The sequence below is a fragment of the Heptranchias perlo genome, chromosome 40 (assembly GCF_035084215.1).
Source record: "Heptranchias perlo isolate sHepPer1 chromosome 40, sHepPer1.hap1, whole genome shotgun sequence".
In the NCBI taxonomy this organism is placed as follows: Eukaryota; Metazoa; Chordata; class Chondrichthyes; order Hexanchiformes; family Hexanchidae; genus Heptranchias; species Heptranchias perlo.
Genome location: NC_090364.1, coordinates 8,907,345 through 8,977,157, shown reverse-complemented (window position 1 = coordinate 8,977,157; position 69,813 = coordinate 8,907,345). Strand labels below are relative to the sequence as shown.

Here is a 69,813-nt window from a genome sequence, read left to right as displayed (position 1 = left end):
CATATGGGTGGAGCTTAAAAACAAAAAGGGGGCAAGCAATTTGATGGGAGTGTACTATAGACCCCCAAACAGTCAGGGGGAGATAGAGGAACAGATATGTAGGCAAATCTCAGAAAATTGTGCAAATAATAGGGTAATAATAGTGGGGGATTTCAACTTCCCCAATATTAACTGGGATACTCAGAGTGTAAAAGGCTTAGAGGGTACAAAATTCTTAACGTGCATCCAGGAGAGCTTTTTGAGCCAGCATGTAGAAAGTCCTACAAGAGAGGGGGCGGTACTGGACCTAATTCTAGGGAATGTGGCCGGCCAAGTGGAAGAAGTGCTAGTAGGTGAGCACTTTGGTGACAGTGACCATAATTCAGTGAGATTTAAGGTGGTCATGGAAAAGGACAGGGAGGGGCCGGAAATAAAGGTTCTAAATTGGGGGAAGGCCGATTTTAATAGGATAAGGCAGGATCTGGCCAAAATGGACTGGGATCAGCTGCTTGTAGGAAAATCCGCATCTGAGCAATGGGAGTCTTTCAGAAGGGAGATTGAGACCATACAATGGCAACATGTTCCCGTAAAGGTCAAGGGTGGTTCCAAGAACTCCAGGGAACCTTGGATGTCAGGGGATATACGAGAATGGATTAGGAAAAAAAGGAGGGCTTTTGGCAGATACAAAAGGCTAAGGACGGAGGAAGCCCTAGAGGAGTACAAAAAGTGCAGGGGGATACTTAAAAAGGAAATTAGGAGATCAAGGAGGGGCCATGAAAAAACTCTGGCGAGCAAAATAAAGGAAAATCCTAAGATGTTTTATAAGTATATTAAGGGTAAGAGGATAACTTGGGAAAAAATAGGGCCCATTAGGGACAAAAATGGCAATCTGTGTGTGGAGCCGGCAGATGTAGGAGGGGTTCTAAATTAATTTTTTGCATCTGTTTTCACTATGGAGAAGGACGATGTAGACAGAGAAATACGACAGGGGGACTGTGATATACTCGAACATATTAACATCGAGCGGGAGGAGGTATTGGCGGTTTTAGCAGGCCTAAAAATGGATAAATCCCCAGGCCCGGACGAAATGTATCCCAGGCTACTGTGTGAGGCAAAGGAGGAGATTGCGGGGGCTCTAACACATATATTCAGAACCTCTCTGGCCACAGGGGATGTGCCAGAGGACTGGAGAACCGCTAATGTAGTACCATTATTCAAGAAGGGGAGTAGGGAAAAACCGGGGAACTACAGGCCAGTGAGCCTAACATCAGTGGTAGGAAAATTATTGGAAAAAATTCTGAAGGACAAAATTAGTCTCCACTTGGAGAAGCAAGGATTAATCAGGGATAGTCAACATGGCTTTGTCAAGGGAAGATCATGTCTGACTAATTTGATTGAATTTTTTGAGGGGGTGACTAGGCATGTGGATGAGGGTAACGCAGTGGATGTGGTATACATGGATTTCAGTAAGGCCTTCGATAAAGTCCCGCACAGGAGACTGGTCAAGAAGGTACGAGCCCATGGAGTCCAGGGTGCCTTGGCACTTTGGATACAAAACTAGCTTAGTGGCAGAAGGCAGAGGGTGATGGTCGAAGGTTGTTTTTGTGACTGGAAGCCTGTGGCCAGTGGGGTACCACAGGGATCTGTGCTGGGGCCCTTGCTGTTTGTGGTCTACATTAACGACTTGGATATGAATGTAAAAGGTATGATCAGTAAGTTCGCTGATGATACAAAAATTGGTAGGGTGGTAAATAGCGAGGAGGATAGCCTCAGTCTGCAGGACGATATAGATGGGTTGGTCAGATGGGCGGAACAGTGGCAAATGGAATTTAACCCGGAAAAGTGCGAGGTGATGCACTTTGGAGGGACTAACAAGGCAAGGGAATACACAATGAATGGGAAGACCCTAGGCAAGACAGAGGGTCAGAGGGATCTTGGTGTGCAAGTTCACAGATCCCTGAAGGCGGCGGAACAGGTAGATAAGGTGGTAAAGAAGGCATATGGGATACTTGCCTTTATTAGCCGAGGCATAGAATATAAGAGCAAGGAGGTTATGAAGGAGCTGTATAAAACACTGGTTAGGCCACAGCTGGAGTACTGTGTGCAGTTCTGGTCGCCGCACTACAGGAAGGATGTGATCGCTTTGGAGAGGGTGCAGAGGAGATTCACCAGGATGTTACCAGGGCTGGAGCGCTTCAGCTATGAAGAGAGACTGGGAAGATTGGGTTTGTTTTCCTTGGAGCAGAGGAGGCTGAGGGGGGACATGATTGAGGTGTACAAAATTATGAGGGGCACAGATAGGATGGATACTAAGGAGCTTTTTCCCTTCGTTGAGGGTTCTATAACAAGGGGACATAGATTCAAGGTAAAAGGCGGGAGGTTTAGAGGGGATTTGAGAAAGAACTTTTTCACCCAGAGGGTGGTTGGAGTCTGGAACTCACTGCCTGAGAGGGTTGTGGAGGCAGGAACCCTCACAACATTCAAGAAGCATTTGGATGAGCACTTGAAATGCCATAGCATACAAGGCTACGGACCAAATGCTGGAATATGGGATTAGATTAGACTGGGCTTGATGGCCGGCGCGGACACGATGGGCCGAAGGGCCTCTATCCGTGCTGTATAACTCTATGACTCTATGACTCTATGAGGGTTGGTAAACAGAGGACGCAGATTCAAGGTAATTGGCAAAATAAGCAGAGGCAACATGAGGAGAAATTTTTTTACGCAGCGAGTTGTTATGATCTGGAATGCGCTGCCTGAAAGGGTGGTGGAAACAGATTCAATAGTAACTTTCAAAAGGGAATTGGATGAATACTTGAAAAGGAAAAAACTTGCAGGTCTACGTGGAAAGAATGGGGGAATGGGACTAATTTAATAGCTCTTTCAAAGCACCAGCACAGGCACGATGGACCGAATGGCCTCCTTCTGTGCTGTATGATTCTGTATTTCTTTACACTGGCGCACTGTGTTCGTAAAACAAATGTTCTTATTGCAGTGGTAAAGCTACCCAAACATCAGGAATAGTCTAATAAGTATAATATTAACCCAAAGCTACTAACACCTCAAAGACAATTTTATATACTTGCCTCTGCTCGCCTTTTGTCCCATTCCCCTCCTATTCTCTCTTTGCCCTTTTTAAAATGTTAATTTAAATATTCTACTTACACCAACCTCCTCCTGACTCTTTAAGCTTCAAGATGTTCGATTTCCTTTCCTCCTTCGGCTTTCCTGGTGCGAGCGGCCATTTTGGTGGTGGGAGCAGCAAAATGGGGTTTTCATTGGGATAAAAACTGGCTTTGAAAGATTGACATGTTGAACCAGGTGATTCTTTGATGTGGAAATCCCAGCCAAACACCTGCAGTGCAGCCCCTCAATGAGTAAATTCCCAGGCAGTTCCCATTGCCAAAAGGTTACATCAAGATGCATTGACTCTACAACATGGAAACAGGCCAGTCGGCCCAACTGGACTAAGTTGGCGTTTATGCTCTGCATGAGCCTCCTCCTTCCCTACTTCATCTCATCATATCAGGATACCCTTCTATTCCTTTCCCCCTCATGTGCTTATCTAGCTTCTCCTCAAACGTATCTATGCTATTTGCCTCAACTACACCTTGTGGTAGCACATTCCATATTCTTACCACTCTGGTAAAGAAGTATCTCCTGAATTCCCTATTGGATTTATTACGACTATTTTCTATTCATGGCCTCTAGTTTTGGTCTCCCCCATAAGTGGAAACAGTTCCTCCACATCTACCCTATCAAACCCTTTCATTATCTTAAAGACCTCTATCAAGTCAGCTTTCTCTTTTCTAGAGAAAAGAGCCCCAGCCTGTTCAGCCTTTCCTGACAAGTATATCCTTTCAGTTCTGGTATCAACCTTGTGAATTTTTTTTGCACCTTCTCCACTGCCTCTATATCTTTTCTATAACATGGAGACCGGAACTGTGCACAGTTCGGGGAAGGAAAGACACATAATTGAAGAAGCAGTCTCACCGTCAAGCCACCTCAAAAAGAAAAATCTAAAGAGTTGATAGGATTTATTAATAACTTTACTTTTAATGAATTTATGAAAAATTGATCATTTCGGGGCTGAGGACATCACTGCGGGAATAGGTTCGAAGGAGGTTCTGAGTGTAACGGGCATCAAAGTGATAGGATTTCTGATTGCTTTGGGTACATAAGTGTAGCGACTGATATTGGCTCAGCTCCCTCATGTTGCCAGACTCGGTGACTCCCGCCGATGGAAAGTCTCAATTCTACGAGAAACTGGACAATCCACTCGAGGCATCCAGCCAGCTGAAAGGTGCCATTTTTTCCCTCTTAAGTGATTAAAATTCCGAAAGGTTGGGGACAGAGTAGATAGAAGCAGACTGCTTCCAGTAATCAAGAACAAGGGGCCATTGACTCAAGATTAAATGAAAGAGGTTTAGAACAGAAAGGCAGGAGAAACCTCTTCACACAGAGAGTAGTGAGGCTGTAAACAGGGTTGAGGTAGAAACTTGGTCAAAATTCAAGATTAGATTGGATAGATGGATGAAGAAAAAGGGGTTAAAAGGAAATGGGAATAAGGTGGTAAATGTGATTAGAACTATTTGCTCAAGTGGAGAGTAAAGGCCAACACGGACTCGTTGGGCTGAATGGCCTGTTTCTGTGTTGTAACTTCAATGTATTTCTATGTATAACTGCAAAAGAACAACACATCCATTGGCAGTGACAGCAAGCATATTACACTGTGCCATGTATTGGCGGGGCATGGGTTCATGCCCATATTTTTCCAACACTCTAAGATCCTGGCATAACCGTGCCACACTGGGGAAGCAAGTTTGGTTACCTGGAATGGCCTTGTTCCCCCCAGTGTGCAGCTCGTAGGATTCCTGGCCTGTCCAGTAGCTCTGAAAGCAACTGTAGCAAATTCCCCACCTAACAGCTGAGCTGTTAGGTGGGGAATTTGCTACAGTTGCTTTCAGAGCTACTGGACTAGGGAGGGGATCTAAGTTTCTATTAAAAAACAAACAAAAGTTTTGACCATAATAGATATGTTCAGAGAAAGGCCACAGATTTTAAATTTCCATTCAAAGTCCCACGAATGCCTCAGCAAGATTCTCCAGTGAGTAACGGAGCCAATACACAAGGCGCCATATTCCATCCTCTGTCTGTGTTGGGGTTGCCAACCCTCCAGGATTGTCCTGGATCCTCCAGCAATTAAACATTAATCTCCAGGACACTGCTGTAAACAACCCAGGAGAAGAATCATAGGGGAATTTTTAAAAAATTCTATTTTTTTTTTCATTTTCTTTAAACACTTTTGTTTATTAGTTGGAAAAATATTGGAGGTCAGTTTGACTGACTAGAATCTTCCAATCGGGTAACCAAGGTGGTTCATTGGGTGCCTGGATGAGTGCAGCTCCAACAACATTCAAGAAGCTCGACACCATCCAGGACAAAGCAGCCCGCTTGATTGGCACCCCATCCACCACCCTAAACATTGACTCCCTTCACCACCGGCGCTCAGTGGCTGCAGTGTGTACCATCCACAGGATGCACTGCAGCAATTTGCCAAGGCTTCTTCGACAGCACCTCCCAAACCCGCGACCTCTACCACCTAGAAGGACAAGGGCAGCAGGCACATGGGAACAACACCACCTGCACGTTCCCCTCCAAGTCACACACCATCCCGACTTGGAAATACATTGCCGTTCCTTCATCGTCGCTGGGTCAAAATCCTGGAACTCCCTACCTAACAGCACTGTGGGAGAACCTTCACCACACGGACTGCAGCGGTTCAAGAAGGCGGCTCACCACCACCTTCTCAAGGGCAATTAGGGATGGGCAATAAATGCTGGCCTCGCCAGCGACGCCCACATCCCATGAACGAATAATAAAAAAAACAAGAGTCTGTTCACTTTCCAGTTGACGTTGGAAGGTGGTGAGCGGTAAGGTTGGACGTGTCAGGTGACCAATGGCGGGAGCGGGGTGGTGGGAGGCAGGAAGTCATGTGATGAAACCTCCAGGAATACCAGAGTGGGCAACCCGAGCCTGTGCTGACTTGACTGCTCTCAACCAAAGGGCTGATGGTGACGATCCGGATTCTTTCCCCTCAGTCTGGTTCAGTAATAACTGAAGTCGAATACATTTTAAAGTTCAACACATCTTTAATAGCAGGGTTCTTAGTCTGCAGCATTGATTTGGACTCCTGATAGAGTCCCTCTATGCTGGCAGAGCAAGAACAAGAACATACAGAAATCCACACGTTTTTATACAAATCAATAGGGTTGGAACATACTTAACGAGGGTCAACACCAATCATAAGCCGGGCATAGGTTGCCATGCGAGGTTACATTATTTCCGGCCAATCATAAATCGTCCATGTGCTGATCATGCTGCTGTTAGACATCAAAGGGGATAACTTCCTCACTTTCCAACTTGGAATGTTCTTCCCTGTTCCTTCTGTTCCTTATCTCCCAACCTGGAATGTCTTTCAACTTTGGCTAAGCTCGTTCCCTATATTGATCTGCCATAAACATGGAGACATTCAGACCAGTCCTTGACTCACATCAAAGACCTATCATTGATAAGACAATGCAGGCCTGCTGACTACGCAAACATATGGCCCAGCAGGAGGGCCAGGCCACTTGTATCAATCTCAGTTACTAACTAATTAACCCTTTCTAACCATTTTGCATTCTGCTTCTTTGCCACGTAGACATTTTAATATTTTACCGAAAACTGACCACGTAGGGATTCTCAATGGGACTCTCTAATTGGCCTCAGTGCCTCTGAGGAAAGGAGGGGTTCCTACTTATGATCACCGTCAGGGTGAATGTGGGGCGATGGCAGGATCAGGCTCGACTCTGCAGCCCCCATAGTCTGTTGACGCCAAGGGTACACACAGTAACCGCTTGAACAAAGTACTAAAGGGAGGCTCGGGGACTGTGTGTCTCCCAGCGAAGGGTGTATGCCTTCAGAGGAAAAAAAGTTCTATTAATTTAATAATCATTTCTCAAGTATCCAGCGAAGGACCAGCAGAGAATTAAAAAGCTGTTATCAGCGGGTAGTCAAACTGCCTTGCAATTCATATAAATATTCTCTGGAGGGCAGCAAATATAACTTTTACCTCCAGAGCTGATACTTATACTGAGAAAAATTCCTGCAAGAACAGGATTGGAAAGGACAAACTCGCTCTAGATTTTTTTGGGGGGGAACAGAATGGACCAAGATCCTATAATTCCTTGTTCTACAAGTTACTTGGATTGCCTTCCTTGCAATATCTATTATTATTCTCCGTCATTTTACCTTCATGTTCTGTTCTTTTCCCCGACCTGCCCCTTCTCATCCCATACTCGTCCCCAATGGGTTTGGCTGGAGAATTAGGCCCCAAAACTGGAGATCCAATACCAAGATTTTTGATTTGCCAGTTAATAACCGAAACGAAACATAGACGAGAAAAAGACACCTTAGGATCCCCGGGGGCCCCAAAGCTTGCTCGGAGAAGCTTAGTCAGAAGATCAGGCAGAGATCACATCATATAGACGGTAAGTGGATGAACAGTTAACGTACACATGGTCCATGTAATCTCCTGGATTGGTTTTAATTACCTGAGGGAGTTAGAGAGAAAACTTCCATTTTTTTCCTACATAACAACAGTGACTACACTTCAAAGGTCCTTCATTGGCTGTAAAGCGCTTTGGGACGTCCTGAGGTCAAGAAAGGCACTATATAAATGCAAATTCTTCCCTCCCCTCCCCTTCCCTCCCCTTCCCTCTTCTCCCCTCCCCTCCCTACCCCTCCTCTCCCCTTCCCTCCCCTTCCCACTCCTCCCCTCCCCTCCCCACTCCTCTTCTCCCCTTCCCTCTCCTTCCCTCCCTTTTCTGCTTTTTTTTTGCCTCTCCCAGTAGATTGCATGGCTGCCTGGGAGAGGGGAAGGGTAGGAAGTGTCTGGTTTCGCTGCTCCAGGCATCATGGAGGTGTGGGGCAGGCTTGAAGGGCCAACTGGTCTTTCCCTGCCCATTATTTCCGTATGTCTAAAACGGCTGGACAGTGAGCTGAAGAACCAGAGGACACAGGCTTAAAATCACAGGCCTGCAGCAGGACTAGAAGTTGTGAGAGATCCTTTGCCCACTGACAGGAACAGACTGCCATCAGAAGCAGCCAAGGCTGAGAGATTTACTTCAGAAGAAGGCTGGAGTGATATCAGGCGGGTAGAAATCCCCCCGTCGATAATTTAAGTATAAATGTCGTCATGGGAACCGGGCAGGAAATCCTGTTTCGTGCTTGCTTCAACTTCTTTTGTAAGATTATCAACAGGAGGCGTTTTATTCCCCCCTCCCCTCCCTCTCCTCGCCCAGTTGGGAATGGGATTGAGAGTTGAGAGGGCAATTGTTTAACTCTGTGTTAATTGTATCCATATGATTTATATTAATTAGTGTTAATTGTATTCAGGTGGTGCGTATCAATTGGGGACTCTCTTGTATCCATTTATATGAGAGCTTATCTTGGGGGTGCTCCGTTGGGTAAGGGGGAATCGCTGTGAATAAAGGCTCGGAAGCAACTGAAGACCAGGCTCTAGTATTCTTTCCTTCACCAGCTGGCTATCCAGTTTATAACATTCTGTTGGTTGAGGAGTCTCTCATTGTTTTCCAAATATAACTGAGGACATCGTCTTCCATTTGCAAACTGATCTACAGAAGACTCTGTGACCAAAGTCTTCTCCTTTGCCAGTTATGAGGCGATTGATAGCATTCCACAGTGAGAATGATGTTCACCACACCCCCTTCTTCATGTTCCTCTTGCTTCTCAGATGCCCCAACATCTGTTTGTTGAGAGGCACCAGAAGTGGTTTTGGACGTGGTTGAATATTACGTAAGGGGACTTGTCACCGGATTGCGGGTCCTGATATTGGATGGGCGCGAGGACCCTGCAGCCATCACCCTGGAACAAAGCCTGCCTCAGATTCAGCCCTGAAGCTACCAATCAAAAGTGTTGACCCAAAGTGCAGCTTGGGTCTTCTGATGTTAAGTGGTCAATCTCATCACACAGGGAAAGGTGGCCAACTACCTAGGCCCTCCGCTCTGGAATTCCCTACCTAAGCTCCTCCACTTCCATCTCCTCCTTTAAGAACTTGGCATTGGGGACCGGGAGCCATTGTAGATCAACGAGGACAGAGGTGATGGGTGAGCGAGACTTGGTGCGGGTTAGGATACGGGCAGCAGAGTTTTGGATGAGCTGGAGGGTAGAAGATGGGAGGCCGGCCAGGAGGGCATTGGAATAGTCGACTTTGGAGGTGATAATGGCATGGATGAGGGTTTCAGTGGCGGCTGAGCTGAGGCAGGGGCAGAGACGGGCGATGTTACGGATGTGGAAGTAGGCGGTCTTGGTGATGGAGCGGATATGGGATCGGAAGCTCAGCTCGGGGTCAAATAGGACCCTGAGGTTGCAAACTGTCTGGTTCATCCTGAGACGGTGTCCTGGGAGGGCGAGGGGACGGAGTTTGTGGTAGGGAACAAAGATGATGGCTTCGGTCTTCCCAATGTTTAACTGGAACAAATTGCAGTTCATCCAGGTCCGCTTGTCAAAGAAGCCCACTGACAACACAGGCAGTGGAGGGGTCAAAAAAGGTGGTGTGGGATGGTTGAGCTGGGTGATGCCAGCAAACCGGTGTGGGATGGTTGAGCTGGGTGATGCCAGCAAACCGGTGTGGGATGGTTGAGCTGGGTGATGCCAGCAAACCGGTGTGGGATGGTCGAGCTGGGTGATGCCAGCAAACTGGAGTGGGATGGTTGAGCTGGGTGATGCCAGCAAACCGGTGTGGGATGGTTGAGCTGGGTGATGCCAGCAAACCGGTGTGGGATAGTTGAGCTGGGTGATGCCAGCAAACCGGTGTGGGATGGTTGAGCTGGGTGATGCCAGCAAACCGGTGTGGGATGGTTGAGCTGGGTGATGCCAGCAAACCGGTGTGGGATGGTTGAGCTGGGTGATGCCAGCAAACTGGAGTGGGATGGTTGAGCTGGGTGATGCCAGCAAACTGGTGTGGGATAGTTGAGCTGGGTGATGCCAGCAAACCGGTGTGGGATAGTTGAGCTGGGTGATGCCAGCAAACTGGTGTGGGATGGTTGAGCTGGGTGATGCCAGCAAACCGGTGTGGGATGGTTGAGCTGGGTGATGCCAGCAAACTGGTGTGGGATGGTTGAGCTGGGTGATGCCAGCAAACCGGTGTGGGATAGTTGAGCTGGGTGATGCCAGCAAACTGGTGTGGGATGGTTGAGCTGGGTGATGCCAGCGAACCTGACCCCATGTCTTTGGGCAATGTCGCCAAGGGGCAGCGTGTAGATGAGAAGCGGGGGAGGATAAGGACGGGTCCTTGAGTGACTCCAGAGGTAACGGTGCAGGGATGGGAAGAGAAGCCATTTCTGGAGATGCTCTGGCTACGGTTAGATGGGTAAGAGTGGGTAAGTATTAAAGTAGTCATTATAAAGTAGCCATCAAGCTGCCATCTCAACCAGCACGATTGTATTTAAGATTTCATCCTGTAATACATGTAACACATTGAACTATTTTGGTGCAGGGCATGCACTAACAGTTCTAGCAGAAAATTCTAGAAGGAAAATCTCGGCTCATTTTTGATCTGTGCCTTGAAGAGGGCTTTCCAAAAATGAGACTCCACTCGGGCAGTGCTGGCAAAGTTTATAAGAGTAACCCACATCCTGTCGCTAATCCTTGCTGTCCATGTCGTACATCAGATAGGACGGCCTATGTGCTAATCTTTTCAGTTGCCTGGTTACAAGAGTGGAGGCCCCGGAAAGGCTGCCCAATAGCTCCCCATTGATTTCTGCTAAAACTCAACCATTTTGATTATAGTGGGGGGGGGGGTGGGGCGGTCACCTGACATTGGGGGGGAGGGAATCCCTTTTCGTTGCTATGGTTTCTTCCCACATTCATCCATTGTTACCAGAAGAGATTTACTACAGAGCTGCTTCTACCTGCTTGTCTATCTTGCCATCTCAATAATGCTGCTCAGTACTGGCTTTATGGCATAGATATTCATCCATCACATGCACTAATGTGTTTTAGACTCTGGGCAGACAAGTTACAGTGTATATTTTTTCTCTCAGCAATGTTTCTATCCTCCTCTGCTGAAGGCATTGACTCCTTGCTGGAGTATAGTGTTGTGACTTGAGCCCTTTATCAAATCTCTTTAATTATTAATTGCAATTCCAATGGGTGAACACACATTCCCCGTGAGCTGAAGCTGAGTGGTGCCTCAGGGCTGATACTCGACCTTTTTATGGTTAAATGTCTACTGGGCGGTAAGTAGCATTTCACATATCACTTTGGGCCACCACGCAAGACACTTTCGTAACAGGCTAATTTACGAATCACATTTATTTACAAATAGAATTACTTACAGAAAGCAAGCAGTGCAGGCAAGGAAACAAGACAGCGCAATACTAAAGACTAGGAAACAAAAAGGAGCATGTGATCGCGTTCTCTGGCAAAAACGGACTACAGTGTTTGGAAGAATTACCTCAGTGCAAGTTGACGTACTTTGGTATATCCCTGTGCACCATGGCAACATGGCCAAGCTTCACAAAACACAAAAAGTTCCATTTTTATTTTCGTTTTGATTATTCCAGTTAAGCACAGGTGCTTTGAAATTCAGTCTGTCAATCAAAGGTGATTGATTGTAGAAAGCCATCAATGCAATTCTTAAACACAAAGGGCCTGAACTTACAGGCCACAAAGGCCACAAATGGTCATTATTTCTCTTTGAGGCCTGCAAAATTGCAGGGCAGCTGTTTCCACTCAGGTCTGATGTACATGCTGATGCTACATGAAGCTCATTGTAATAAATGCAAATGAGGATGGCCAGCACGGCTAAAATCCGTGTCTATTGAAATCATTAAAAGAAAGACTTGCATTTATATAGCACTTTTCATGACCTCAGATCATCCCAAAGCGCTTTAAAGCTATTGAAGTACTTTTGAGGTGTAGTCACTGTTGTAATGTAGGAAACGCGGCAGCCAATTTACGCACAGCAAGCTCCCACAAACCACAACGTGACAAGACAATATGTTTTAGTGATTTTGCTTGAGGGAGAAATATTGGCCAGGACTCCGGGGAGAACTCCCCTGCTCTTCTTCGAAATAATGCCATTGGATCTTTTATGTCCACTTGCGACGGCAGACAGGGCTTCGGTTTACCGTCTCATCTGAAAGGCGCCACCTTCGACAGTGCAGCACTCCCTCAGTACTACACTGGAGCGTCAGCCTAGATTTTGTGCTCAAGCCTCAGGAGTGAGGCTGACACCACTAGTTGTATGCTTCAGCTCAGCTCCAGCACGTATAAATCATTCACATGAGACACCTCAGGCCTCAGACGCAGCACACTACAAAAAATTACTTTTCTGTTTTCAACCTTCTGCTTCATTATTTTCTGCAATTTTTTTAATCAGTAAAAATGTTTTCCGTTTGCTCTTCAATCGGCCCCTGCAAAAAAAAAAAAGTACTTTGCACAATTCCCTTTGGCTCTTTTGTCAGCATGAAATTCATAAGTTGCAACCCTGCTCTACAGTTCTACCAAAAAATCTATCTGAAGATGCTGAGACTTGGAGCTGTGCCCAATTTGTCAATCTGCTCAAAGCTCCCTGCCTGTGAAATTCAACTTTGGCAGGGGCACCGATCGGGCGGGAGGGGGTCGGCCGCCCGTCATACGCCCTGCCCACCCTGACTTAGACACATAGGAACAAGAATGGTCCATTCAGCCCCTGAAGCCATTCAGTTAGATCATGTTTTTTTTAATTCGTTCGTGGGATGTGGGCGTCGCTGGCAAGGCCAGCATTTATTGCCCATCCCAAATTGCCCTTGAGAAGGTGGTGGTGAGCCGCCTTCTTGAACCACTGCAGTCCGTGTGGTGAAGGTTCTCCCACAGTGCTGTTAGGAAGGGAGTTCCAGGATTTTGACCCAGCGACGATGAAGGAACAGCGATATATTCCCAAGTCGGGATGGTGTGTGACTTGGAGGGGAACGTGCAGGTGGTGTTGTTCCCATGCGCCTGCTGCCCTTGTCCTTCTAGGTGGTGGAGGTCGCGGGTTTAGGAGGTGCTGTCGAAGAAGCCTTGGCGAGTTGCTGCAGTGCACCCTGTGGATGGTACACACTGCAGCCACAGTGCGCTGGTGGTGAAGGGAGTGAATGTTTAGGGTGGTGGATGGGTGCCAGACAAGTGGGCTGCTTTGTCCTGGATGGTGTCGAGCTTCTTTAGCGTTGTTGGAGCTGCACTCGTCCAGGCAAGTGGAGAGTATTCCATCACACTCCTGACTTGTGCCTTGTAGATGGTGGAAAGGCTTTGGGGAGTCAGGAGGTGAGTCACTCGCTGCAGAACACCCAGCCTCTGACCTGCTCTTGTAGCCACAGTATTTATGTGGCTGGTCCAGTTAAGTTTCTGGTCAATGGTGACCCCCAGGATGTTGATGGTGGGGGATTCGGCGATGGTAATGCCGTTGAATGTCAAAGGGAGGTGGTTAGACTCTCTCTTATTGGAGATGGCTATTGCTGTAGAAATGCATAAAGAGTTACTTGACCATATTAATGTAGAAATGCATGAACAGTTACTTGATCACAGTAAAGAAGAAATGCATTTTGGATATTTGACCATGTTAGCTCCTTGGCTCACATAATGGGGTAGCTACAGCACACACACACAGAAAGACACAATTGTGTAATTACGTTTAAGCCTTGGTATGTTGATAATTAAGTTGGCTGTGCAGGTGCTTGGTACTGTCTGCCCCCCCCCTGCCCCCGAGCAGATAAGGGTATTGCTGACTATAAAATATAATGAGAATACAGTTTCTTGAGAGGCCACGTGGCCTTGAGACTGACTTCAGCTCTACTGATAACCAGCTCAGAATGTAGGGAGGATAGTGTTCTCAGGCCTTTGAGGCCTACGTGCCAAAACAGGAATGAGCTATGGATGTCCAGAGGAGGCAGGCTCACTACTTGATTGACCAACTACCTGAACCAATAAAGAATGTACATGTATGCCCATATTCTATGACAGGTGGACATTGCTGATTAAACTGTATAAATGTGAACTGTTTCCTTTGTTCAGTGAAGAGGTTGTTCTGACCATTGTTCAGAATACAGCTTCCCTTGTATACAAGTCAATTAAAGTAAAACTTTTCCCTTTGTGATACTGGTCTGAGTGTGTTAGTGCATTGGTATAGTGTTAAGTTTCGACATTGCCTGGCACTTGTCTGGCGCGAATGTTACTTGCCACTTATCAGCCCAAGCCTGGACGTTGTCCAGGTCTTGCTGCATGCGGTCACAGACTGCTTCATTATCTGAGGGGTTGCGAATGGAACTGAACACTGTGCAATCATCAGCGAACATCCCCATTTCTGACCTTATGATGGAGGAAAGTTCATTGATGAAGCAGCTGAAGATGGTTGGGCCTAGGACACTGCCCTGAGGAATTCCTGCAGCAATGTCCTGGGGCTGAGATGATTGGCCTCCAACAACCACCACCATCTTCCTTTGTGCTAGGTATGACTCCAGCCACTGGAGAGTTTTCCCCCTGATTCCCATTGACTTCAATTTTACTAGGGCTCCTTGGTGCCACACTCGGTCAAATGCTGCCTTGATGTCAAGGACAGTCACTCTCACCTCACCTCTGGAATTCAGCTCTTTTGTCCATGTTTGGACCAAGGCTGTAATGAGGTCTGGAGCCGAGTGGTCCTGGCGGAACCCAAACTGAGCATCGGTGAGCAGGTTATTGGTGAGTAAGTGCCGCTTGATTTTGCTGATGATTGAGAGTAGGCTGATGGGGGGGGGTAATTGGTTGGATTGGAGGCTGATTTGCAGTTCAATTTCTTTTACCTGCCTTTGCTTCATGTACCTTGGTACCATTACCAAACAAAAAACTATCGATCTCAGTCATAAAAATGACAATTGATCCAGCACCCACAACCTTTTCTGGGGGAGAGAGTCCTTAGTTTATCTGTGGTATACCATGCAATAGTGCTTAGTTTATCTGTGATATACCATGCAATAGTGCTTAGTTTATCTGTGATATACCATGCAATAGTGCTTAGTGTGTCTGTGGTACACTGCAATGTGATCATGATGAGATAATCTGTTTTAGTGATGTTGGTTGAGGGATGAATATCAGCCAGGACACCGTGGAGAACTCCCCTGCTCTTCTTCGAAATAGTGCAATGGAATCTTTTATGTCCACCTGAGAGGCCAGATGGGGCCTTGGTTTAATGTCCAATCTGAAAGACACTCCCTCAGTACTGGAGTGTCACCCTAGATTTTGTGCTCAAGTCTCTGGAGTTGAATCCACAACCTCCTGACTCAGTGGTGAGAGTGCTATCTGCCTGAGTTGGCTGAATGCAGCTAGGGGTAGCAATAATGGTGCCACAATAGTCTATGGCAATTCTGGACTAAGGAGAGGGAAAAGTCAGCCCAGGGTCTCTGCTCTTGATTGCTTTCCAGTGACCCCCCGTGGTTTCACGTGGGTGTAGTAGAGGCCTACACATGAAGAATGGCCATTTGGACAACATAGAAATGGGTGAATAGTTCATGGAATGGTATCTGAGCATCTTCGGCCGAGGAGGGGGGAGAATTGGAGTTGGCTTAAAAAGAAGTACGTAACTGAAGACTATGTGGTCCTTCTGGACTGGCTCCTTCCCACAGCCCATTCGCTCCTTGCATTGTGATGGACTCTCCCTAACTCTTTTAATCTCCTGAGAGTGTGTAGAATTACGTAGAATTTGCAGCACAGAAACAGGCCATTCGGCCCAACGATGGGGGCGTTTGAGCTCCACACGAGCCTCCTCCCACCCTTCTTCATCTAACCCTATCAGCATATCCTTCCAGTGAGTACGTGAGTAAAAAAAGAGGGAGAAACTCTATTTCCTTCCTCCTTCCAAAGTAGAACAAGCTAAAACTGTAGGAAACCAGTCTAACGTATTATTCGATATTCTACCCCGACCACTTGCACTCCACAGATGACATTCATGGTCCCAGCAGGAGTGGAGCTCCAATGTTCCATGGAGTGTGCAATGACCCAAGCCGATATTTACCCCTCTAGTCTTCAGCCCCTTCCTGAACAGCCATCTGCCCAGCTTCTTTTCACGGTGGCCTATTCACAAACACTTGAAGGGGAAACATTTGCAGGGCTATAGGGAAAGGGCAGGGCAATGGGACTAATTTGGATAGTTCTTTCAAAGAGCCGGCACAGGCACGATGGGCCAAATGGCCTCCTTCTGCACTGTATCATTCAACACTGTAGGCGGCAGTGAAAGGGAAGCTGGAATCCATTGGTCAAAGTCTGACTGGTTGTTACTTGTTGTACGTCTCATTGATTCCGAAACGGAACAATAGAATAACTGGCAAAAGAACAAGAGGGGAGATGAGGAGAATTTTTTTTTTACGCAGCGATGTATTATGATCTGGAACGCACTGCCTGAAAGGGCGGTGGAAGCAGATTCAATAGTAGCTTTCAAAAGGGAATTGGATAAATACTTGAAAGGGAAAAAAAATTACAGGGCTATGGGGAAGGAGCAGGGGAGTGGGACTAGTTGGATAGCTCTTTCAAAAAGCTGGCATAAGCACAATGGGCTGAATGGCCTCCTTCTGTGTTGTATGATTCAAATAGTAAATTGGAGAGGCAGAAGAATGGTTTTATGAGTTTGCATGGTGGACAAAGACATGGGGAGGTGGGGGAAACGGTGGGTAGGAATGCTTTGGTTGCTATGTGTAGGACATTGAAGATTTCAGGGTAGGTTATCCAAATTGTGTCCCCATTGTGTGCACAAGGAGAGGGGATGGAAGTGCTCAGTTCCCCTGGCCTGGGCCTTCTTCTTGGCCTGGGCACAGGTGAACTCCCTGACTAGGCCTTATGCTAGAAAGGGGTTGGGGGGGATGGGGGCGTGAGGGGTTGGCCTCAGAGGCCTACAGCTGGGCTCCTGGCCATCGGCGTCGATGCCTTCTGGCCGCTGCTACTCCAACCGCAGGCCCGGTGACGTAAGTTCGAAAATGTCCAGGAAATCCTGGGGCAGCGTCGTGGGGGCAGAGAGCTGACGTAACGGCTCTCCACCTTTGTTTCCTCTTCACTGCATCGGGGAGCTGAGTGTTCCCCAGGGGCGATGAAGAGGGAAATCTCCCTTGGGTATGTCTAGTGCAATCGAAGGCAAGTTCTTTTTGAATCCCTTTACAATTTCACTAGAAATACAAGGGTAGAAAAGCTTAATGTACTCACACCAATCGGCCCTCTGTGCTGCTTGAGCCCACTTGGTTAAAACAGTGCGGAGAGAGATTTGACGCAAATGCATTCCTATAGGAACAGATCCCACAAACAGCAATGTGATAATGACCAGATAATCTGTTTTAGTGATGTTGGTTGAGGGATAAATATCGGCCAGGACACCGGGGAGAACTCCCCTGCTCTTCTTCGAAATAGTGTCATGGGATCTTTTAAGTCCATCTTTCTTTAAAATTTCAAAATATACTTTATTCCATAAAATTTAAAGATACACACAGTTCAAATAAAGGGGACAAAACGCAGCCCAGCAGTTCAAAGCAATACAGTGCAGATCGTATACATTATTATGTCCACCTGCAAAAGCAGACAGGGGCCTTGGTTTAACATCTCATCTGAAAGACGACACTTCTGGCAGTGTAGCACTCCCTCAGTTCTGCACTGGAACGTCGGCCTAGATCTTATGCTTGAGTCTCTGGAGTGGGACTTGAACCCACGACCTTCTGACTCAGAGACGAGCGTGCTACCCACTGAGCCAAGCTGACATGGCGCCTGGCTTGGGGACTTTCCAAATTTCATTTTTAATCTTTTTAAAGCTCAGCGGGCAGTTAACAACCCCATTATCTCTTGGCTAACATTTAGGTTTGACCTGACTGGGATGCTGACTGCACTGTGGGGCTTTGTATTCCCCTGATGGGAGAGCAGTGCAGAGCTGGCAGTATAACTCCTCTCCGGTGAGCCCCACATTGAGGCTAACAGGTTCTGGTCTGAAAGGTGCGACTGATAGTATAACTACACCCTTAGGCCACTCAGCTTATTGAATCCAGTCTCTTAACACTAGCCAGGGTGAATCTTGAGATCCATTTGTTATGCTCTTGGATTTTTTCGTTTGCGATTAAATTACTTGCCCTCAGCATTTAGGAGCAATTGAGGCCCAGACTCAATCACTCGCACATGTCTGGTAATGGCCAAACCAGATGTACTGTGAGAATTGGGAACAGGTGTTTAATGTCAGGATCCCTCCAGATATGCAAACCCTATCCCATTTGTTCCTTTCTGCATCTGCAAATTTAGGCCTAAACTATCTTTAGCTCGAGGCTTTTCCTTTTCTGTTCAGCTTGATCTGTCCCCGCAAAAGTGCTTTTAATTATTTAATCATCTAATGCTTTGGTTCCGTTGATGTCTTTGTTGGCAGTACACTTTCTCAATGCTATTTAAAGAGGGTGTTTCAACATCAAAGAGCCCCTCGAGGGAGTCTCCTCACCAGGACCCTATTATAGAAAGAGTGTTCCCATCAGGCCTTTTACAGATGGAGACTGCCCATCAGGACCCCTTTAAACAGGGAGTGCCACCCTCAGGACCCTTAAACAGGGGGTGCCACCCTCAGGTCCCCTATAAACAGGGAGTGCCATCATCAGGACCCCTTTAAACAGGGAGTGCCACCATCTGGTCCCCTTTAAACAGGGAGTGCCACCCTCAGGTCCCCTTTAAACAGGGAGTGCCACCCTCGGGTCCCCTATAAACAGGGAGTGCCATCATCAGGACCCCTATAAACAGGGAGTGCCACCATCAGGTCCCCTATAAACAGGGAGTGCCACCATCAGGTCCCCTATAAACAGGGAGTGCCACCATCAGGTCCCCTATAAACAGGGAGTGCCACCATCAGGACCTCTTTAAACAGAGAGTGCCACCATCAGGTCCCCTACAATCAGGGAGTTCCACCATCAGGACTCTTTTTAAGAGGGAGTTTCCCCTTTGCTACCTTGTTCGAAGATATTTTCTACATTTTCTGCCTTTATGCTCTGAGAGCCTCCACCTGAATCACATGGCTAATTAGGACGCCTATTCCCGGGCCTCTGTCAATCGCACTCTATAATTAGCTAGGCCTCAGACCAGATTGATGGAGTGAAGGTTTCACTAACCCTACACTAAATGAGTTCGGATAGTCTCGAGCCACTACCAGACGAGCACAGGTTCACAGCACAAAGCTGCTCCATAATTCAGCACAAATTGACACAAATACTGGCAGTTTCGCTCAGAATGGCTGATGCGGGAAATGAAATATTACATTGGCACAGTAAGTGTAACTTCCAAACATTGGACACAGTGCAAAGATGAGCCACAACGCTGATCCCTAGTCTTGGGGGTCTGAGTTATGAGGAAAGGCTGGAGAAAATTGGACTCTTCAGCCTTGAAGGGAGGCAACTGACAGTTGAGGTGATCTTATAGAGGTAAAGAAGACTGTAAACGATATGGAAAAATTAAATCTGGAAAATTACTTCAAATTAAATTGTGAGTGTACGACACGGAGTCTTAGGCTCAAACTAATAAAAGTCAAAGTGTGTCTTCACACAAAGAGTGACCAATACATGGAATGGAGTCCTGGGTGGGGTACTGGAGGTGAAAACCCTGGAATAATTTAAGAACTAAGAATTTAAGATGCTTTATTGAGGGTACTGTAGGTTTACAATTCTGTGCACCTCACTTTAGGAAGGATGTCAAGGCCTTGGAGAGGGTGCAGAGGACCCAGGATGATACCAGGGATGAGGGAACTTCAGTTATGTGGAGCAATTGGAGAAGCTGGGATTGTTTTCCTTACAGCAGAGAAGGTTAAGGGGAGACCTAGAATCATAGAATCAGAGAAAATTTACGGCACAGAAGGAGGCCATTCGGCCCATCGTGTCCGCGCCGGCTGAAAATGAGCCACCCAGCCTAATCCCAATTTCCAGCACTTGGTCCATAGCCCTGTAGGTTACAGCACTTCAGGTGCACATCCAGGTACTTTTTAAATGAGTTGAGGGTTTCTGCCTCTACCACCCTTTCAGGCAGTGAGTTCCAGACCCCCACCACCCTCTGGGTGAATAATTTTTTTCCTCAGCTCCCCTCTAATCCTTCTACCAATCACTTTAAATCTATGTCCCCTGGTTATTGACCCCTCTGCTAAAGGAAATAGGTCCTTCCTATCCATTCTATCTGGGCTCCTCATAATTTTGTACACCTCAATTAAATCACCCCTCAGCCTCCTCTGTTCTAAGGAAAACAACCCCAGCCTATCCATTCTTTCCTCATAGTTAAAATTCTCCAGTCCTGGCTACACCCTCGCAAATCTGCTCTGTACCCTCTCTAGTGCAATCATATCTTTCCTGTAATGTGATGACCAGAACTGTACGCAGTACTCTAGCTGTGGGCTAACTAGTGTACCTTATAGAGATATTCAAATTATGAGGTGTTTTGATCGAGCAAGTAGGGAGGAACTGTTTCCTTTGGAAAGAGGGGCGGTAACCAGAGATCATAGATTTGAAATAATTGGCAAAATGACTAGAGGGGAAATGAGGAGAATATTTTTCACACATAGGGTTATTAAGATCTGGGAGCAGATCCCATAGGAACTTTCAAAAGGCAATTGGACAAGTACTTGAAGAGGGTTATGGGGAAAAAGCTGGGGTGTGGGAATAAGTTGGACAGCTCTTTCAAAGAGCTGGCACAGGCACGACGGGCCAAATGGCCTCCTTCTGTGCTGTAAGAGTCTATGATTCCGGATGGATGAACTAAGATGGGCCTAATGGCCTTCCTCATCTGTAATTATCTCGTGCCCTTGCGAAGTTGGGGTCAGCCACATTATCGGTCAGAGTAGAGGGAGCTTTACTCTGCGTCCAACTGTTCTGTACCTGCCCTCAGAGAACCTGATGTTGACAATGGGAGAGAAGAGTGGAAAGACATGCCATTGCCCAGCGCTGCCATCCCACCTCCTCGTGAACACAGAATGAAGCCCACTCATTGACAAAATCACGAGCCTCCAAAAATCATGCTCAGCGGGCGTTGGCCAATGAAAGACCTAGAGGTCGATTTGGAGTTGCTCTGTGACAAGGCTGAAAGGATGGAACAAACATTTCTGATTCTTTTTTAAAATATTGTTTTATTACCGTCTGCTTTGTAAAATTGGTTATTGGCATCTTTAAATGGAGATAGAATGCCGTCTACATTGTCAGGGATTTGCAAATTCCTATTTTATTCCAACCCATTTGGTACAAGATTGACAAAACCAATGGGCAAGAAGTTTGAGTTTATTCAGAATTTCATCTTAGGCTCCATCAATGTCTCAGTTGGTTAATGCACAATTTTTTGTGTACTGAGCCACACAGACCAGGAAGGCTTGTATTCCCTTGAGTTTCGACGATTGAGGGGTGATCTAATCGAGGTGTTTAAAATGATCAAGGGGATCGATAGACGCAGAAAAACTATTTCCTCTGGTGGGGGACTCCAGAACAAGAGGGCATAACCTTAAAATTAGAGCAGGGCCCTTTAGGAGTGGAATCAGGAAGCATTTTTTCACACAAAGGTTCATGGAAATCGGTCCCCCATAAGATGCTGAGTCAATTGAAATTTTCAACGTTGAGATTGGTAGATTTTTGTTGGCTATGGAGCAAAGGTAGGTAAATGGAGTTGAGGTACAGATCAGCCATGATCTAATTGAATGGCGGAACGGGTTTGAGGGGCTGAATGACCTGTTCCTGTTCTCATGATCTCTGGCCTGTGTTGATTTAACAGTGGGGCTTCAGGGAGCCTTCTCCATGCTAAGCGAGGGAGAGGAAAAAACAGCCAGCGTTCCCATTCCTGATCGCCATCCAGTGATTCCCGCTGTGACAGCGTCAGGTGAGAAGACTATGGTAGTTGGCTTGAAAAATACACCAATAGGGCTGTCTGTATCCATGGGCCTGTACCCCCAGTGTAAGTCAGTGCCTTCTGGAGAAGAGGGGAGAAAAGAGAGGGAAAGAGCACACACACAGAAAAATCTCAGGGATGCAAACCTATTGGGAGAAGATGGGTAAGTGGAGTTGATCTCTGAAAATAGAAGCATATTCAATGGACCTAATTTCCTGCTCCCAAACAGCCTTCCCCAAGTCATAAGATAAGTGTGGATGGGCACGTGGAATTGGACTGTGGAATATTTCACTATAAATGGCCATCAAGGCAGAGACCAGAACATATTTTAAAAGGGAACTGGATTAGTATTTGAAAGGGAATATAAAATGATAGAGTGAAAGAGCAGGAGATGAGTTTAGAGCAAAACATGGACAACATCCAGACTTGGGCTCATAAGTGGCAAGTAACATTCGCGCCAGATAAGTGCCAGGCAATGACTATCTCCAACAAGAGAGAGTCTAACCACCTCCCCTTGACATTCAACGGCATTACCATCGCCGAATCCCCCACCATCAACATCCTGGGGGTCGCCATTGACCAGAAACTTAACTGGACCAGCCATATAAATACTGTGGCTACAAGAGCAGGTCAGAGGCTGGGAATTCTGCGGCGAGTGACTCACCTCCTGACTCCCCAAAGCCTTTCCATTATCTACAAGGCACAAGTCAGGAGTGTGATGGAATACTCTCCACTTGCCTGGATGAGTGCAGCTCCAACAACACTCAAGAAGCTCGACACCATCCAAGATAAAGCAGCCCGCTTGATTGGCACCCCATCCACCACCCTAAACATTCACTCCCTTCACCACTGGCGCACAGTGGCTGCAGTGTGTACCATCCACAGGATGCATTGCAGCAACTCGCCAAGGCTTCTTCGACAGCACCTCCCAAACCCGCGTCCTCTACCACCTAGAAGGACAAGAGCAGCAGGCACATGGGAACAACACCACCTGCACGTTCCCCTCCAAGTCACACACCATCCCGACTTGGAAATACATCGGCCGTTCCTTCATCGTTGCTGGGTCAAAATCCTGGAACTCCCTTCCTAACAGCACTGTGGGAGAACCTTCACCACACGGACTGCAGCGGTTCAAGAAGGCGGCTCACCACCACCTTCTCAAGGGCAATTAGGGATGGGCAATAAATGCCGGCCTCGCCAGCGACGCCCACATCCCATGAACGAATAAAAAAAAAACCTCCAGTTGAAGAGCTGGCACATGTTCAGGAATGATGGGCCAAATGGCCTCCTTCTATGCTGTCGTTTCTTTGATACTATGAGGAAGGCCATTCGGCCCATCCTACCGCATAGATCCAGAGGAAAAAACAACAGTTGCCATGTCATTGTATCCAAGAGTTACATGAATCCAAGGTTTCTGCCTCCACTACCCTACCCAGAAGTCCGTTCTGTGTGTTGGTCACTCTTTGTGTGAAGAACTTCCTGACATCTGTCCCAAGTTTGTCTTTCACCAGTTTGAGGCTGTATTGTTCTCTCAGTTTAACTTATGTCTTATATCTAGATGTTACCTCATTGGCATTCTAATTTCTAGGCACCATCGTGCCATTTCCATGCTTCACTCTGTAATTGAACTATTTTATTGAGCCTGCCTCTTCCTGCGGTAGGAGATGGCACTCAGTCCCTTTTATCATAGACTCTCAGTGACTTATCTGCGTCTTAGCTACCCGAGCACTGCCACCCAATGGCTGAAAGAATAATTACAGTTGAAAAGCAAAGATTAATTGAATAATTTCACTGATGCAGATTTTGGTACTGTTAACATCTTGTGTGCATCATTTCCTGAGGCATAACGGCACAGTTAAAAAGGGAGGCAGTTCCTAATGCTCATCTTTTGCGACTCTGGTAGGCTGGGGGTCTCGTGGGCACTGCAAGCTACTGTGGCAGCTTCAACTATATCATAAACTTAACTGGACCAACCACATAAATACTGTGGCTACAAGAGCAGGTCAGAGGCTGGGTATTCTGCGGCAAGTGACTCACCTCCTGACTCCCCAAAGCCTTTCCACCATCTATAAGTCACAAGTCAGGAGTGTGATGGAATACTCTCCACTTGCCTGGATGGGTGCAGCTCCAACAACACTCAAGAAGCTCGACACCATCCAGGACAAAGCAGCCCGCTTGATTGACACCCCGTCCACCACCCTAAACATTCACTCCCTTCACCACCGGCGCACAGTGGCTGCAGTGTGTACCATCCACAGGATGTACTGCAGCAACTCACCAAGGCTTCTTCGACAGCACCTCCCAAACCCGCGACCTCTACCACCTAGAAGGACAAGGGCAGCAGGCACATGGGAACAACACCACCTGCACGTTCCCCTCCGAGTCACACACCATCCCGACTTGGAAATATATCGGCCGTTCCTTCATCGTCGCTGGGTCAAAATCCTGGAACTCCCTTCCTGACAGCACTGTGGGAGAACCTTCACCACACGGACTGCAGCGGTTCAAGAAGGCGGCTCACCACCACCTTCTCAAGAGCAATTAGGGATGGGTGATAAATGCTGGCCTTGCCAGCGACGCCCACATCCCATGAACGAATAAAAAAAAAAGAAGAAAAGAATGATCCAGAAGTGATGTAATAACACCTTGGCTGTCATTCTCTGATCATCAGGCCGACTCTAACCCTATTCAAATCATGCCTAATTACAATAGGCCTCCAGGTACATTTAAAGAGGCTATTAAGGAGCTGAGCCAGGTGTGGTCTTGCTCTGAGGAGCAGCAGCCTCATTCGTGCCTACTCCAGCCAAGCCCTTGCCACTGAGCATTCCCTTTGCATGGCTACTGATCTCTAAGTGGGAAGATCTCTGGGCGGGTAAGAGAACAGCAATAGCTTTCTGCATCTGATTCCAGTCGCAGTTCTGAGCTCCTCTCCTGTTGCATATTTGCTCTTGCCTGCTGTGTATTGCCTTGTCCTGAAGCAGATAAATAGTGAAGAGCTGCCAGATGTTTGAAGAGCACCGACATAGAAACCCAAGTGTCCAACGTATCTGTGAGTTGATGCATCAGGCCTGATTTTGGATGAAAGCTTGATTTGTGGGCAAAACTTTACAAATCTAAGTGCCAGAGCAGTTATATATTTTACTGCCAGCTGCAAAGTATGTCCTTCAGAAATAATTGCATGTACTTTACCTGAATGAAAGAGCTGAAAGGTTGCCTGAGAGCTTTGGATAGGGCCTAATTGCAGGTTAAGAGGAAACTCTTTGTGGTGTGTGTACTTTGTATTGGCAAAAGCTAGATCGTATCATTGTGGCATGTCTTCCTGAGGTTGCCAGACTTTCTCCTCATCTGCTCCCAGTTCATGGAGATGGGGTTAACCCTTTCCGCCATCTCCTCCCGCACAGTGCGGTCTACTCTTCCGTGAGACTGATGTTTCTCTGCTGCAGGATTTGCTCCAGTAGGAACTCAGGTGGCACATCAGAAAGTGGGGCGAGTTCGAAAACTTCTTCTTCCTTCCACGTGGCTTAGTGACATTGAAAGATCCCCATCTGGCTGCGGCCAAACCACAAGCTCCTTCCCTTTAATTACCACAACAGGAGGGCTACTGGAAGCAGCAAGCTTCCTTCGGGCGTCCCGTTGCTGGGCCAGGAGCTCACAGGCAATATTTAAGCAGGCTGACCTTAAAGAGCATTGAGGTTGGCCGTCCCCAACTTTGGCGACACAACGCTCATTGCTAGGGCCAGAAATTTGTCCCTCAGGCCTTTAGCGTTTACCCAAACCACCGGAACAGGCAGGCGGGACTTTCGGTTGAACATCTGATCAGAGGGATGGCACCTCTGACAATGCAGCACACCCTCAGTACTGCAATGGGAACGTCAGACTGGATTATGAGCTCATAGACTTCCTGCCAGAAAGAAAGAATTGGCATTTATGTAGGGCCTTGTCACATCACTTTGAAACATGCCAAAGCATTTTATGTCGAATTAATTATGTTGCGTAGTTACTGTTATCATGCGTTTGAATGGTAGCTATCTGACTCATGCTAGAATGCTATCAATTGAGCCAAGTTAACACACTCAACAACAACAACAGCTTGCATTTATATAGCGCCTTTAACGTAGTAAAATGTCCCAAGGCACTTGACAGGAGCGTTATCACACAGAATTTGACACTGAGCCACATAAGGAAATATTAGGACGGGTGACCAAAAGCTTGGTCAAAGAGGTAGTTTTTAAGGAACATCTTAAAGGAGGAGAAAGAGGCAGAAAAATTTAGGGAGGGAATTCCAGAGCTTAGGGCCTAGACAGCTGAAGGCACGGCCGCCAATGGTGGGGCGAAGGAAATCGGGGATGCATAAGAGGCCAGAGTTGGAGGAACGCAGAGATCTCGGAGGGTGGTAGGGCTGGAGGAGGTTACAGAGATAGGGATACTCCTACTTATTGCTTAAGGAGAGGAAGTTTACTTTTCTGAATTGCCACATTGTTGTAAATTTAGAAGGGGAAGCAACTTTACATTCCTTGATGGGGACTTGCTTTTCTTACACTGTTGTAAGTTATACTTTTAAACCGCCAATCAGCAGTCGGGTAGGGGCAGTTATTTTGGGTGCAGACTTCCCTCCTTGTGGATAGGAGGTTGTCCAAGACTCCCAATTCATAGTGCCACGGAGGAGGGGGACTCTAAGCAAGATGGACAGGGCTTTCAGTTGGAGTTAGGCCGGGTCCCTGGCGTAACTGCAGCAAAGAGTGATGGGAAATTCCTTTGACGCTGCTTTACCAGAAGGACGGCTGTACGGTAATGCATGCATGCAAATGGTGGGAATATGTCATGTGATGTATTTCCCATTATTTGCGGCAAATAAGGATTCTGAAGTGCAATTGGACTTCAGAGATAAGGGCCTATTTTGACCTCTACGGCCCCCTACCCTCACCCTCGCCAGATGCCAGATAGGTGCCACACGTCTCAAGTGTGCTTTGCTTGTGAAGGCCTCAGGTTACCTGAATTACCTGCCCTGGATGTTAGCATGGTCCATCCCTCTGGCAGGGAACCTGGGGTGGAAACAAGAGCTGCTTGAGAGAGGCCGGGAGCTGCACTCCTGGACACTAGCAGTGGGGGCCTTCTGACTGCTGCTAGTGGGTAGAAGCCTGAGATCCCACTGGAAGCCACAGGCTTGCTTCTCTTGTTCTCTTTGGGTGACTTCTTGGCTGAGAAGTATCTCAATGCGAGCTCCATCGCCACCTTCCCTGGGACGTCCCATGGATGAATGAGGAGGAATTTGTGGCGGAAAGGCTGGAAACATCTCCCTCCCACCTCATTTCCATAGGAACGCTGGGCCTGCAGCTATCGCAATCTTCTAATTGTTGACTGGACTGAAACTGGCTGTAGGTAGCATTGTCAGCAGATACAATCATTAACTAAATGAGGGCGTGTGCTGCTGGCAGTGATCTTTGTCACCGATACTCTGTCTCCAGATATATGAGGTGAATAAACACCAACACAGGCTGGTTGGGCTGTTTCTGTGTTGTAACTTTTATGTAATTCGATGCAAAGAGTGAAACAAGCTGGAGATATGGGGGTAAATTTTAACCCCCAGGAATGGGTGGGTTGGGGGCTGGTGGGGAGCAAAAATACTTGGTTTTCGGAGTGGGACCGCATCCTGGCTCCAACACGCCCACTTCTGGATCTAACCCAGACAGGTTTATCTGTGTGCGTGTGCACAGCAGACACCAGTAGGTCCCGCCCGCACTTAAAGCCGACGGGCCGATACTTAAAAGGGCAATGTACCTCATTGAGATACTTGAGGTACTTAATATTTTGTGTATTGGAATAATAAAATAAATTTAACCTTACCTGTTCGGGCTTCCCATCGCTTCTGATTCACGTCAGGTAAAAGCAGGCGAGAAGGGCCAAATCCATGAGGTTTAGGGCCTTTATTGCACTGCTTGTGGGCCTGGAGGAGCAGGAGTGCTTCATCCAGGCTCAACAGGCTCACCTGGGCGATAGGACCCCCGCGATCGCCTGTCCACCCCCCCCCCCACCCCATGGTGGACCCCACCTACCTCTGCACCCGACCTCCAGCAACCTCCGATCTTCTTCTCAGTGCCCCCGATCTCTTCCTCAGCCCCCCTGATCTTCTCCCCACCCCGCCCCGATCTTCTCCCCAGCCACCACCCCCCACCCCCCCCCACCCCATCGATCTTCTCCCTGGCCCATCCCCAGCTGCTGCCTGCTACAGCAGGCCTTCCTGGCTGACAGCCAGCCAGCCGGCCAATCAGGCTGGTTGCCAGGCGCAAAGCCCAGAAGTGCCATTGATGGGCCTCATTAAGGTCGTGATATCAGATCACGACCCGTCCAGTGCACTGGGTAATGTGGCTCTCCCATTGTCTCTCCTTCTTGCAGTGCACTGGGTAATGTGGCTCTCCCATTGCCTCTCCTTCTTGCAGTGCACTGGGTAATGTGGCTCTCCCATTGCCTCTCTACTTCTTGCAGTGCACTGGGTAATGTGGCTCTCCCATTGTCTCTCCTTCTTGCAGTGCACTCTGGATTATACTCTGCTAAAGGGATCAAGGGATATGGGGAAAAAGCGGGAACAGAGTACTGAGTTAGACGATCGGGTATGATCATTTTGAATGGCGGAGCAGGCCCGAAGGGCCGTATGGCCTATTTTCTATGTTTCTATACAGGCTCTGAGAAAGATGGGCTCAAGGACTATTTTGATCACTCCTTGCTTTCTCACCTTGTTTTTTTGGTGTGTGAAAGTTTTGTTGGGCAGGAGTGGTGGCCCGTGCCAGCCAGGATCTGTCATGAGGCCAAACTTGGAAGATACTAAACGACAGGACTACGGGGGGCGGGAGCTGGTTTCAGAAATTGTTCCGATCTCTCCGATTGCTGTTTCTACAACTGAAAGACCCCTACCACTTCGTAGCTTACTGGAGGGTGACAGAAGCATTGTTCTGGAGAGCTTCCCCACAACCCCACTGTCCCCACCCTGGTCAATGGCAGGAGAAGTTCCCTTTGTGGAAAAATTAAAACAACACTACCAGGGATGAGGGACTTTAGTTACGTGGATAGACTGGAGAAGCTGGGGTTGTTCTCCTTGGAACAAAGACGGTTGTGAGGAGATTTTTTAGAGGTATTCAAAATCATGAAGGATCTAGACAGAGTAGATAGAGAGAAACTGTTCCCATTGGCGGAAGGGTCAAGAACCAGAGGACGTAGATTTAAGGTGATTGGCAAAAGAACCAAAGGCGACTTGAGGAAAAACTTTTTTACACAGCGAGTGATTAGGATCTGCTCCTGCTCCTATTTCAAATGTTCTTATAGCTTTGGCGGAAAAGCCATGGAGAGACAGCGTAAACACTGGTTACTCCGAACTTTCTGCGGATCTTCCGGCGATATTCCGGCAGACGATCAGGAAAATCCCCGTAGAAAATGTAAAGCCCCCCCCCGCCCCCCCCCGCCCCCCGGTTTCCCCCGTTACCAATCTGCGTTCGATTTGAACGTTAATGAAGTGGCGCGAGAGGGCGCACAGCGAACATGCCCCTGGGTAAGGCGTATCACGTGACGCGTAGAACGGGCATAGGAACCAAGTTCCCGAACCCCCGATTCTCCAGGCCCCACTCGCTCACTTCTTGCGGGCGAAAGCATCGAAATTTAAAACTGGAACCCCCCCCAATCCCTCCCCCTCACCTCCCCCAAACTCTGTAGGGAGCGAATTTCCGGCAGGGGGTTCCTGAATTCCGTGGGAACGTTTTACGCCATTTCTCCCGGGTTCCCGCCCGCAGCAGTGACGACACTTCAGAAGTACTTCATCGGCGGTGAAGGGCTTTGGGACGTCCCAAGTGGGTGGAGGGTGCTGTGGGGACGTCCTGTAGACGACGCTCTGAGGTTACGATTGGGAGAGCCACCTGCAGAAATTCAACCCCTCAATTTCCAGACTTCATAAATTTTATCAGACAGCCCTGCTCAAAAAAAAAATCAGACCGCCCAGTCTAAGAAAACCCAGAAGGTGGAGATAGTTCTCCGACAGGAAATGTGCCAAATCCCCAGTTTTAAGCTGTAAAGAGGCAATCTCCTTTGCAGTTTTCTATATTTAGCAACTGTTAATGTATAGAAAGGGCAATAGATTTCACAAATCCGGAATAGTCTGTTGCAACTCGTTCTTTTGTTTGCACTTCCTCAAAACCTAGTTTCACAGTGTTTGCAAAAAGCCACGGGCAGTTTCATTCCTAACAGATTTATAAATCATTTGCTTTTTTTTAGAAGAATTTTTTTTTTATTATCTGGTGCAGTGAAGGCGGCAGAGAATGCAGCGACAGCTGAGGGAAGAGAGGTGAGAGGACTTATCGTTTCTCGTTTGACCCGGGAGAGGGGAGGTGAGAGGTGGGGTGGGTGGTGACCGATTGAGAGAACGAGCAGCCGGAGCTAAGATTTGTCTCTTTCTCCTTTTCAGTGATTACGACCAGCTTGCTGACGATGTGCCCACCTCTGCCCACATTGCAGACGCGGAGCAGAATAAAGGGTTCTCCAACCACTTTGTGAGTATTCCGTTCCTTAAAGGGGCAGCTCCCCCTTCTTTTCAGCTATACGAGAGGGGAGGAAGGGGAGTTGCATGTGCTTTAATGCAAGTGTCTGACTTCCTCAGAAGAAGCCTGTGTTTAAAGTCCATTGAAAATGCTCGTGTATCTTAAAGGTAAACCTAACTTTGGATGCGTTAGAACGACTTGCAGTTATGCATTGCTTTCTCATGCCCTCGGGGTGTTCTAAAGTGCAACTTTTAAAGTGCAATGTAGGAAACACGGCAGCCAATTTGCGCACAGCAAGGTCCCACGAGCAGTTAGATAAATGGCCGGTTAATCTCTTCTGGTGATGTTGGTTGAAGGGGGAATGCTGGCCAGGACACCGGGGAGATCTCCCCTGCTGTTCTTCAGATAGTGCCATGGGATCTTTCCCTTCCATCCAAAGCAGGCAAACGGGGGCCTCAGATGAACTTCTCACCCTAAAAGGCGGCACTTCCGACAGTGCAGCACTCCCTCGGGACTGCACTGAAGTGTCAGCCTAGATTATGTCCTCAAGTCTGTAGATGTTGTCCTCATCCCTGTGAGCGATCGGCCCAACTGACCATACTTCCTGCACAATCCCAGTGCGTGAGTGTGGGAGCTGTCACGGCATTTCTTTTCTTGACACGTTTAAGGGGAGGCCTGTACGTGACTCCAATCCCACACCAATGTGGTTGACTCTTAGTTGCCCACTGAAGTGGCCTAGCGAGCCACTTGTATCAAACCACTACTGTAGGAGCACCTTGACCACATGGACTGTAGCGGTTCATGAAGAAGGCCCATCACCGGCTCCTCAGGGCAACTAGGGACGGGCAATAAATGCCGGCCTTGCCAACGACGCCCAGATCCTGAGAATGAATAAAGGAGAAAAGAGTGCCCTCTCCAGGGATCTGCTCTTTTATTCTTTACACCCTCCCTAGCCCTGGGGTGCTGAGACCCACCTCTTAGAGGGAGGCTGAATTCCTTATGAAATATGATCTCTGTTATTATACAACTTGAACTCTCCAGTTCAGTGGGCTTGGGTTTCGGTCTCTGAGGCACACCTCACAGCTAAACTACGCGCACGGCTGAATTAAGGTGCCTTTGCATTCGAAGAGCTCAGCCAGTGGCAGATCTCTGGTTTTCCCACTATCAGCTGCGATCCTTTGTATAAACAGCCCAACATTCAGCAAAGTGACATCTACTCCCCTCTCCCTCTCCCTCTCCCATCCCCTCTCCCGTCCCCTCTCCCTCTCCCATCCCCTCTCCCTCTCCCCTCTCCCTCTCCCTCTCCCGACCCCTCCTGCTCTCCCGTCCTCTCTCCCTCTCCCGTCCCCTCTCCCTCTCCCGTCCCTTCTCCCTCTCCCGTCCCTTCTCCCTCTCCCGTCCCCTCTCCCTCTCCCGTCCCCTCCTGCTCTCCCGTCCTCTCTCGCTCTCCCGTCCCCTCTCCCTCTCCCGTCCCCTCTCCCGTCCCCTCTCCCTCTCCCATCCCCTCCCGCTCTCCCGTCCCCTCCCGCTCTCCCGTCCTCTCTCCCTCTCCCATCCCCTCCCGCTCTCCCGTCCCCTCCCGCTCTCCCGTCCTCTCTCCCTCTCCCATCCCCTCCCGCTCTCCCGTCCCCTCCCGCTCTCCCGTCCCCTCTCCCTCTCCCGTCCCCTCTCCCGTCCCCTCTCCCTCTCCCGTCCCCTCTCCCTCTCCCGTCCCCTCTCCCTCTCCCTCTCCCGTCCCTTCTCCCTCTCCCGTCCCCTCTCCCTTTCCCTCTCCCTCTCCCGTCCCCTCTCCCGCCCCTTCTCCCTCTCCCGTCCCCTCTCCCTCTCCCTCTCCCTCTCCCGTCCCCTCTCCCTTTCCCTCTCCCTCTCCCGTCCCCTCTCCCGCCCCTTTTCCCTCTCCCGTCCCCTCTCCCTCTCCCTCTCCCTCTCCAGTCCCCTCTCCCTCTCCCGTCCCCTCTCTCTCTCCCTCTCCCTCACCAGTCCCGTCTCGCTCTCCCATCCCCTCTCCCTTTCCCCTCCCCTCTCTCTCTCCCTCTCCCTCACCTGTCCCGTCTCGCTCTCCCGTCCCCTCTCGCTCTCCCGTCCCCTCTCCCACTCTCCCGTCCCCTCTCCCTCTCCCGTCCCCTCTCCCACTCTCCCGTCCCCTCTCCCATCCTCTCCCACTCTCCCGTCCCCTCTCCCGTCCCCTCTCCCACTCTCCCGTCCCCTCTCCCGTCCTCTCTCCCGTCCCCTCTCCCTCTCCCGTCCCCTCTCCCTCTCCCGTCCCCTCTCCCGTCCCCTCTCCCACTCTCCCGTCCCCTCTCCCACTCTCCCGTCCCCTCTCCCTCTCCCGTCCCCTCTCCCTCTCCCGTCCCCTCTCCCGTCCCCTCTCCCACTCTCCCGTCCCCTCTCCCGTCCCCTCTCCCACTCTCCCGTCCCCTCTCCCGTCCTCTCCCACTCTCCCGTCCCCTCTCCCTCTCCCGTCCCCTCTCGCCTTCTCCTCTTCTCCCCTCCAATACCACACACTCTGAGCTGGGAAGTCCCTGCTCAGGCATTCTGTATTAGACGTGCGTTTCTAAAAGAGATGAGATGGTCCTTTCAATAAAGTTGGCTCTGTTCTTCTCACAGGTGTTTGTCATCCAGGTGAAGCTGAAAGGTGGTGGCAGGTACTTTATATTCAGGCGTTACAGGCAGTTTTATAGCCTCCAGTCTAAACTGCAGGGGAAATTCAGTCCAGAGAATAACCAGAACTTCAACACCTGCATCTTGCCTACACTACCAGGTAATTAAACACATGGGAAAGTCCCATCCTGTTATTGGAATACTCCCATTCTGGTCTCCATATTACAAAAAAGATATAGAGGCACTGGAGAAGGTGCAAAATAGGTTTACAAGGATGAAACCAGAACTGAGAGGTTATAACAATCACGAAAGACTGAACAGGCTGGGGCTTTTTTCTCTTGAAAAGAGAAGGCCGAGGGGTGACCTGATGGAGGTCTTTAAAATTATGAAGGGTTTTTTTTTAGGGTAGAAGTAGAGAAGATGATTCCACTTGTGGGGGAGTTCAAAACTAGGGGTCATAAATATGAGATAGTCACTAATAAATCCAATAAGAAATTCGGGAGAAACTTCTTTACCCAGAGAGTGGTGAGAATGTGGAACTTGCTACCACATGGAGTAGTTGAGGTGAATAGCATAGATGCATTTAAGGGGAAGCTGGATAAACACATGAGGGAGAAAGGAATAGAAGGACATGCTGATAGGATTAGATGAAGTAGGGAGCGAGGAGGCTTGTGTGGAGCATAAACACCAACACAGAAAAGTTGGGCCGAATGGCCTGTTTCTATGCAATAGAAGCATTTTAGGATGTATCTGAGAGATACGATAAGGCCGTATATAAATGTAAACGCTTGCTATTGACGATCTCTTTGCCTAAGCTGTGTGTTGCAGGCACAAGAAAGTGTTAATTCGGAAGATTGTCCAGGTTGGAGGGCGTGCAACATGTGGTTACAGAATGTAGAAGTAGTTGATGACACATTACCGCCAGATGTTTTTGACAGCTTCACTCATGTGATGCGCAACAGTAGAATCTGCTCAGTCTTGATACTTTGGAGGCGGCGACGCATTCTTGTTTAGCCAAAAGTCACGGATGATGGACCTGTTTACCCACACATCTGTGCTGCTGTTTCAGTGAGCATGCACCTTAATGAGCTGCAAGACTTAGCTGCTCCACTAGCACGTGTCAGAGCAGTCAGCTCTCCCCCCACAGCTGGATTTGACGATCCCACTAAACCAATCGCCGGTTCATAGAAATGCATCATGGGGAATGAAAAAAGATTGACATTGCTAACATCTTTCAGGGACGTCTAACACCTTTCACATACAATAAATTACCTCAAGAAGCAGTGGCCATTATTATGTAGGCGAGTATGACAGCCATTTTGCACACAGCATGATCCCACAGGATGAAGAACCAGTTATTCTGCTTTTGGTGGTATTAAATGTTGGCCCCGGACAACTCCCTGCTCTTGTTTTTAATAACGCGGTGGGATCTTTCACATCCATCTGAACAAGCAAACAGTCTTGGTTCAAAGTCTCAGCATAATGATAGCACCTTCAGTACTGCACTGCAGTGCCTAAACTGCACGCTCAAGTCACGGTATAGGGTGTAATCCTACATCCTTCTGACCCAGAGGCAAGGTATCCCACTTATCCAGATCTCGGATGACACCATCGGGCCACGATCTGCATATTTAAAGAGAACCCCCGCCAGTTCAGGGTCGGACATCCTGCTCAAAAGAGCAGGTTAATATCCGGACCCTTCGGGGAGGGAGTGGGATCAGAGGGAGTAAGTCGCTGCCCTCATTTTAACTGCACCCCCCCCCGCCCTCCCCTTCCTTCCCACCGGTCCCGGTTTCCCCCAGGCGGGTGGGGAATTAAAATCTGGACCCACGAGTCAGGATTATTTATTTTGGAGAAGTGCGGGTTTTTTTAAATGATGAAGGGGTCAGATACAGACTGGTTAGAATGGATGTTTGAAATGATTGAGAAGGTAGGACCAGGAGCCATGCTTAGAAAATCAGGAGACAGAGAGTTAGTTCAGATGCCAGGAAGTAATGACTTTTTGCAGTCATCACTCTCTGGAAACATGTAATAAGGGAGGGAGGGTGGAGATGCCCTGCAGTCCTTTAAAAGGGGAACTTGACAAGATCCTGAGAGGAAAGGTTGCCAGTTAGAGGAAGTAGGGGTTAATGAGTTTAGATTGTGATGAGTCTTGCGGCCCAGAGTCTCCTGGAGTTTGCTCAGTTGCCTTAGGGAGTTGAGGAGGGATTTCCCAGAGTTTTCCCTGCATTGGCAGTGCAAGCCCCGCCCAGTACTCTTCTAAAACGGCAAACGGGGTCAGAGGTACCACCTGACTCAGGCGGGCGCTCTGCCTGGGGGATGATTGTGGCGGTCATAGCAACAGCGGGAACAAGGTGGTAAGTCATTCCCCGCCTATTTTGGTACGCTAACCGCCCCATTTCCACCAGGCGGTGGGCCTCAAACCCACCCCATCTTGATGAGGTGAGCTTGAGAGGCCTGAAAGTCTTTTCTCTGCATTTTCCTCTATTAATACATCACATCGATCAAAAGGAAAGACTTGCATTTAAAGGGATCAAGGGATAGGGGGAAAAAGCGGGAAAAGGGTACTGAGTTAGACGATCAGCCATGATCATTTTGAATGGCGGAGCAGGCCCGAAGGGCCGAATGGCCTACTCTTGCCCCTATTTTCTATGTTTCTATGACCTCAGGACGTCCCAAAGTGCTTTGCAGCCAATTAAATACTTAGAATAGAACAGAATGATTTTTTTGAAGTGTAGTCACTGTTGTAATGTAGGAAACACAGCAGCCAATTTGCGCACAGCAAGATCCCACAAGCAGCAATGTGATTATGACCAGATGATCTGTCTTTTAGTGATGTTGGTTGAGGGATAAATATTGACCAGGACCCCAGGGAGAACTCCCCTGCTCGTCTTCAAATAATGCCATGGGATCTTTTACGTTCACCTGAGAGGACAGACGGTGCCTCGGTTTAACGTCTCATCCGAAAGGCGGATGTGACTTTTGAGCTTTCTGGAGAGTGTGTGAAGATATTGATAAAATATGTAGCAATATTGCATCAGCCAAGGCCCAAGGCATCAGCATTTGGCCCAATCACTGTTTTCCCTGCGCTAAGCCCATGTCCTTCTATTCCCTGCTGAGTCAACACTTATCTAATCCCTTCTGAGTGCTTGACATGAGTCACCATTTACCGCACTAGATGGCAGTCTAACCCATAAATGGAGAGCTAAAAATGCAAAGGAATTATTCTTCAATTTGGTGGCCTCCTTAATTTATTATAATATCTTCTGGATCCCCTCAGAATTCTTCTCTATGTTCATCTTATCAAGTCCTCCCATTATTTTAACCTTTGGACCATATTCTCCCCTCCCCCTCATTTAACTTCCCCCCACTTAGAATAAATTCAATATCTAAAAAAAAACTTTCAGTTAAATAGCACCTTTCACATCCTCACGATGTCCCAAAGCATTTCACGGCTCATGAATTGCTTCTGAAGTCCAGCCAATGTCGTGAAGTGGGAAAACACTGCAGTTTAAGTGATGTTGGTTGAGGGATAAATGTTGGCCAGGACCTCAGGAGAACTCCCCTGCTCTTCTTTGAAACTGTGGCATGGGGGTCTTTCACGCCCACCTGATTGGGGCCCGTTTAATATCTCATCTGAAAGACAGCACCAGCAACAATGCAGCACTCCCTTAGTGCCGCACTGAAGTGTCAGCCTCGAACATGTGCTCGAGTCTCAGAGGCATAAGTGCTACCAATGAGCCTCAGACTGCCTTGATATCTCAGTGAATAAGATCTTTGTTGTGAATCTGAATCCTGCCTGCTGACGCTAATCCTCTTTGCGTGTATGGTATCTATAAGTGGAGACCATGCTCCATGTTATAAGGATTCTCTCTCTAGTTCAAGATACGAAAGGCCAAGAATCATGATAAACACTGTGGTTATTTTACTACCTCTAAAGGATTTCATTTGTCATTCAGTCCCGACAGATTTTATCAGAAATAAAGTAGTAACTGCTCATACAACCTTTCTAGTGAGCATAACTCAAGAACGAAGGTGTGATTAGGTCCTTTGACTTGGGATATTGGAAAGTTCTTCTCCTAAGCCCTCTTGTTCAAACATCGCACCTGGTTTGCCTGAAAATCCTAGCAGAATGGGCTGTTTTATATGTTTTCTTTCTTCAGGACTGCTACTGGCTTAATACCATATTTGGGGTTGTTTTCAGTTCCAGCTCTAAAGAATTTATTATCAGTTCCTCAGGCCTTATTTCTTATCTCTGCAACTGTCAGCATTGTTAGCAAGAACTATCCTTCAAAAGTGCCGACTTCTCAAGGCAACTTGGAGCAATAACAGGACCATGATATCTCATAATCTTGGTCAAGTTAACAAGATCCAGCATGCTCGCTGATTTTGGCCAAGCTGGCAGTTCTGCATTCTTTTCCTTTGTTGTTCACACTTTTTTAACCAAATTTTACCAAGTCCATTCTTTTATTCATCTCAGGGTTCTCGGGCGAGTGTCGCCCTGATAGTTACCGCTCCAGAGGCCTTGCTTAGTCTTCCTTGAAAGTAGGCCCCAAAAAAGTCCACATCAATAAAGTCCAAAATCCTTCAATGTATAGTCACACTGTTGGGCTGATTTTCACAGTGCTGGCGGGGAGTCTTGCACACTGACCGCGCATGTCGGACAATCGTGGACACACAGCCCATGATTTTCCATCGGTTTCCTGATAACATGTACCCAGTGGGCCAGGCTCCCCGCCAGTATTGTGAGAAACCGGCCTTTCCTTAGCTTAAAGGGCTAAATTATGAAGACAGGTTGCATAGACTAGGCTTGTATCCCCTTGAGTATAGAAGATTAAGGGCTGATCTAATTGAGATGGTTAAGATGATTAAAGGAGTTGCTAGGGTAGATAGAGAGAAATTATTTCCTCTGGAGAGTCCAGAACAAGAGGGCTTAATCTTAAAATTAGAGCTGGGCCGTTCATGGGTGATGTCAGGAAGCACTTCTTCACACAAAGGGTAGTGGAAGTCTGGAACTCTCTCCCCCAAAAAGCTATTGAGGCTGGGGGGGGTCAATTGAAAATGTCAAAGCTGAGACTGATCGATTTTTGTTAGGCAAGGGTATTAAGGGTTACGGAACCAAGGCGGGAAGATGGAGTTAAGACACAGGTCAGTCATGATCTAACTGAATGGAGGAATGGGCTTGAGAGGCTGAATGGCCTACTCCTGTTCCTATGTTCCTATGTTGTATTCCACCTGTAGGCTCAGGCACTGCGTCACTTTGCCCGTTTCTTCCTGTCCGTTTGCATCAACGGCACTTTTGATATTCCGATAAGTCACCCATTGCGTTCCTGGCCTCAACAGGTGACTTTGGTCCATAGTCTCATTACAATCTCAGTACCACTTTCTGACTTATTCTTCACAGATCCACTTACACAACCTGAGAGTTTAACTGACGTTGCAGCTCACACTATAAATGTTTTTAAAGGCGTTGAGTACATCTTGACCTGTTTAATAATACACAGTGGAGTCTGTGCACTGTCCATTGTAAAGGGTCAGGTCAGGTCCAGTTCCGGTTATTGTGACTTAAACTGAAAATGATTTGTTATATTGTGATGATCTGGAACGCGCTGCCTGAAAGGGCGGTGGAAGCAGATTCAATAGTAACTTTCAAAAGGGAATTGGATAAATACTTGAAAAGGAAAATCTAGCAAGGCTATGGGGAAAGAGCGGGGGAGTGGGACTATTTGGCTTTTTCAAAGAGCTGGCACAGGCACAATGGGCCGAAAGGCCTTCTTTAGTACCATACGATTCTATGATTTGTTGAATTTTCTTAAGAATAGTACTGCTCATAGCAAGCCTGGCCTTCCCCCACTCCCTGACAGACAGCCCCAACTCCTACTGTCCTAGCCTCAGTCCCTGTGGACACTGAATCACTCGGAACGCTGATACTCTACTCCCCTGGCCTTCCCCAAATGGAAAGTAGGCAACACTGGCAAGGCAGCATTTATCGCCCATCTCCAGTTGCCATGACGGCATGAATAGTCAACCATGTAATGTGTGACTGGAGGCCCCCCCTAGACCAGACCTGGTAGGGGTAGCAAGTTCCCTTCCCTGAGGGACATGTGTGAACCCAGTTGGGTTTTTACAATTAACCACTAACGTTCATGATAATTTTTCTGGAACCAGCAAAAAAGAGAGGGCCACCAGTTTTAAGGCAGTCCTCATTCTCTGCACCCCCCCCCCCTGATGCCCTAAGTGGCTCCTGAAATGACAGTTTATTATAATAAAACAAAAAGCCACAAAATTCTTGGCTACATCTGAGGCTGGCCCAGACAAACCAAAGAAAAATATAGCTGTGTTACCACGTTTGGCCCTGTCTGTGTTACCCGCAGTAACTGGAATGCACTGTATCCTTCGTTTTGTAATCATATTTGGTTTATTCAGTACCACTCTATCCTGTTTTACACTTGGCAGTTTTAAGTTCCATTTGTGGTTTATTTTATCCCTTTCCTCTGAATGTCCTATTTCCAGCACTTGGGATTATCTGCAAACTTAAGATAGTCTACTTTTCAATATTGTTTTCCTATGGTGTTATTGCGAACAGGTACTTCCTATGGGAAGCCCTCCTCCCGTCATTATTCGAAGCGCATTCTGATCCAATCTAAATTGCCTGATCCTGTTTTGCTGTTCCACTCAGTGCAGCTTAGGAGAATTGTCACCTCATCGCATTGTGATCTGTGCCTGTTTTCTCTTCCCCTTGACTTGGGAATTCTTTGTTTCAATTTCTTCGTGCCAGTTATGTGCTGAGTCTCCCAATAAACCGTGCGGTGGCCTTTACAGATTTTTTAGCTATTGTCAACTCTTGCTGTTGTGCATTGGGTCCCCTCTAATGGTTTAAACCCAAATATATTCATCCAGCGCCCTACAATCAAAAGGTTTTACATTGTATCGGTGCAGTTACAGCATAGAAACAGGCCGTTCGGCCCAACAGGTCCATGCCAGTGTTTATGCTCCACACGAGCCTCCTCCCTCCCACTTCATCTGACCCTGTCAGCATATCCTCCTATTCCTTTCTCCCTCATGTGTTTATCAAGCTTCCCCTTAAATGCATCTACGCTACTCCTTGTGGTAGCGAGTTCCACATTCTAACCATTCTTTGGGTAAAGAAGTTTTTCCTGAATTTCCTTTTAGATTTAATAGTGACTATCTTATATATATGGCCCCTAGTTCTGGTCTCCCTCGCAAGTGGAAACATCTTCTCCACTTTAGTGGAAGTCTCCCTCGCTTGCTGGACTCCACATTGTAAATAAGTCAAGCTCCCTTATCCTAGGGGCATCCTAGATATCTCATAAGGCATGAGAGCTGGTTGAGTAATAAAGAGATGGGCAAGTGACATTGACCCATGACCGAAACTAAAGAAACTCCAAATATAAAAATGCTTAAAGAGATTTTTGTACTCCAATTATTATTGGCTAAATTCTCCTCTGGTTTATGTAGAAAAACTTGCAAAAGGATGGGAATAATCCTAGTAACATTCCTGTTAGACCACACCCCTACCTGTAACATTCTTGGAAGTACTCCAAGATTCCATCCTCGGCCTTCTCCTTTTCTTCATCTACATGTTGCTCCTCAGCAATGTTATCCATGGGCCTGGGGATCTGCGTGCTGATGAGGTTCAGCTCTACATCTCCACCTTAACTCCACAACCCCCTCTGCGTTGTCAGAGAGCTTGTCCAACATCACCCATTCTTGTCCAGAGATTTCAACGTTCAGGGGAAACTGCCCAACCACTTTGGTTCCCAATGACAAATCGAGGGCCAAGTCCCACAGTGCTGATCATCACCAGGGCTGATCAGACTAGGAGGCACGACATTTCCTCTGAAAGTAATGGAACTTTCTGGACAAGAATGGGTTAACACTCTGAAAAACCTGAAACTGAACACAAATATCTCCAAAAGCCAACGGAGTTAGAAAGCTAATGATCGTTGACAATTTTTTGACCTAAAAAATATGAATGAAAGGTAGCAATTGCCTTTGTGCTGGTTGTGAGGAGGCTGCCTTGGATTCTGCCTCGATAATGCTGTTGCTTATGGATGACTGATTCAGCCGATTATTCATTTCTTCAAACTTACTGTGCAAATTATCACCTTCCAGTGAAAAGGTATACTTAGGAGTCATGGAAGATGAAATGATTTACAAATGCATTATTTAATTGTCTACCCTTCAATTGCACAAGCCACTTTCTCACTGCCACATTCTGATGCTCTGCTTGATTGTCCTGGTTTTTAACTTTTTCCTCTTCGGTTTTCTGCGCTGACGGTTATGGAGGTTCGGTCCCCCAGGAATCCCACCACCCTCTGGTCCCTTACTCAAACGGCTACCTCTTCATGTCAGAGTCTAGACAGTGAGCATCGGTAGGCTACTTGATAATGGGGCGGGGGACCGTGACAACTGAGCCTAATGCAGTCTTCACCCGATCTACATGTCCGGGCAGGTTCTAGCGGTCATGACTGGGAGACCGTGACCTCGATTTTAAAGGGGGGGGGCGAATATGGCGCATGAGCCCCAAAGCGGGTAGCTACATAAATGCAAGTTGTTGTAGCGAGAAGAGGGTACTGAGTTAGACGATCAGCCATGATCATTTTGAGCAGAGCAGGCCCGAGGGGCCGAATGGCCTACTCTTGCTCCTATTTTCCATGTTTCTATGTTATTCAGAGGGTTCAAGTAGAGATAGGAAATGTATGGTTTAGGGCCTCACCTGCATTCTCAGTTGGATTACTAACTTTCAACTCATGGGCAGAGGGATTTCTCAGGTGGCTATGTGTAGTGAATGTTACTGCCATAGTGGCCAGCGGATTCCTTTTCTCATGGAGAGCCATCCATTCCCCTCTGTTTGTTCCATTTGTAACAAAATCTCCTTGTTCCAAATTAGGGAAAGTTTACGCTGGCAACAAGCAACAGATTGCTGAGAAGCGGATCCCTGAACTCAACATATACATGAAGGTGGGACTTCTCCACAAAAGGTGGCGGTTTCTTTCTTTTTCTCTTTCTCTCTCTCTTTCTCATTCCTTTCTTTATCACTCCCTTTTTTCTCTTTCTCCTTTCTTCTTTTTCTCTTTCTCATTCCTTTCTTTATCATTCGCTTTTTTTCTCTTTCTCCTTTCTTCCTTTTCACTTTCTCATTTCTTTCTTTTTCATTCACTTTTTTTCTCTTTCTCCTTTCTTCCTTTTCACTTTCTCATTCCTTTCTTTTTCATTCACTTTTTTTCTCTTTCTCCTTTCTTCCTTTTCACTTTCTCATTCCTTTCTTTTTCATTCACTTTTTTCTCTTTCTCCTTTCTTCTTTTTCTCTTTCTCATTCCTTTCTTTGTCATTCATTTTTTTCTCTTTCTCCTTTCTTCTTTTTCTCTTTCTCATTCCTTTCTTTTTCATTCATTTTTTTCTCTTTCTCCTTTCTTCTTTTTCTCTTTCTCATTCCTTTCTTTTTCATTCACTTTTTTTTCTCTTTCTCCCTTATTTTTCACACTTTTTTGCTCATTCTTCCCTTCTCCTGGATGCTTTGTACTTTTCTATTGTCTCTATTTAATAGATTTAATAGATGTGTTCAAAACTATGAGGGGTTTTGATGGAGTAAATGGGGAGAAACTATTTCCTCTGGCAAGAGGGTCGGTGACCGGAGACAAATTTAAGATAATTGGTAAAAAAAAAACAGGGAGGCGATGAAGAGAGATTTTTTTTATGCAGCAAATTGTTATGATCTGAAATGCACTGCCTGAAAAGGCGGTGGAAGCAGATTCAATAGTAACTTTCAAAAGGATATTGGATAAATACTTGAAAGGGAGAAAATTTCAGGGCTACGGGGAAAGAGCGGGGGAGTGGGACTAATTGGATAGCTCTTTCAAACAGCCGGCAAAGGCACAATGGGCCGAATGGCCTCGTTCTGTGCTGTAAGTTTCAATGATTCAACAGATCAAGTAGCATCTGTGGAGAGGACGGGCAGTCGACCTGTCGTGTACGCGTCCTTCTTCAAAACTGAAAAATAAGAGACATGCCGGTATATTAATATGATCAGAAAAAAGGCAGTGAATATATGTTTAAAAACAACAAACAGGCAAACACAGAGATGAAACGTTCGGTGTTAACAGTTCATCTCGGTCAAGTATTATACAACAACAACAACTTGCATTTATATAGCGCATTTAACGTAGTAAAACGTCCCAAGGCGCTTGACACCGAGCCACATAAAAAGATATTAGGACAGGTGACCAAAAGCCTGGTCAAAGAGGTAGATTTTAAGGAGCGTCTTAAGAGAGGAGAGGTAGAGAGGCGGAGAGGTTTAGGGAGGGAATTCCAGAGCTTAGGACCTAGACAGCTGAAGGCACGGCCGCCAATGGTTGAGTGATGAAAATCGGGGATGCGCAAGACGTCAGATTTGGAGGCCCGCAGAAATCTCAGAGGGTTGTAGGAGGTTACAGAAATAGGGAGGGGCGAGGCCATGGAGGGATTTGGAAACAAGGATGAGAATTTTAAAATCAAGACGCTGCTGGACCGGGAGACACTGTAGGTCAACAAGCCGAGGGGCGATGGGTGAACGGGACTTGATGCGAGTTAGGATACGAGCAGCAGAAGAATTGAGACATTAAAGAAACAAAGGACATGTAATACACTTCACTGCTCATGGTGCCGTCTCCTCTACACTGGGGAGATCAAACAGATTAGGTGACCGCTTTGAGGAACACCTCCGAGTGTCTGCAAGTGCAACCCTGAGCTTCCTGCGGCCTGCCATTTTAACTCCCTCTCCCGTTCCCACTCTGACCTCCCTGACTTTGGCCTCTTATATTGTTCCAAAGAAGCTCAATGCAAGCTTCAGGAACAGTATCTTTCTCCCAGACATTGCAACCATCTGGTCTGAACATTGGGTGTATTTTTGGCTTTGGATGATAGTGTAAAATTGGTGATATCAGATCAGGCACCATTGAAGTCAGTGGAAATGAAAATTGGGAGTGATGTATAACTGATCGCCCAAAGTCAAAATTACCTCCATGGGCACCAGTAATTTACTCACTGTCTAACCTATTCTGATTTCAAACCTGCCTCCCTAATTTTCTGTCTCTCCCATTGGATTTATGTCCGGGCCTGCTTTCGGGCCTAGACTCGGTGCTGCGTTCTCTGGCTCGCGCCCGAACCAAGAGGCCTGAAGAGCGTTGGAAATTGGTCCCCGGGCCTCAATGTCTACCCAGCGCGAGCTGCCGACGCTGGCCGCACCTCCACAGGCAATTCGCTCGAGCGAAGGCATCAATGTCAGGGCGCCTGCCCCTCGCCAGCAGCAGCTCTCGGATAAGTCCCAGAAAGAGAAGGGGGGGGGTGCGGGGGATGTGGGGCAATCATGACTACTGTGGAGTCGAAGGAACTCCTGTTCCTCCTGCCTCCATGGGCTATTTCTTAAAAATGAAATATTTTTATTACTTACCTGGAATTGGTGGCCGCGAGATCCAGGATGCCTTAAAAAAGAGCCCCACGATTTTAGCACTGCAGATTGGGCACAGGCCTTTCCACTGCTAAACGCCTGTTTTACACCCGTGAAAAGGGTGCAACAGGTACCAATTTCGACCTCATTTTCTTGCATTTACCTTCGATCTCTTACTTCTTTAGCTATTCAATTATCTAATTAACGGTATTGACTGTGGCTCAGTGATAACGCTCTCGCCTCTGAGTCAGAAAGTTGTGGGTTTAAGTCCCACTCCAGAGACATGGGCACATAACTTAAGCCGAGGGAGTGCTGCACTGTCTTTCGGATGAGACGTTAAGCCCCGTTTACCCTCTCAGGTGGCCGCAAAAGATCCCACGGCACTATTTCGAAGAAGAGCAGGGACGTTCTCCCCGGTGTCCTGGCCAACATTTATCCCTCAACCAACACCACCGAACACAGATTATCTGGTCATTTATCTCATTCCTGTTTGTGGGATCTTGCTGTGCGAAAATTGGCTGCCACATTTCCTACATTACAACAGTGGCTACACTTCAAAAAGTACTTCATCGGTTGTAAAGTGCTTTGGGATGTCTTGAGGTCGTGAAAGGCGCTATATAAATGCAATTTCTTTCAAGTCTTTTACTCACATGTCTTTTATTTCCTTAATGTAAGTTGCTTGACTGAGATGAATTGTTACATCTTTCCACTAAAGATCCATCTCTGTGTTTCTTTGTGTGTATATATCTGAATACATATTCCTCCCTCTTTCTGATCATATCAATACGCCTGTCTGTCTCTTATCTTCCAGTTTTGAAGAAGGGTATGTTATATAAGAACATAAGAAATAGGAGCAGGAGTAGGCCAATCGGCCCCTCGAGCCTGCTCCGCCATTCAATAAGATCATGGCTGATCTGATCCGAATCTCAAATCTAAATTCATGTCCAATTTCCTGCCCGCTCCCCGTAACCCCTAATTCCCTTTACTTCTCGGAAACTGTCTATTTCTGTTTTAAATTTATTTAATGATGTAGCTTCCACAGCTTCCTGGGGCAGCAAATTCCACAGACCTACTACCCTCTGAGTGAAGAAGTTTCTCCTCATCTCAGTTTTGAAAGAGCAGCCCCTTATTCTAAGATTATGCCCCCTAGTTCTAGTTTCACCCATCCTTACCGCATTCACCCGATCAAGCCCCTTCACAATCTTATATGTTTCAATAAGATCGCCTCTCATTCTTCTGAACTCCAATGAGTAGAGTCCCAATCTACTCAACCTCTCCTCATATGTCCGCCCCCTCATCCCCGGGATTAACCGAGTGAACCTTCTTTGTACTGCCTCGAGAGCAAGTATGTCTTTTCTTAAGTATGGAAACATATCCTGCGTCCTTGAAACACATCCTGCTTGACGTCTCCACAGATGTTGATTGACCTGCTGTGTGTGTTTTTTTCATAAAGTGAGTGGTTTCTATATCCTGAGGGCAGCCATTAACTGATTTGGAGACATCTTCAGAAGTCTTTTTCACCTGCTGCTAGCTGGAGATACATTGAAATCCAGGGGCCGTGCGTGCTGTCAATTAACATTGGTCTCTCCACTGTCTGCAATTGCCAATCAAAGGAACACTAATGGAATACATCAAAGAAAGTATATTTATGAGCCTAACCCCCTGTAATTGCTATTTCTTTATGTAAAAGCAGTAAATTGCATCTTTGTCATTATAGCTTTGCTCATACTGACAGGATCAGAACCACATAGGGGTTAATGACATAGGGAGAAGTAACATAGGGGCCTTAAAAGGCTCATACCATAGAGTTGCCAACCCTCCAGGATTGTCCTGGAGTCTCCAGGAATTAAAGACTAATCTCCAGGACACTGCTGCGCGCAACACCCAGGAGAAAAATCATCGGGGGCCATTCAAAATTGTGTTTTTAAAACATTTTCTTTGAACACTTTTGTTTACTAGTGATAAAAATGTTGGACATGGGAAAAAAAAGGCTGTTTGACTGACAGTCAAGAATCATCCAATCGGGTAATAAAGAGTCTGTTCGCTTTCCGATTGGCTGGGAAGGCGGTGCACTGCGAGGATGGACATGTTGGGCGACCAGTGGCACGAATGTGGGGGCGGGGCAGTTGGCGGCAGGAAGTCATGTGATGAAACCTCCAGGGATATGTCCAACCAGGATTGGGAACCCCACACATACACAAGTATTGCTTCAAAACTCAAAAGATAGGGGAGTTACGAGGAGAGATTACACAAATTGGGGTTGTATTCTCTGGAGTTTCGAAGGTTAAGGGGTGATCTGATCGAAGTTTATAAGATATTAAGGGGAATGGATAGGGTGGATAGAAAGAAACTATTTCCGCTGGTTGGGGATTCTAGGAGTAGGGGGCACAGTCTAAAAATTAGAGCCAGACCTTTCAGGAGTGAGATTAGAAAACATTTCTACACACAAAGGGTGGTAGAAGTTTGGAACTCTCTTCCGCAAACGGCAATTGATACTAGCTCAATTGCTAAAATTAAATCTGAGATAGATAGCTTTTTGGCAACCAAAGGTATTAAGGGATATGGGCCAAAGGCAGGTATATGGAGTTAGATCACAGATCAGCCATGATCTTATCAAATGGCGGAGCAGGCACGAGGGGCTGAATGGCCTACTCCTGTTCCTATGGTCCTATGTTCCTAATTTATTGAATACATTCAAGGCTGAGTTAGACAAATTTTTGATCAGGAAGGGAGTCAAAGGATATGGGGAAAGGGCGGGAAAGTGGAGTTGAGGTAAAAATCAGATCAGCCATGATCTCATTAAATGGCGGAGCAGGCTCGAGGGGCCGAATGGCCTACACCTGCTCCTATCTCTTATGGTCTTATGGGAAGCAAAGTAACGTTCTCTGATATACTTCCAGTGTCTGGGAAAGGACAGGAATTCGCGAATAAAATTAAGGTTGCAAATGAATAGCTGGCAAACTGGCTTCAAAGTAACAATGCTACTGTCATAAATAACTGGGAACATTAACAGAATAGAAAGGACTGGAGCCTTGGCACCCTAATCAAACAGGAACAAAGAGACTTGTGAGGAACACCGAGACAGCAATTGAAAATCACTTAAACTAGACTGATGGGCAGGGGAAAGCAGGGAGGTAACCAGATCCTGGATGGGACAGATTGTAATGTAGAAGGTGGGTATGACTGCAATAATTCAGAGAGATAAATATAAAGAAAAAGAAAGATTTGCATTTATATAGAGCTTTTCATGACCTCAGGATGTTCCAAAGCGCTTTACAGCCAATGAAGTACTATATTTCTTGAAGTGTAGTCACTGTTGTAATGTAGGAAATACGGCAGCCAATTTGCACACAGCAAGCTCCCACAAACAGCAGTGAGATAACTGACCAGATAATCTGTTTTTAGTGATGTTGATTGAGGGATAAATATTGGCCCAGGACACTGGGGAGAACTCCCCTGCTCTTCTTAGGGGATTAGGGCCATGGGATCTTTTACATCCACCTGAGAGGGCAGATAGGGCCTCAGTTTAACGTCTCATCTGACAGATGGTACCTCCGACAGTGCAGCACTCCCTCAGTACTGCACTGGGGGTGTCAGCCTAGATTTTGGGCTCAAGTCTCTGGAGTGAAACATGAACCCACAATCTTCTGACGCAGAGAGGCTACCCACTGAGTCATGGCTGGCACTGGTATATCCAGAGCTCAGGAAAAGACAGACATTGGGGGACATGAAAAGAGGCAAATTTACATTAAGATTCTTATACGTGAATGCTGGAATCATTGGAAATAAGGTGACAGAACTGGAGGTGGTTGCGGCAGTAGGGAGCTTTGATGTGGTGGGAGTATAAGAAATATGGCTAAACCCAGACGATGGAAATGAATTTAATAGTCAGGGTATAGAGTGTTCAAAAAGGACAGTGGAGATAGAAAATGTGGTGTCGCCATATGTGTCAGATACAACTAGGAGATACAAGAAGTTGACCCTGTAGAACGGGGTAAGCTACAGACAGAACAACTCTGGATAGACATCTCTAATGTGAAGAAAATCCAATCTGACACCAGGGGAAGGATTTTAACCATGAAATATGGGGGGGTTGGGGACGGGGGGCTTTGAAAATTGCAACAATTTCAGACCCGCCTCCAACCCGCCCGTTTCCGGTTTTCACCGGGACAGGACGAGGGCCGGACGACCGACCTGCTCCCAGGAGGCAGGTTGGTCACTAAAACCTTTCAAGGAGGCTGCGGGTCTCCATTTTGAAAGGTTTTGCGATTGCAACCCCTGGGGGCTGGGATCCCCGGGACTTCTCCTTCACGCCACGTGAGAGGAGGCGAGAAGGACCAAAAGTGCAGGTCAGTGCCTTTCTGGCACAGCTTGTGGGCCAGATGGAGCAGGAGTGCTTCCCCCAGGCCCAACAAGCCCACCTGCAGCGACTCCACCCCCCCAACTATCACGGACCCCCCCGACAACGATCGCGGACCCCCGCGATGACCCCCGATCCCGACACCCCCACCCCGGCTACTGACCCCCCCGGTGACACACCTGATCGCCCCCATGACCTCCGACCCCCCCATGACTGACACCCCCCCCCCCAGTGACTGACCTCTGATGACTGACCTCCCCCCACCCCCAATGACTGACCCCCCCGTGACCCCCATGCCCACCCGTTTCCCCCCCTCCCACCATCCATACAATCTAAGACTTACCTTAACACTCACCTGAAGACGTCCTCTTCTTTTCCTTGCTCTCGTCCGACAAAAAAAAAATAAAAGACATCTCTACGTCAAAATCGTACTTCCGTGTTTCCACCTTCCCACCCCCTTCTTGACTCTGGGTCAAAATCCTGGCCCAGGTGTACACTACAGAACACCAGGTCAACACCAGGAGGCCAAACTGCTTGTGCAACATCCAGTCTTGGATGAGCTGCAATTTTTTCCAGTTAAACGTTGTAAGATCAAAGTCATCGTCTTTGGGCCCAGCCACAAATTCCATACCCTTGCCATGGATTCCAGGGATAGTCCCTGACCATTGTATCAGGCTTTTTAAAAAATTCGTTCATGGGATGTGGGCGTCGCTGGCGAGGTCAGCATTTATTGCCCATCCCTAATTGCCCTTGAGAAGGTGGTGGTGAGCCGCCTTCTTGAACCGCTGCAGTCCGTGTGGTGACGGTTCTCCCACAGTGCTGTTAGGAAGGGAGTTCCAGGATTTTGACCCAGCGACGATGAAGGAACGGCGATATATTTCCAAGTCGGGATGGTGTGTGACTTGGAGGGGAACGTGCAGGTGGTGTTGTTCCCATGTGCCTGCTGCTCTTGTCCTTCTAGGTGGTAGAGGTCGCAGGTTTGGGAGGTGCTGTCGAAGAAGCCTTGGCGAGTTGCTGCAGTGCATCCTGTGGATGGTGCACACTGCAGCCACTGTGCGCCGGTGGTGAAGGGAGTGAATGTTTATGGTGGTGGATGGGGTGCCAATCAAGTGGGTGGCTTTGTCCTGGATGGTGTCGAACTTCTTGAGTGTTGTTGGAGCTGCACTCATCCAGGCAAGTGGAGAGCATTCCATCACACTCCTGACTTGTGCCTTGTAGATGGTGGAAAGGCTTTGGGGAGTCAGAAGTCATTGTATTAGGCTGAATCAAACGGTTCTGAACCTTGATGTTTTATTTGACCCCCAGCTGAACTTCTAATACCATATCGTCTCTATTACAAAGACCACCTATTTCCACCTCTGTGACATCACCTGCCTCTGCCCCTAACTCAGCCTTTTGCTACTGAAACCCTCATCAATGCCTTTTTCTCCTCCAGCCTTGGCTACACCAATGCTCTCTTGGTTGGCCTCCCATCCTCCACTCCATAAACTTAAGCTCAACTAAAATGCTACTGCCCATATCTTGTCCTGCACCAATTCCTGCTCACCCATCACCTGTCCTTACTGACCTACATTGTCTTCCAGTCCCCAAATGCCTCAAAATTCTCATCCTTGTGTTTAAATCCTTTCATGGCTTTTCCCTTCCCTAGTTCTATGACCTCCTACAGCTGTACAACTCCGCCACCCCCCCCACCCCCGTTCCTCCAACTCTGGTCTCTTGTGCAACCCCTCGCCCTCGCCCCAACATTGGTGGCTATGCCTTCAGCCGTCCAGGCCCCATGCTCTGGAATTCCCTCTCTGAACCCCTCTGCCTCACCACCTTCCGTTCCTCCTAAAAACCCAGCACTTTGACCAAGCTTTTGGTCACCCCTCCTAATATCTCCTTCTTTGGCTCACATCGATGTTTTTTTGATTATGCCTCTGGGAAGCATATTGGGATATTTTTCTACGTTAAAGGCACTGTATAAATGCAAGTTGCTGTTGAGGGAGTTAGTGGCCACTGGGGAGGTAGATTAGAACATGGTTGATTCTGGTGCCAATATTCAATGGGAGTGACAAAGCAGGCACAGACCAACTACAGACTTAATAGTCCATTGAAAACAATGGAATTGATTATCAGGAGCAAACCTGAGGGTTATCTGTGCAACAACAGCCCAGTAAACAAGACTTTAGATGGGAAAATCCTGCCTGACCAACCACCTTAATTCCATTGAGGATCTGACAATCTCTTTGAGTTAGGGGACTGGGTAGCACGACAGTGGGTTATAAACACCACATTCTTATCTCCAATACCATGATTCAAATCCATCCCGATTGAAGTCTTTGGTCAATGAAAGGCCTAGAAACCACAGCGATAAAATACAGCTGAACGATTTCTCCTTTTGGGCTGATCATTTTCCGATATTGAATGAAATTCCAGAAACTTCTCTGCCTGCCAGTCTGGATTCTCTTGGATGAAGACCTCCGGATGTTCTTCTATCAGACCCCATACGACTGTGAGCAGATACCGAGGTCACTTCGAAGACTGAGGCCTCCCACCCGGAAAGTGTGAGTAACCATGGTAACGCCCATAAGCCCTGTCTTCAGCACTTGCACTGTTATTACGCTGCCATTGAACTAAAAAAAAAGATTGAGGAAGCTCGCCTTTAGTGCATTATGCCTCTTGAGACATCTTATTGAACACCGGGTACAGCACGTCTATTGCACTCCCTTTATCTATCCCATTAATTTCTTATCCCATGTGGCAAGATTTGAAGAAGAGTTCTCTTAGTGTTCTGGACTAACTTGTATCCCTGAACCAACATCACTAAAATAGATGATCTGGTCATTATCTCATTGCTGTTTGTGGGAGCTTGCTGTGAGCAAATTGGTTGCTGCGTTTCCTACATTACAACAATGACAACACTTCAAAAGTCCCTCGTTGGCGGTGAAGCCCTGTGGAATATTCTGAGGTTGTGAAAGGCGCTATATAAATGCAAGTTCTTTCTTTCTTTACGGTTCCACAGGCACTGGCAGCCATTAGGCACCTTGGCCATTGCAAGGACCCACCGGCTCTTCTTCAGATAGTGCCATGGGATCGTTTACATCCACCTGAGCAGGAGGCATTATTATAATTTCTAATCACAGTCACGTCCTTCAGTAGACTTTGCTGATACCATTAATCAGAGGCACAATCATAGAATTCGCAGGGAGTTCAAAACCAGATGTCATTCTATGTTGCCAAACTTCACTGTGAGGGAATGGAAGAAAAAAAATGAGTAATTCTAAAATATGGAATAATCGGATACATTTGCATCTAGGAGCACTTGTAATTGATGTCACTCCTCATCTGGTCCGCTATATTAATTTTTTTTGTTTTAATTGCCTTATTTATTGCCTTATTGCCTTAATGATTTCATAACTACACTAATAATTCTTCATTTGTTACTTAGCATATCCAAAATAGCAAAGGAAGATTTGAGTGGAAAAGCAGAAATTCCGCGGGCAGAGGTGGGTATCTCCGAAAGAGTCGCATGTGTGCCTCACACTAGCTGGAAGGAGTGTGGGTCGTTCATTATTCCACCCTTGGTGAACCCGGTAACCTGTTTTGTTCCTGTGTCCCCTCCGATTTTCTTTCCTCCTCTCCTGACCGTTGCTGGAGCTCAGTTCCACAGTTGCTGAAAGCTCTCTGGCCCTGAGCCCAAGTGGTCATCCTCCATGTGTAGGTCCAAGGCTATTTGACCGCAGGGTGCACCGCAGCCAAGCCCAACTCTGTCCTCGACCTAGATCTGCAGTCACAAACATATACACACGCATGCATACATGCACAGACACGCGCGCACATGCACTAACACGCTCACACATACACGTACCGGTTTTGATGCCTCTCTCTCTGACTTTGGCTCCATTTTTATCTCCACCATCTCTTTCCACCTGCTGTTCAGTTGTGCCAGGATCAAACATGGCTGCCAACAACCTGCCAGGAACAATTATGGTGGCCGACAATCATTTTTTGAGAGCAGGCAAAACAATCAGCAGGGCAAAATGTGAAGGGATAATGAGATTTGCTGTTTACCAGCCTTTTATCAGGGCTTGTGTTAAATATAGGAAAGCCTGTAGATTTGGGAACGCTGAACCCAAAGCTACTTACTATTTAATGACCTGCAATATATGTGTAAATAAGGAAGATTACGGTATACTGAACAGAGGATTTTGACTGTGTAAAGGGAGATCGTTATTTTGATTAATGGTTATTAAACTTCTAAATTCTTTAAATTATCAAAAACATTGCCAACAAGTTTAGATAACAATTTTCCTTTTCAACTGTCCACAGCCATAATGCTGTTCAACTGAAACAAATTGTAAAGCCAGTGTACACAGTCTGGTGACACAATGCAGAGTGTACGTGTCGGAAAATCCTAGCCTGGTTGGACTGGGATCAGCTGTTCCTTGTAGTTGCTGTGTATTTAGGCAGTAATGGATGCACATATGTAAACTCTCTTGCCAAATGGAGTTTTGTATTAAAAGAAGAGACTAAAGGTTAAGCCTGTTAATTGTGCAGCCATTTGGCAAGTGCTGTATATTCAGAGCCCACCCGTGCTATTGAGGCACCCAGTGTCTTTCTTAAAGGGGCTGTGTCCATGCCGTACCAGCATCGTGTGCAGTGTCTGGACCTGTGTTGTTGGCTAGGATTTTCTGCATCTGTGCTTGCCAGCACTGGGAGGACTAGTCATGGTTTGCCAAGCGCAGATGTGGAAATCCTCAGCTGTTGGCCCTTCCGAAGCTGTGGGCACAGATGGCAACCCTAAACTTGACTTTGTGTATTTTTCAGTAGCTTTGAAGGCACCTCCTGGTGGTGGGCTTTTGGTGGTGACCGACACCTGTGACCGACTACTGCCTTTAATGTAGAACAATATCCCAAGGCACTTTACAGAGGCATAAACAGAGAAAAAATGTTAGCTGAGCCAAAGAAGGAGATATTGGAAGGGGTGACCAAAAGCTTGGCCAAAGAAGTGGGTCTTAAGAAGGGTTTTAAAAAAGAAGAGGGAGGTGGGGAGGTGGAGATGCTTAGGGAGGGAATTTCAGAGGGTGGGGCCTCAGTGGCTGAAGGCATGGTCGCAAAGGGAGGGAAGATGCACAAGAGGCTAGAGTCAGAAGAGTGAAGAGTTTGGGACGGATTGAAGGCAGGAAAAAGTTACAGAGATAGGAAAGGGTGGAGCCATGAAGAGATTTAAACACGAGGATGAGAATTTTAAATTTAAGGCGTTGGGGAACCAGAAGCCAATATAGGTCAGCGAGGACAGGGTCGATGGGGGAGCGGGACCTGATGCGAGATAGGATACGGGAGCAACATTTTGTATGAGTTGAAGTTCATGATGGGTGGAGGATGGGAGGTCAGCCTGGAGAGCATTGGATAAGTTTAGTCTGGAGGTGACAAAGACATGATAGGCTGAGGTAGGATTGGAGGTGGGTGATGTTGCAGAGGTGGAAGTTGCTGGTCTTCATGATGAAGAGCACGTGAGGTCGGAATACAAACTTTAGCTCAAAATTTATTGACTTTTTTTCTTATATTTCTCTTTCTTTATCTCTATTTTGCACCCTTGCCCTTTCATTTTCTCCTTTCTTTATCTTTCTTTGCCTCCTTTACCTGTTTCTTTGTCCTTTTGTCTGTTCCTCTATTTCCTTTTCCATCTTTCTATCTGTCTATCTATCTATCTGTCCGTCTGTCTATCTATCTATCATTACTACACCTTAATTGTCCAGTTCTAGCTGTTGTAATGTAAGTATTGTATGTCTGCCTCACAGCTTGGTTTAAACTGCTCTTCTTTAGTGCTGAATCCTCTGTTTCTTCCCTTCCCCCAGGTCCTGTATGATTTTACTGGGGCCAATGACCTGGAATTGACATTCATAGTTGGTGACATCATCTATCTGCTGGGAAGAGTCAATGAAGAGTGGCTGGAGGTAAGTCTGGTAAAGACTAACTGAACTAGTCATTGTCCACTTCTAAGAAAACTCTGCTAACTTGTCATCTGTATTAGCGTAATAATAGAGGGATTGCACTTTTAGGATTGACATTTTCTGCATGTATGTTCACAAAGGAGCTGTACACTGCTGTATGTCTTCCCTTCTTTGGTTGGGGACTGTGGACTAGTTTGAGGTTTAGGCTTCTCTGTGACCACTCTGTGTCATTCTCCCCTGGAGATAAGCCACCCTGACTGTGACATTGCGTCAATCCAGTAAGAGCTGAAGGAATTAGCTCCAGACAGTGGTAGGCAGATTCAGGTGACCGACATTTCTGCCATTCAGTGCCAAGATCCAGTGGGTGGCAGGCTATCTCTTCTAAAGGACTAACCAGTCATAACTACTATAGTAACAACTGCGCTACTGGCTCATTGCCATAGAACTTCAGGACCAGTTATTTCAATAGTACATTATTGATGCACAAACTTAGGATCCATGGTGGGAATAGAAGGAGTGCCACTGGCTTCATACTGAAGCAATGTTGTTTCATATCTGACTTCCCTTGGTTTTGAGCAGATAGGATAGTTTTCGACTGGTATTCTTGGAAAATGCTAAATTCTGCGGCGTAGATTTTCTGGCCCACGCATGGTTGGGTGGGAATGCATTGGGCGCGGCTGGTCTCGTGTGCGCCTGAGCAGAAGAGGGCTAACCCCACCAGAACATCTGGGGACCAGCTTCAGTCCAGTAGTTTCATTGAGCTCCTAACTCATATTCGACCTGCTGCTGGGAGCACACCAGATAGGGGGAGGTCAAATTGCATGTCAGCGGTCCTTATGAGCAGAATTAGCATAGTGCATTGCTGGTATACCAACCAAGAAATTTCCATATAGCATTTTAGGCAGGAACTTCCTATACCCAATTAGTAAAAGAAAGAACTTGCATTTATATGGCACCTTTCACACACTCAAGATGGGAGAACCTTCACCACACGGACTGCAGCGGTTCAAGAAGGCGGCTCACCACCACCTTCTCAAGGGCAATTAGGGATAGGCAATAAATGCTGGCCTTGCCAGTGAAGCCCACATCCCACGAACGAATAAAAAAAAAGACGTCCCATAGCGCTTTACAGCCAATGAAGTACTATATTTTTTGTAGTGTAGTCACTGTTGTAATGTAGGAAACCAGGCAGTCAATTTGCGCACAGCAAGGTCCCACAAACAGCAATGTGATAATGATCAGATCATCTGTTTTTTTTTAGTGATGTTGGTTGAGGGATAAATATTGGCCGTGGGATCTTTTACATCCACCTAAGAGGGCAGACGGGGCCTTGGTTTAACATCTCATCCGAAAGACGGATTATGGGTGATGATCTGACATACGTTATCTCTGCCGTACTTCTGATATATTATGCTCAGTTGGCACCAATACAGGTGGCAAGAATGAAACTCCCTGATGCCTGATCCAAATGCCTGATTTTTCAAACAGTATTCCATTTATTCCATGCCCTTCAATGTGAAGGCATTAATTATTAAGGTTGGTAAGAGTTTTCAGTTCTCATCAGAGCAAAGCAAACATCAAAATCCAAACCATGATCTCACCTCCCCAGTCTGGTTTTGTATTTGGCAAAGAGTCACAACTCTACGGGATTCCGATTTGAAGGTTCGGACGTGTTAGTTTTTGATTAAATCATGTTAATGCCGGTCATAATTTTTAGTGCTGTGGAACGAAACATTTTCATTTCGGGCACCCAGTGTCAGTATCAAGACTCCCAGGTCAAATATAAGTGCAGAGTAAAGCTTTGTCCCGACCTCAGGAATGCACCTCCCTTCTGCAGCAGTGTGACAATTCATCCATTTCTCATGCCAGCCATTCTGTGGTTTGAGTGAGATTGCCAATTAGTGCCCGTTTTGTGCAGTAAGGGGCTGCAGTGAGACTTTAGTTCACAAAGAAATGGGGGAAACTTTCATCCCATCAGTTTGGGCTAGATTTAAACCCAGGTCCCAGAGGTAAAAGATTGGTACCTGACCAATATGCCCCATCTCTGTTCCCCCCTAATGTTAAACCCACTGAGAAAACGATTCTGTAACAGAAGGGGCGCCTCTCCCTATTTTTCTTCATTAATTTCCCAATAACAAATAACCCTTTCGTTCTTTCCTTCCCTCGCTCTGCTTTTCCATTCCTCCAATTCTTCTCTTTCAATTATTTCTGAATTCCGCACTTGTTTTGAAAGATAACAAAGGTATATTTTGCTAAGTTGGCTGTTGTGCGTTCGAGATGTTTTCTGTTGGATACTGTGGGCAGACGGCAGCCAGCTGTACAGAAATAACAGGACCAACAGATGTGCTCAATCTGACTCTGACAGGAGGAGACTGTGCTTTCTGCAAAGAAAATGTATGAATTATTTCCTCGAATGTGGTAACTCTCAGCTGTAGCAGAGTCATCGCAAAAAAAACGGCCATCTATATTACAGAAATAACAAGCAGTCTAACAAGCCACAAAGTGATCTCCTCCTTCCATGTTTAGATGATGAGAGTGGCTCAGCGAGCTGTTAAATGGCATCGACTGAGTATTTAAAAACATGAGGCAGGATGGAATGAGAGGAGGCCATATGGGCCATTGAACCTACTTCTCCCAAAGAGTCAGCCTCATCATAGACTCTACGCCATCCCATTGCGTTCCTCCAGTGAAAGTTCTGCATAAATAGTGGTAGATCATCACTTTGCACGATAGTATAAAACAGGTGATAGCAAATCGTCAGCCCATTTTACATCTCTCTTGATTTTTATTTCTGTTGACTTCAATGATCTACCCCAAATGGGAGATGTGTCTATATTTTCTTTCTTTCTCCCTCTTTATTTCTTTCCTATCTTTTCTTCCCTTTTTTTTTCCTTTCGTTCATTTCTTCTTTTCCTCACTTCCACTTTTGAGGTCTTTTATTATGACAGATGACAGTTCTTTCATTTTTCTCCCTTTATAATTATTTTCTTCCCTCCACTCTTCTCTCAAATTAGGGCACTCTATATAACTGCACAGGGATTTTCCCCAAATCTTTTGTGAGGATTATTAAAGATTTACCGCAAGGACACCTCAATCCAAATGAAGAAGAGAGCACAGTTCCTCAAAGGCTCCAGTGCATCTACCATGATGTCAATTGTTGTGAGATCAGGTACGTGATTGTCCAGCCAACCATGGGTGTGGAAGGAACAACAACAGTCTGCATTTACATAGCACCTTTAACGTAGTAAAATGTCCCAATGGAATATTGACAAGGAGCTCAGGTAATATCTACGGGCCTTAGATTTAACTTTTTTCTTGCTTAGTGTGACGGGAATTATCTCAGTGTCCAAAACAACTGCAGATGGTTTTCAACATTTACACTTATCCTTTTAATGAGACCTAAAAGGGATTATTCCTGAGCTGCCCTTCTCTGTATCTCTGTGCCTATAATAATTTCAAGTGATTCAAGTAACAGATTGTATGGACTCTACTCTAGCAATGGCTCAACGGCGCTATCCGGGGTGGAACTGAGCTGTGCAGACCAGGGAGGACCCTGGTTCATGCTCCCAATTGGTGCTGAGTTAGCTGATCCCAGCCATAGTGGTAATGAGCACACTACAACTGACCTTTGTGTCCCTGTGCTAGGAAGGAAGCAAAATCAGCCCGGGTTGCTCTTCTTGATTGCTATCCAGTAACATTCAACTGAATTGGGCTTGGCTGTATGCCCGCCTACATTGCACATGAAGAATGGTCACTTGGATGAGGTGTTGGAGGATGGCTGTTGCCTGTAGGCCTGTACCTCAGTACCTTTGAAAGAGGAGTTTAGGGCAGGGGTCATTTTTTGAGAAAATTTACCTCAGAATAGTTAACGCAAGTAGAACCACAGAACCATAGAAAAGATACAGCACAGAAGGGGGCCATTCAGCCCATTGTATCCACACTGGCTCGACGAACAACCAGGTGCCCATTCTAATCCCACCTTCCAGCACCCGGTCCATAGCCCTGCAGCTTACAGCACTTTAGGTGCAGGTCCAGGTACTTTTTAAAAGAGTTGAGGGTCCCTGCCTCTACCACCAATTCGGGCAGTGAATTCCATACACTCACCACCCTCTGGGTAAAAAAGTTTTTCCTCATGTCCCCTCTAATCCTTCCGCCAATCAGCTTAAATCTATGTCCTCTAGCTCTTGAACTCTCCGCTAGGGGAAACGGATACTGCCTGTCTACTCTATCTTGGGCCTCTTATAATTTTGTACACCTCAATCAAGTCTCCCCTCAGCCTCCTCTGCTCCAAGGAAAACAACCCCAGCCTATCTAATCTCTCCTCATAGCTGCAATTTTCAAGCCCTCGCAACATTCTTGTAAATCTTCTCTGCACTCTCTCTAGAACAATTACGTCCTTCCTGTAATGTGGTGACCAGAACTGTGCACAATACTCCAGCTGTGGCCTTACCAGCGTTTTATACTGTTCCATCATTACATCCCTGCTTTTGTATCCTATACCTCGGCTAATAACGGAGAGCATTCCGTATGCCTTCTTCACAACCTTATCTACCTGTACTGCCACCTTCAGGGACCTGTGCACATGCACTCCAAGGTCTCTCACTTCCTCTACCCCTCTCAATATATTCCCGTTTACTGCGTATTCCCTTTTACTGTTTGCCTTCCCTAAGTGCATTACCTCACACTTCTCCGGGTTGAACTCCATTTGCCACTTTTCCACCCACTCCACCAACCCATTGATACCTTCTTGGAGTCCACAGCTATCCTCTTCACTATCAACTACACGGACAAATTTTGTGTCGTCTGCAAATTTGCCAATCATGCCCCCTACATTCAAGTCCAAATCATTAATATATACCACAAACAGCAAGGGACCCAACACTGAGCCCTGTGGCACACCACTGGAAACAGATTTCCATTCGCAAAGACATCCATCGACTTTTACCCTTGTTTCCTGTTACTGAGCCAATTTTGGATCCAATTCGCCACATTTCCCTGTAACCCATGGGCTTTTACCTTTCTGACCAGTCTGCCATGTGAGACCTTGTCAAATGCCTTACTAAAATCCATGTAGACAACATCCACTGCACTACCCTCATCAATCCTCCTTGTCACTTCCTCAAAGAATTTAATAAGTTTTGTAAGGCATGACCTTCCCTGAACAAATCCATGCTGACTATCCCTGATTAAACCATGCCTTTCCAAGTGACAGTTTATCCTATCTCTCAGTATTGATTCTAAAAAGATGTGCGTGTTAGGTGCCGATTTGAGCGGCTCTCGTCAATCTCTTGGGGCCACAGCTTTGGGGTGTCTCTGAACCTTGTTCCCTCACTAGCAGCAAGGGTGATTAATGGAAATCATGGGTTGGTTGGTGGCAGTCAGCAGCTATGTTGAGTTCTAGAGTGGTGTTAAGGCAACTCAGTGTAGGTTTAAGGCCACTCTGAATGCTTGAATTTTATTTAGCATCTTGGCCCCAACAATGAAGAACTCCAGCTGTCTGCAACTGAGGAGTAGATTTGCCTTGGGCTCAATGTTCAGCTTCATCCCTAGAAACTGTTGAACATTTTACACCTGAAGTCTTGGTTGCTACTGGCAGTGAATATAAAAATACAGACATAGGAAAAGGCTTATTTTTCTGCACAGTGCCTGCCGAGCTTGAAGTAAGCCTCAAGACAGTTAAGGTAAAGATTAAAGTTTGTAATTAATGTATAATATTACCATAACTGTGGGAACAGCAGGCTAGCAGCGAAATACTTGAATAGCAATTGTCTTAGGGGAACAATTGTTCAGCTTCTCACTGCATTTTTTCCTCCTGCAGGAACATATCTCTGGAGGATGTACAACTGGAATACACAGATATTTTGTCCTTGATGAGGTATTATTTACATAGGTGAACAGTCAGTCCTAAACATTCTCCTTTTAACTAGTTTATTTTTTATTGGTTTGGGTTTTTCCTTGCTTTTATCTTCTCTTTTTGGACCTGTTTCAATTGCTTCAAGTTGGCAAGGTGTTCAAGAGTCGTAGACATCTCCTTGCCTTTTTTTTTGTTCGTTCATGGGATGTGGGCGTCGCTGACAAAGCCGGCATTTATTGCCCATCCCAAATTGCCCTTCAGAAGGTGGTGGTGAGCCGCCTTCTTGAACCGCTGCAGTCCGTATGGTGAAGGTTCTCCTACAGTGCTATTAGGTAGGGAGTTCCAGGATTTTGACCTGGCCACGACGAAGGAACGGCGATGTATTTCCAAGTCGGGATGGTGTGTGACTTGGAGGGGAATGGGCAGGTGGTGTTACAGCCTGCTACCGTAATTGTGACAATGGAATCTCCCCCTCCCCCAGGGCGAAGTGCGTGTCAAAATTGTGGAGCTCCATCTTGTTTTCCAGCCAAAGAACCACAGACCTCATTAGTGCCACCCATTTGCTTTTGTGGTGGACCTCGTCTTTTCCAGCTCTTAACTGCACTGTTCACGGGGAAGCCAATGAAAGAACTAATCGCTGGTCGCTCCATATAGGCACCAGAGGTGCATTGTAGGCCAACCTCAGCAACAGCTGCTTCATTACCTGCCCCCTCCCCCTGCTCCTCCCCTTGAAGATTCAGCATGAACAACGGTCGGAAACTGTAGGCATCTGTGAGTCCATGTAAATTTACAACACAGACGGAGGCCATTCTGCCCATCGGGTCTGTTCTGGCTCTTTGCTCGAACAATCCAAAACTAATCCCGCTGCCGTGCTCTCTCCCCTTAGCCCTGTGTCTTCCTCTGCTTCAAATAATTATCCAATTTTCCCTTAAAAGATGCAACGGTCTCTGCCTCCGCCACTCCCTGTGGCAAAGCATACCATGCGCCAACAACCCTCTGAGCAAGGAATTTCTCCTAACCTCTCTTTTAGTGAAAGGCTAACGGAGCATTCCTTTTAGGACTCATTTCATGTGGGATCCAAAGGGAGGAGACATTCATCTCCTTGGTCTGGGCTGGATTTAAACTTAGAGTTGAAAGACGTTGCTTTCTGACTCACTGTACCACACAGTTTCCCCACAACTATTTAGTTCCCCTTCACTGTGTCTTTTTCTTCTAAATTGTGCTTGTCACTCGTTTTCCCCTCCTCTTTAGATTCTAGGCTCATGCCGTGCCATCTCACCTGAGGTGCCATGCACCGTTCCCAACCAAGAGGACAGGCGGGCAGTCATGTAGTTCACTAGCTGCGATTGCGATCCAGAAACTCCTGCTGGAAAGTGGGCATGTGCCAAAATGCTCTTCAGTCACTTTCGAGGAGGTGCATGAGAGAGCAACCTATTTCCCTTCCTGTGCGGGAACGCCTGGTATCTGCGCCGTGCCTGCCCCTGACAAGTTGGCTGAAATCAGGAGCTCAACAGGTGGAGAGTTGTTGGCACAAGCCTGTTTGTGGCACAGTATGTTGGCACACCAATGTGTTGTGCCACCTTGAAGCCCAGCATTGTGTGTTTTTCCTTTTACCGATGGGGGAAGCTTGTCTGAGCACCAGCCTTGTGTATTTCATAGAATCATAGAAAGTTACAGCACAGAAGGAGGCCGTTCGGCCCATCGTGCCCGTGCCGGCCGAGAAAGAGCTATCCAGCTTAATCCTACTTTCCAGCACTTGGTCCGTAGCCCTCAAGGTTACGGCACTTCAGGTGCACATCCAAGTACTTTTTAAATGAGTTGAGGGTTTCTGACTCTCCCACCCTTTCAGGCAGTGAGTTCCAGACCCCCACCACCCTCTGGGTGAAAAAATTTCACCTCAGATCCCCTCTAATACTTCTACCAATTACTTTAAATCTGTGCCCCCTGTATTTGATGTCAGGTTGTTTCCGATCTTGCTTAGAGTGGCCCCATTGATTGGGTAGATGAATGCTATGCCTGTAATGCTGACCGTACAGATCAGGAAAGTCTCAGCTTCAATCCCTATGCTATGCTGAGCTAGCTGGTCTCAACCAGGACAGCAGTTTCAGCTTTATAATTAGCCTCAGGACCCCTGGGAAGGGGATAAACAGTCATCTGGGACAACAACAAATAACAACAACAACTTGCATTTATATAGCGCCTTTAACATAGTAAAACATCCCATGGCGCTTCACAGGAGCGATTATCAAACAAAATTTGACACCGAGCCACATAAGGAGATATTAGGACAGGTGACCAAAAGTTTGGTTAAAGAGGTAGGTTCTAAGGAGCGTCTTAAAGGAGGAGAGAGAGGTAGAGAGGCGGAGAGGGTTAGGGAGGGAATTCCAGAGCTTAGGGCCTAGGCAGCTTACGATTTCAATCCAGTGACCCCCAGTTGGAAAGTGGACGGGCACAGAGGTCTGGCGAGGGCAGAAATGGATCCACTGTAATGCCCTCGGAGGTGAAGTAGTGTGTCTAGACTGGCAGATGAAGAGTGACCACTTAGTTGAGATACTGGAGGGCAGCTAGCACTGTACCCCAGCAGGAGTCAGGACCTTTAGGTGAGGAGGGAAAAGGGAGCGAAAATCATGGAAAAGATTTCTCCATATTAGTTATTGATGCTGCCATCTTTGAATGTACTTTGATCGAAAAAGGGAGGTCAGTTCAGTGTATAACTTGGCAAGACTGCTCTCGGTCTCGCTACTGCATTAACTAACTGTTGTTTGCCCATCTGCTCAATGCAGCAGAGTGCAACTAGTGTAAATACAATGTAGTGAGTTGGTTAAGCAGACCTGAACTGTTCCATTTTTCTCCCCCAAATGAATGACACCCTCTTAAAATAGAATCCCTAAGTGCATATGGATTTGTTACAATCAGATCCTCATTATCGCACAACAAGCTTGCTGAAAGAGTGTTGTGTTAAGATTGGGATCTCCATCAATTCTGGATTGACAAGAAACATGTTTGGACCCTCTTATAACCTGCTCACCAATCGAAGCCCTAAACCAATACAGAAATGACGATCGCTGCTGGGCTTTTGCTAAATTACTCTGGTAATTCGAGGCAAGATTTCCCTGGTCCTGCGCCCAGATTTACTGGTGGCTGGCACCAATGGTACAGTCTACTTCAGGAGAGAAATGGGAGGGGGGGGGGGGGGAAGTATAAATTAATGAACCTGATGTGCTGAGTATTAACATCTCAATAATTGACAACCATGTTATACTTGGACGAGAACCATAATATCAATGTTTTGAATAGGAAGTGGCTTTCTCCGTTGAAATTCCAGACTTGGATTAGGAGCTGTTTATGTGGAGTCAGCTGCACACTCAACAAGAGTGGACTGTTTTCCCATGGCCATTATTATATATGTGCTGTGGTGTCAGCACTTACAATGTTTTGAATTAATTACCCTGCAGCAGTCTCGTGGAATGCACTTATATTTGGACATCAAACGGAATAACAAGAGGGTGCAGTTGGGTTGAATTCAGTCCAAAGCGTGGGTAGCTGAGACAGGGACCAGGGGCTGCATTAGGACCGTGCAATTGCATGGGGACCCCGAGCCAGTCAGGGGCCCACGAGTGGATCCAGTGATAAGTTTGAATATCAATTTTCTAGTGAAATGTAGTGGCCCCAAACCTAACCTTTGCACAGGGCCCCCCGCAAGGAAAACACAGCCCTGACCAGGACAATGGACATATTTCAGAGTTATTTAACTAGGTGCCATAATGGGAAGATGGAAGCGATGGGATTCTGAAAGAGTGAGATTAAATTGGCTGCAGAGCTTGGCCTTATCTTGTAACAAGGCCAGTGTCAGGGCAGTGTCCTAGGCCCAACCATCTTCTGCTGCTTCATCAATGACCGTCCCTCCACCATAAGGTTTGAAGTGGGGATGTTCGCTAATAATTGCACTGTTCAGCTCCATCGCAACCCCTCAGATAATGAAGCAGTCCGTGCCTGCATGCAACAAGACCTGGACAACATCCTGGTTTGGGCTGATAAGTGGCAAGTAACATTCACGCCAGACAAGTGCCAGGCAATGATCATCTCCAACAAGAGAGAGTCTAACCACCTCCCCTTGACATTCAATGGCATTACCATTGCCGAATCGCCCACCATCAACATCCTGGGGGCCACCATTGACCAGAAACTTATCTGGACCAGCCACATAAATACTGTGGCCACAAGAGCAGGTCAGAGGCTGGGTATTCTGCAACAAGTGACTCACCTCCTGACTCCCCAAAGCCTTTCCACCATCTACAAGACACAAGTCAGGAATGTGGTGGAATACTCTCCATTTGCCTGGATGAGTGCAGCTCCAACAACACTCAAGAAGCTCGACACCATCCAGGACAAAGCAGCCCACTTGTTTGGCACCCCATCCACCACCTTAAACATTCACTCCCTCCATCACCGGTGCACCATGGCTGCAGTGTGTACCATCTACAAGATGCAGTGCAGAAACTCGCCAAGGCTTCTTCGACAGCACCTCCCAAACCTGCAACCTCTACCACCTAGAAGGACAAGTGCAGCAGGCGCATGGGAACACCATCACCTGCACATTCCCTTCCAAGTCACACACCATCCTGACTTGGAAATATATCGGCCGTTCCTTCATCATCGCTGTGTCAAAATCCTGGAACTCCCTACATAACAGCACTGTGGGAGTACCTTCACCACATGGACTGCAACGGTTCGAGAACGGGGCTCACCACCACCATCTCAAGGGCAATTAGGGATGGGCAATAAATGCTGGCCTCGCCAGCGACGCCCACATCCCATGAATGAATTAAAAAAGAGCACAGATGTCTCATACAATCGACCCTAGAGGTGGCTGGAAGCCCAGAAGGACTATGTACTGAGGTACCAACCAGAGGTCCTCAGCCTAACACAAGCTCCAGTAACTACAGCAAGTGGTGGTTAGCTTTATGATGAAATGTCTCCATTCCTGGGACACAGTCTCAGCTAATAATGCTCTCCGGGAAAGGATTCTACATGCAGGAAAAGTGGTGTGTGAGGCTTCACCATTGGTGCACTGTGTGAGTTTTATGGCATTGTTACAGTGGTATTGTGTGGTTTATGCCCAATACGTATAGCAAGTTCCTGATGGCCTACTACCAAGAGCAAGGAAGTGAATGGAGATTAGCTGCTTTCCTGTAGACCGAGAGGGGAAATTGGGATGGAGGAGTCAATCCTTGGACCCCCTTTTGCATCTGCAAGGAGTTTGGTTGAAAGCAGGATTTGTAGAGAGCTGGAAGCAAGTTGTATTCTTGGCCTTGGGACTATGGAACGATTGGTGGTAAGGGAACAACAAATAGGTCAAAAGCAATGAAATTGATTTTCAAACACAACTGTAGATCTCATGTTCCTTTGACTGTAACATGGTGGCAATGAAGACTCACACTTACATTCTTCAGACTAAAAGCAGTTGTGTTTTCTTGATTTTCCAGGACTGAATTTGGGAAAGAAGACATTGCCCTTAATTACTGCGATCCAGATGGAGATATGGTGCGCATTATGGACAACATGGATGTTGAATTGATGGTTTTGGAGGCTAAAGGTGCTCCATCTATGATCAAACAGCCTGATTTTGTCCCATGGGAACTCCATGTAACCAGGAAGAATGATCTATCAGTGTACAACACCACTCCATGAGGTTGTTACTATGGTAACATGTAATGAGTGTTTGCTAACAAGCTCCCTTTGAATTGGTTATTTCTTGGTGGCCTACTAATTTGGAGAAAAATAAATATTTATGTTGCTCTCTTTTCTTTTAAAAAGAATTTAATTCTCCCTCACCTGCATTCTTGCTCAACCTTACCTGGCCTCCCTAATCTATGGAGGTGGAATGGCTTTGGCTGGAGATATCTCCGTGATTCCCGCCAATGCTACTCTATGACTGACAGATAGGGTTCTGATCTGGCACCGCTTCTGTCCACAGTATACATCCAGTGATCTGGGTATAGATCTAGAGAGAGTGGTGTCCGAACTTCCAGATGATACTGAAGTAGGACGCATAGTAAATAATTCTGACCAAAGGAAACTGCAACGGGATATTGATAAGATGCCGGAATGGGCCAAAAAGCAGAAGGTGGAAGTCAATGTCAGTAAATGTGTGATGCTACATTTTGGTTAAAAAGCCATAGAAAAAGCTAATGGAGTATTGGACTATAAATTTAATTTGTGGCAGTGCGAAATGAGTGATTGTGAACCGGCAACCCATTTTACACTATGCACAATTTTTTTTTCCATTGTAGGTACCACCAAATATGAATTTAGACCCCATTGGGTTTTATGGCACAAGGTATAGAATACAAAAGTCAAAATGTAATGGTAAATCTATAGAAAACCTCAGTAAAACCACAATTGGACTACTGCGTGCAGTTTTGGGCTCCACACTGTGGGAAGGATGTCGAGGCTATAGAGAGGGTACAGCATTAGGGTGCTGCCTGGTATGAGGAAATACAGAGATGAAGACAGGCTCAAAAAATTGGAGCAGTTTTAATTAGAAAGGAGGAGATTACAGGGTGATTTGATAGACCTTGAAAATTCTGAAGGGATGGGATGGGGTATATAGAAACAGACTGTTTCCAGGTTTCCCCAGTCTTTCCTCATAACTCAGATCCCTCTAACACTAGTGATCAGCTTGTGGCTGTTCTCCATCATTTGAAGGTCTCCCTTATGTCTCGGTGACCAGAACTGGACACAGCACTCATGGCACGGTCTGTTAATGCGCTATAGAGGTTGAGCAGGACTTCCTTTGACTTGTACTCTACTGTTTAGGATATATAGTTCAGACCATGAGACCATAAGAGATAGGAGAAGGAGTAGGCCATTTGGCCCTTCGAGCCTGCTCCGCCATTTAATGAGATCATGGCTGATCTGATTTTTACCTCAACTCCACTTTCCCGCCTTTTCCCCATATCCTTTGACTCCCTGGCTTCTCAAAAATTTGCCTAACTCAGCCTTGAGTGTATTCAATGACTCAGCCTCCACAGCTTTTTGGGGTAAAGAATTTTAAAGATTCACGACCCTCTGGGAGAAGAAATTCCTCCTCATTTCCATCTTAAGCGGGCGACCCCTTATTCTGAGACTCTGCCCCCTAGTCTTAGATTCCCCCATGAGGGGTAACATCCTCTCAGCATCTACCCTATCGAGTCCCCTCAGAATCTTGTATGTTTCAATAAGATCTCCTCTCATTCTTCTAAACTCCAATGAGTATAGACCCAACCTGTTCAAACTTTCCTCATAAGACAACCCTTCCATACCCAGAATCAACCTAGTGAACCTTCTCTGAACTGCCTCCAATGCAAGTATGTCCTTCCTTAAATAAGAGCACCGGAATTATACGCAGTACTCCAGGTGTGGTCTCACCAGCACCCTGTACAGTTGTAACATGACTTCCCTGCTTTTATACTCCATCCCCCTAGAAATAAAGGCCAATATTCCGTTTACCTTCCGGATTACGTGCTGCATCTATATATTGACTTTTTGTGTTTCATGTACGAGGACACCCAGATCCCTCTGTACCGCAACATCTTGTAGTATTTCTCCATTCAAACAATATTTTGCTTTTTTATTTTTCCTCCCAAGGTGGATGACTTCACATTTTCCCACATTATATTCCATCTGCCAAATTTTTGGCCATTCACTTAACCTGTCAATATCCCTTTGCAGACACTTTGTGTTCTCATCGCAACTTGCTTTTCCACCTATCTTTGTATCATCAGCAAATTTGGCCACAATACACTCTGTTCCTTCATCCAAGTCATTGATATATATTGTAAATAGTTGAGGCCCCAGCACTGAGCCCTGCGGCACCCCACTAGTTACAGATTGCCATTTTGAAAATGACTCTTTTATCCCGACTTTTTGTTTTCTGTTGGTTAGCCAATCCTCTATCCATACCAGTATATTACCCCCAACACCATGAGCTCTTATCTTGTGCAGTAACCTTTTATGTGATACCTTATCGAATGCCTTTTGGAAATCCAGATATATGCATCCATTGGTTCCCCTTTATCTACCCTGCCTGTTACTTCCTCAAAGAACTCTAATAAATTTGTCAGATATGATTTCCCCTTCATAAAACCATGTTTACTCTCCTTGATTGTATTATGAGTCTCCAAATGTCCTGCTACTACTTCCTTAATAATGGATTCTAGCATTTTCCCAATGACAGATGTTAGGCTAACTGGTCTATAGCTTCCTGCATTCTGTCTCACTCCCTTCTTGAATAGGGGTGTTATGTTTGCGGTTTTCCAATCCGCTGGAACCTTTCCAAAATGTAGTGAATTCTGGAAGGTTACAACCAGTGCATCCACTATCTCTGTAGCCACTTCCTTTATGACCCTTGGATGCAAGCCATCAGGTCCAGGGCACTTGTCAGCCTTTAGAACCATTAGTTTACCTAGTACTTTTTCTCTAGTGATAGTGATTGTTTTTAGTTCCTCCCTCCCCTTTGCCCCTTGATTATCTACTATTATTGGTATATTATTAGTATCTTCTACTGTGAAGACAGAAGAAGATCAGCATTCTACTTCCTTCATTGACTGCTACTGTGAAGTGGCCGGACATGCTGAGCATTGAGTCTACTAAGACCTCTAGACCTCTTTCAGTTCCATCCTTAGCTAGGTGGGCTATTGAATTGGCCGCCCATGATATGCCCCACCCGAATTTCCCTCCCGTTGACATCAATGAAAAGGAAAATCGGGTGTTGTGTATAATAGGCCCCCAATTATACATCATCACCCAAAGTTAAAGTCATCCCCTGTACGTTGCCCATTTTTTTTACTTCTATGTGTAGTACTCTATATAAAATTTCAACCTTTAGTCTATCCCCCTCAGGGGTGGGTATCCATACCCATATATACCCAATACCTATATTTTGCCCAACACATTTTGTATTTCCTAAGCTGCCTCCTCAAAAGTAAACGCCCCTCCTAATTTGGTATCATCAGCAAATTGGACTATTTGGCATTCCATGTTAACTTTTTTTACATTCTTAACATGACCGTCCACTCAGGACAAGCTTGGCCTCGTTTCCCAGCATTCCTGGTCTTTCACTGGAAACGATGAGACTTGGACCGTGTGATAACGCCTGCTTTCTCAGCCAGTAGGATTTGTAGATCTCAAATGATCTGGTCTTGCAATAATGTTTACAA

General features: G+C 46.7%; 1 protein-coding gene across 3 annotated transcripts; it reads left to right on the top strand.

The window, feature by feature from the left end:
• Positions 1–29,912: 29,912 nt before the first annotated feature.
• ncf4 (neutrophil cytosolic factor 4) lies at positions 29,913–68,740 on the top strand. 3 transcript variants are annotated; one of them, XM_067974554.1, is made up of 10 exons: positions 29,915–30,220; positions 30,341–30,425; positions 33,021–33,174; positions 41,929–41,999; positions 51,242–51,369; positions 52,254–52,311; positions 54,664–54,762; positions 57,774–57,928; positions 60,578–60,649; positions 66,100–68,740. In XM_067974554.1, the coding sequence occupies exons 1-10, from the start codon at positions 30,195–30,197 to the stop codon at positions 66,302–66,304; spliced, it is 1,053 nt and encodes a 350-aa protein (XP_067830655.1). In that variant the 5' UTR covers positions 29,915–30,194; the 3' UTR covers positions 66,305–68,740. The 3 variants fall into 3 exon arrangements, with proteins under 3 accessions (XP_067830657.1, XP_067830655.1, XP_067830656.1); XM_067974555.1 differs by having other exon boundaries at positions 30,058–30,220; positions 60,578–60,634; XM_067974556.1 differs by lacking the exons at positions 51,242–51,369; positions 52,254–52,311 and having other exon boundaries at positions 29,913–30,220.
• The last annotated feature ends 1,073 nt before the right edge of the window (positions 68,741–69,813 follow it).

Bases quoted from the DNA above. Each gene is read 5' to 3' on its own strand.
- ncf4 (XM_067974554.1), top strand. From the start codon at position 30,195: ATGCAGCGACAGCTGAGGGAAGAGAG. The intron at 33,175-41,928 runs GTAATTAAACAC...GTTCCAAATTAG, and splicing joins CATCTTGCCTACACTACCAG to GGAAAGTTTACGCTGGCAAC. The intron at 42,000-51,241 runs GTGGGACTTCTC...ATGAAATTCCAG, and splicing joins AACTCAACATATACATGAAG to AAACTTCTCTGCCTGCCAGT.